General features: G+C 44.3%; 2 protein-coding genes and 1 non-coding gene across 3 annotated transcripts; 1 reads left to right on the top strand and 2 right to left on the bottom strand.

Moving 5' to 3' along the window:
- Window positions 1–219: 219 nt before the first annotated feature.
- On the bottom strand, window positions 220–301 carry trnal-uag (transfer RNA leucine (anticodon UAG)). Its single transcript has one exon. It is a non-coding gene; the product is annotated as a tRNA-Leu (tRNA).
- An 820-nt stretch (window positions 302–1,121) lies between these two features.
- pex2 (peroxisomal biogenesis factor 2) lies at window positions 1,122–10,376 on the top strand. Its single transcript, XM_071531022.1, has 2 exons — window positions 1,122–1,158; window positions 8,584–10,376. Exons 1-2 carry the CDS (start codon window positions 1,155–1,157, stop codon window positions 9,576–9,578), a joined length of 999 nt encoding a protein of 332 aa, XP_071387123.1. The 5' UTR covers window positions 1,122–1,154; the 3' UTR covers window positions 9,579–10,376.
- A 17,424-nt stretch (window positions 10,377–27,800) lies between these two features.
- Window positions 27,801–70,040, bottom strand: zfhx4 (zinc finger homeobox 4; the record flags this gene model as incomplete). The annotated part of the gene is made up of 7 exons (XM_071531021.1): window positions 27,801–32,143; window positions 32,678–38,071; window positions 38,798–38,918; window positions 39,515–39,715; window positions 41,081–41,214; window positions 48,068–48,166; window positions 69,806–70,040. Coding segments are annotated over 7 exons (7,755 nt in total), but the record flags the coding sequence as incomplete, so codon positions are not given.
- Window positions 70,041–72,089: the final 2,049 nt, after the last annotated feature.

Here is a 72,089-nt window from a genome sequence, read left to right as displayed (position 1 = left end):
AAAAAAACTACCTAAAGGGGATCTGTGGTGTAGATTACTCTGTAAGGTAGAGTTTATTTGAGGTGCTTGACTTGAAAATGTTAGAGATAGTTTAGATAGTACAATTCAATGCTGGCGTTGAGTCGGAACATGTCAACATGTTAGAGCATCCTAAACACTATAGTATATTGTCAACATTCACAAATTATCGGAATGAAGTCAAACTAATAAAGGTCAATATGGCAGCGGTGGGATTTGAACCCACGCCTCCAGAGAGACTGGAGCCTAAATCCAGCGCCTTAGACCGCTCGGCCACGCTACCGTTGATATCCTCTCCACTGATGAATAGATACAATAAAAGTCAAAAAGCACACAAAAGACTTGCCATATACCAACCCGTAGTTTGTCCTCTTCAGTTCCCGTGGTCTCCAGCTCCAGGCGCCTCAACCTCTCCTCGTAAAGTCCTTTGAAATCGTTTAGAAGCTGTTTCATGTTGTTTGTCTCAGTCCCATGGCCCTGTACGGCTATATTCAGCTCTATCTCCCTTGAAGTTGAGGGCAGGTTCAAAGTGTCACTTCCCTGTCCCGACAACTTCGACTTTTCCCGTGACTGTGGTGTTTTTGTGTTTTGGTTCATTGTGCAAATGTTCAACACGGCTCGAATAATGGAAATTGATCTGTTTGTGTTACAAATCGCAACCTAGCCAAAGCTAGCAAAAGCTAGCAAACACACTCATAATCACTGCCTCTCACTCAGTCAGAGTCAATAAGGTACAATCTGTACACAACAGTATAGGTTACATTATCAAACGTCTGCTGCTAGACCAAATTGAACAGTCACTGCTCAGCATTTGGTGTGTATGACACTTTTTGTCTTGTTTTATGTGAATTACCGTAGCTTCATCAAGTAGTTGGTCGCTAGGAACGGTTACTACAACGAAATTATGTGAATGAGATATTTTGAGGATGAACGACACTTCCCCCTGCAGTTTGCCGCTACGTTGCCGCTGCGTGATCTGATTGGCTCATTGTGGTCACGGGCTTTGCAATCGCTATTCAATTGGTGAGTTTTCTTTAAGAGGTGGAGTCACTGCACACAACCCGGAAATACCGAGTGTTTTCCTTCTTGGCTTTGAAGGTTGGGCCACAGCGAGGTCGCATTTTCCCCGAAAAGCAATGGGTAAATATCCTCGTCGACTTGTTTAGAAACCAAGCCTGTCTGTGTTGCAGCATTTGTTGTCCCACACACGCTTGTATTTCCACAGAAAGCTCGAGTGCGACACGTCTGCTCAGCTAAATCAATGTCAAGACTTGTCGTCTATCAGCTCCGTGTTGTTGTCTATAACGTCAATGTTATGTATTGTATGTCGCGCTATTTTGTACCTCATATCTGAGTGTTTACTTTCAAAATCAAATCCGAGGTTCATAGAAAATAGTGTGTATAATACCTACTGCTCAAACCACCAGCGACAGCTAATTAGTATCCAATACGAGTCCTCTCCAGATTTATTTATTTACCAAAAGTGCAACTTTGGATGGTAACCTTGTGACTGTATGTTCCTTCAAGTGTATACAGCTCCACACATCATTCCATTATTCCCCGAAATAATCAGTGCCAGAGATCAAAAACTGCCACATTGAGATTCATGGCAAAGTTGATCTTATTGATTTTCAAGCGACTACTCACTTCATTTCTCTCATCTCAATCATCTCTCCTCTGCTCTATCTGTCTCTTGGTTATATCTCTCCTTTCCAGTGGCTTTGGCTGCTCTCACACACTCTGCCAAAACCTAATCCCCGCTGTGATTATCACATAATGCTCTTGCCTTATTATCAAAATGGAGCAGATTTGGATTTTTGTTGTTGTTAAAGACCGATAGGCACGAGCTGAAGAATTAAGAGACAATGCCATTATGAAGAGAATGTGGAGCGGCTGATTGCATGAGATTGAAGTGTAGGTGCGTGCCTCTGTGTGTGGATCTGAACACTTAGTATAATGAGTGTGTTTTTTAAGGGAATCGCTGAAGTTAAATTGGGCTGTGATCTCACTCCGGGGTCACAAGGTCATCTTATACAGTTCTCTAGATGAAGGTGTGTGAAACAGGCAGGGAGTTTATCCGTGCAATTACTTGGAAAGAACTGCAACCCAGATTAATTACCTTTTTAGTTGTAAATGTACCAAATCATGGCCATAATGTGTGGCCTGTTTCATGATGGTTAAAGGAATAGTTCACCCAAAAATGAAAAGTCATTAACTACTCACCCTCATGTCAGTCAAAACACTGGTGAAGTTTGTATATCCACATAACGCAGCGAGTTTGCTATCACTGCTCCGTATTAGCCTACTTCAAAAGAACTAAAGTGGCCGGGTCCTGGTTGTGTTCCAAAAAGGGCAAAAATGACCATAAAATTACTCCAAACAGCTTGTGCAGCATAATCCAAGTGTTCTGAAGCCAAACAATTGCAATGTGGGTCTTCAATATTTACCTCATCATCTCCTATATTTTCTGCACTTGTTCTGCACTGCACCAACTGTCACAACAGTAGCAAGCAGATGCTGCCTTCAAATGCTGTCAGCAATATTTTAATTACTAGTAAAGCACACTAACAACCCAATAAAGTGGTAAATACAAATTGGAAAGTCAAATTTTACATGGTGCCCAAGATGCCAAGATTTGACATTCTCACTCTTTGTGTAACTTTGTGTTAAACAACTGGTGTAACTGGTGTCACGCATATACATTTAGCCAATGAACTAATTAAAATATCAATTACAAAACTGATGCAAATATTCTCCTCTTCATTCTGCTGTTGCAGCACAAAGTAGCTCTGTACCACCTGGTTTCTAAAATAGTCACCAAAAAAGCTACTTTTGTTTCAGGGTCAGTTTTGTTATTTCTGACTAAAAAGTACTTGAATACATGATGAGTTGTATTTACGACTGTAAAATGCAGAAGTAGGAGCTTATGAGGAGCACATGAAGGCAGCAAGACTTTTCTACCAGATCGCTGTAGGGGCGACCAGAGCTCTGTGAGTGCGGAAAATCTAGGAGTTAATGAGGTAAATATTGGACTTTTGGACCCTCAGTACAATAATTTGGCTTCAGAACACTTGGATTATGCTGCACAAGCTGTTTGGAGTAATTTTACGGTCATTTTTTTCCCTGTTTGGAACTCTAAAGAACCAGTTCCTGGCCAGTTTAGTCATTTTGGAGGTGGCTGATACAGACCAGCGCTAGCAAACTCGCTGTCTGTTTTGTGGATATACAAACTAAACCAGTTTTTCGACTGACACGAGGGTGAGTATATAATGAGCAAATTTCCATTTTGGGGTTAACTATTCCTTTAACACAACCATGTTCATGTAGTATAAGCTGCACCAGGCCAGAGCCTTAGAGCACAGTCAACTGCAGAAAAGTATTTGTAACCCATGGTAGATCTTAGTTCAGGCCTACATAGACTGATAGGCGCTGGCAGACATAACACTAGCCTTTATGAAAGGAACGTTATGTAAGATTTCGTCAGAACATCCATCATTGATAAATGACATTGTGATAATGCCCATCAGCATCATGTTCTCTAGCCCCTGTGAGCTGCTATTTATCACCACATTATTCCCTATCCCTGTCACCTTTAATGTGTAACTTACCAGAACAGACAGTGTTTTCTTATTTTTTGCAGGGAATCAAGCCAGCAAACTCTCAAAGTGAGATGAAAGTAACATTAGGGCTACTGTTTGTAACAGCAGCAGTCACATTTTTTCCCCCCAACTAATTTCACAGCTGTATATCAAAGAGAAATTCCTACATGTAGCATCTTTAAAGTGGATTTGCCCATTGTAGCAACCTCAGTTTAATTGTCTAACCAGTCATCACGCAATCTCATGGCTTTTTACGGGAGAAGAAAGCAACATCCCCTGGGTTTACAGCATTCCACTCCCTCACTCATTTTAATTGTTGCACAGATAAAACACGAAGGACTAAATGTTCTCATCATTGCTTTTTTGTCTCTGTGTTTCTCATGCATAAAGAGAAGCTCTGGAATGTGTTGATCAAATATTCCTCAGGATAGCACATTTTATTTGCATGAGGTTAGGCCCCAATGCTCTCCCATTGACTCCTAAGAAAGACACAACTTCAATTCTCTCATTCATTAGCTGTTCCGCTTTTTCCTCCACATTCAATATGCCTCTCTGCCGTCTAAATGTTTCATGACTTTTTAAGTTGTTTTTTTGCAAACCCCCGTACTTATTACTCATACAGCTTTAGCATACTCAACCTTCATACTCATGAAATCAATTAATTCTCCTAAATAATTTACCTTCTGAGCAAACCAGATTAAGCAGAGCACAATTTTTTGTGTCGGATGTGCTGCTCTAAGTGGTGTTTTCTTTTTTTTTTTTTTTTTGTTCAGGCATTAACTTGGCCCTCACCCCATGGCTCGGAGGAGTCTTGGGTGATTAGAGAAAGAGGAGAGCCTTGATAAAGCATTAGTGTGCGACGCACACACACAGCCTGAAGACCCCTCTGTGCATTTGCACACATTCATTTTTCATGAAACAGACTCATAACAATTAGTCCGGTTACCGCCTGGGTAATCTTAGCGTCCCCGTAATGCCTGTGGTCTGCTGTATGACATCACTCTCTTAAAAGTTCTAAATCTGACATTCTCATCCGTTTTCATAGTGAGGACATTAGCAGGCCTTGGCTAATAGGCCTGCACTCGTTCCTGGCGAAAGAGGGGCAATAAAGGGGGAGAGAGAGGGAGAGAGAGAAAAAAATGAGACTGGAGTCCTTAGAGAAATAGGTTATATTCGCCAGACCTTTTACACAAATTAATTTACATGAGTGAGAGAAGAAAATGTAAAGTTGCAATCCAGCATGCCTTGCCAATGCATAGCCTATTTCTCGCTACAAGCATCATAGAAAGCCAAGTGACCGTTTATGCATTATTTCAACAAATATATTATGCTAACAACCATAGCTAAGTGCTTTGGAATTTCAGCGCAACACTACGCCAGGAGCTAAATCGAGATTTTTGGCCAGACAGTTTACAACTGGTGTGGAATGATATCCTTGCGAATGATTTCTAAGCGCTCGTCCGCTGCAGAAAAGGCAAAAAACAATCCCCCGGAGACACACTCCCCGCTCCCCCGCTCCCTCAGTCCCTTAGTCCCCTACCCTAAACGCCCTCACCCCCTCCCTAGACACCAAAGCCAAGGTCAAGAAGACAGTGCAGCCATCCTCTGTCTGTAGGCTATTCCCTGGATGCCAGCCCCTCAGTATGGCTGAGCCGCGTACGCTTCAGGAATGTTCCCTCCTCCTTTATTGTGACCGCCAGTCTCAAGGTCAGCTCCTTGGGAGAGGTTCATGCTTATCTGTTTTTTCCCCTCCTTTTTTTTTTTTCCACTGCTATCTCCCCCCCCCCCCTTTTCTTCTTCTTCCACTGTATCGGTAGACAGTAGCTCGGAGCTTTCAGCCGGAGGTCTCATCACGTGTTGGCTGATCTGTCTGTCTGTTTTCCTGTCCGTCTGTCTGTCTGTCTGTCTATCTATCCGTCTGTCTGTCGGGCATCTGTCATTGTAGCCTGGTGTCTAGTTTTCAGAGGACCCGGCGCAGCTGCGAGGCTTCAGTCTGATGCTCTTTACGCTTTTGTTCCCCCGTCTCCCTTTCCTCACACTGGTCATGGCCCCTTTTGCCTTGAAGCGATGTTGCTATGTGTTTCCCGTTAGATTGGATATTGTTGTTGTTGTTGTCTGTAAGCAATGGCAGTCGGCCTCGAGTCAGAGCGCTATCTTTGTCTGAACATGATGCACAAGCTAAGGGAACAAGAAAAAAAAAATCTCATCTGACCTGAACCCAAATACCCTTTAATATTCCCTGAAAAATGTTTTTAAAGTATTTTATACAGCCCTGATGGAATAGCTAGACCCGAGACTTTTCTCTTGTTTCTTTATTGATTCTCAGTGAACTTCTCTAACCTGCTGTCTGACTCTGTTGGGTGTCAGGCGCCGTCACTCCAGGAGAGGGCATTTCGTCTCTGGGTCGGCTGGTTGGCTCACCCGCGGGAGTATTATCAAGTCAGTGTATCACATCAGGTGTGTGAGTGTTTGTGTATGAGCGCATGAGCACGTGAAGGAAAGAGTCTGTCTGCGTATATCTGTGTATGTGCGCGCATATGCAAGCGTGTCTGCCCATGTGCTCCTACGCCAACCATGTCTGCTGTGTTTACAATACTCAGTAAACACCTGCATTGACCGTGACTTTTGACTATTACATAAGGAACATGGATTTCCAGCTGTCCGCGGTAAAAGCCCTGTAAATTCAAATGCTTAATTTTTATAGGCAGGCCGGCATTGACTGAAGTGTCTGCTTGTTATATATTTGGCAAGTGCTGCAAGTCTGAAGGGAGGCTGTCAATAGCAATCCCTGCTATTGATATGGCAGTGGGCAGGAGATGTTACTTGGCCCCCGACTCCGGCATCCCTCTGATCCCTCTACATCATAATTACATTAATATTGACAGACCCTTGACAATAGTCACATTACTATTGATAGGTGGCTGTCAATACCGTGTTCCCCCAAATAAAACATATTCATTCATAACTTGTAAACTGCTCGATAAAAGGCTTTGAAGAGAATATCGGACCCGGCCGGGTTTACTCTCCCGAGAGGGCTGCTGCTGTGACGGGGATTTCTACCACCTGGCTGTGTGTGTGTGTGTGTGTGTGTGTGTGTGTGGCTCTATGGACTGATGGATTAGTTTAGCTCTGTATTAGAGCTCTGGGTAGATCAAGGCTACGCTTGACATACATTCATAGTCATACACACACACACACACACATACACACACGTACACACACAGGCACATAATCTGCGCATTTTTTCCCCATCAAGAAGAAACTTTCAAATCAAACTAAAAGAAATGGAGCCTGTTTATTGGTTAGCATACACATTCAGGCTACCTCTCATTTTTTTTAATCCAAACTCTACTTCCGTCACAGGCGAGGTTCTAGTCACTGAACATGGCAGCATTTCAAATGCAGCTCAATGAATTTGTCACACCTGCTTACTTCAGTGTGAATTCACTCTATTTTCATTCATTTGCTAATTCTAACTTGGTTGGACGGTGTATCCTGGGTCTATTGAAACATCATGAATACACAGATGGTCCTGTGCACCACAATAAACCCGAGCATTGCCACCGCATATTAGAATGTTTTTTTTCCCTCTCCTTGAGAAACGTCTAAAGTGACCATCATCTCTCTCTCTTTCTGTCAAAACTGCCATATTTACCCGGCTGAAATCTCTTTTAAAGCCTCGTGACAAATCCTGTTCAGCGAGACACAAAAGCCACTGTCAAAAAAAGGCCTCTCTGTCTCTCTCTCTCTCTCTCTGGCCCTCTCTCTGCTCTGTCTCTCTTTGCGTTAGTTAGCCCTCCACTTCTTAAGCGTTTCATTTGAGGAAAGGGCAGATAAAACTGGGGAACTGGGAGCGGTTTGGAACGTATGCGGCGCGAAATAGCCCGGACGTCACAATGGCAAGATCCCATATGGAGTCGACTCTAGGGGGAGGAAAGTAGTTCCACATTTGGGAGATGTTTACGGTGTACCAGAGACTGTGCCGTTAGCCTAATCCCTGGTGATGTGATTTGTACACACACCCCTATCTCCAGAGGGAGCAGGCACTAAGAGCCCCTGGGCTTCGCCTCCCGTGTGTTTGTGTGTGTGTGTGTGTGTGGGTGTGGGTGTGGGTGTGGGTGTGTATGTGTTGGATTGTGTGTGTTTATACACTGGAGAGAGCAGTCTAAGACCCCCTGCTCTTCTGCATTGCGCGGCTCAAAGGTTGCATTAAGGACGGGTTTTACATGTGAAAAGTGATTTCCGTTCCTGTGTAAAAAGAAAAAATAACCCTCCTAACAGGATGGGCTTCACCTCCGAGGCCTCATTCCTCCCAACAACCGAGTTGCCCTTTAATACTTTGTGCCTCTGTATATTTTTCTTCCAGTGTTCAGGAACCATATAGAGGTAGTATAGGTAACCAATATGTTACTAGGGCTGAACAATTAATAAAATAAATATGAGCTTCTGCAATTTCCAAATCGCAGAGGATTCAATTAATTTCTTAAGAGAGATAGATGTCCAAAATGGATTTCTGAAGTGTTTTAGTGCTCCAGGTAATCTTTCGTCCACGAATCAAGTGCAATTTTGGTGAAAACCTTTCATCATACTCAAACTCAGTAAATCCTGCGCACTGACATCTACTGTATTTTTTTTTTAACAAAACCACTTTTCTTTTTAAAGTTCTAAAAAATTTATGACAAGAAAAACTTGCAATGATATGAATCACAGTTTAAATTGCAATTGCAATACTCTGGCAAATAATCGGAATTCGATTTTTTGTCAATATCTTTCAGCCCTATATGTTGCTAAGCTATTTAGTAATGTACTGTAAATGAATGAGAATTTTTACACATTCCATTATTTGCCGTTTTATTGTTTGATTTCTTGTCTGTGGGTGTGATATACAGTATGCTGACCAGGAAAATTTTGAGAACCTCAGCATCAAATTTAATTAACCTCCATACCCTTGTTGTGTTTTTTCCAGCAGGTCTGGAAAGTGAGGACAACCAGACGAAGACAGCTGGGGGTTCTGGTTCAGACACCGGTGCAGACCCGCAGACCCCGGTGCTGCGCATCAACCAGCTGGATGCCTTTGAGCTGGACTCGGCCCTTGAGCAGCTGGTCTGGACCCACTTCTCCCAGTGCTTCCAGAACTGCCGCCCGGGCCTCCTCACCCCCCTGGAGCCTGAACTGAGGGCTCTGCTCCAGCTCCTCCTGTGGAGGTTCACCCTGTACTCCGGCAGCGCCACGGTGGGCCAGTCTTTACTCAGCCTGCGCTACCACAGCACCCTCTCCTCCTCTCCCCGCTACAGGCACCTGTCCCGCAAGCAGAAGTTGGGTCTGGCCCTGCTCACCGTCGGGCCCCGCTGGCTCCAGGAGCGTTCCCACAGCCTGCTGCTGTTGCTTGGTTTGGGGCCGTGTGTAGGAGGGCCCCTGGTCGAAGGAGATGGCGGGCCGCTCCAGCAGGGTGTCCGCCGTTCCCTGGCCCTCGTTTCCGGTATCGCCCAGCTCGCCAGCCTCGCCAACTTCCTTGTATTCCTGAGGAACGGTCGCCACCCCGTGCTAGCGGAGAGGATTGTGGGAGCGAGGACGGTCTTTAGCAACCCCAACACGGTCCGGGACGTAACCTACGAGTACATGAACCGCGAGCTGCTGTGGCATGGTTTTGCAGAGTTCCTCATCTTCTTCTTGCCGTTGATCAATACAAGGAAAGTGAAGGCAACCGTGTATTCGTTTCTGTTCGGTGGAAAGGGCGAGGATGGGGAGGGAGCGAGGGAAGGGCCGGCGGTGTGGAGGGAGTGCGGGCTGTGCGGAGAGTGGCCGACCATGCCTCACACTGTGGGCTGCCAACATGTCTTCTGCTACTACTGCATCAAGAGCCACGCCATCGCAGACGCTTGCCTCACCTGCCCCAAGTGTGGAGCGGAGGCGGCGCAGGTCCAGCCGGTCCAGCTGGAGGTGGAGATGGGCGCCAGGTGATGATGTCAGTGCAACGGATCACTTCCTGCTGTGTTGGAAGTTGTCACTACTTAATTTATTTTCAAAGAATAGGGAAAAATGAAAAAAAATAACATAGGGGCCAAGTGTGGGTTCATATTATTATAGTTGTACAAATGGACTTGCATGGAATATGCATTGCTGCAGTGAACATACTCATGACTCACCACCTTTGTATATTTATGAAAATGTGCCTTGAAGTTTACCATATTATGAAGGCTATTATCAAGATAGCTTTAGAATAACTAACTAAACGTGGCAGATTTAACAGCGGCTGGTTTGTGAATGGCCCTCCCTTTGGAAGATTCACGAGGAAGGTGGGTATGAGTGTATGACTGGACTTCAGTCTCTATGATGCGTCTTTTCTGAACACACATCGACCTGCTATGTTTAATGTATGTGTGCATATATTGACAATCCTCTGGCCCTTCTGTTTCTCCGGCTGGACTTTGGACAGAACTATTTGTCTTTGGTGCACTGGACTGACTGCAGAGAACCACACAGAGCATATATTTGATGAAGGAACGTGTTGATTTATGCTCTAAATTGTGTGTGTGTGTATGTGTGTGTGTGTGTGTGTGTGTTTGTTGAAATGGGAATATTTGTTCTGATGAAAAATGCAGAAAGTCAGCTGAATAAATAATGGGAGGAATTTCTGATGCCTCTCATCATGGCCAAATTAGCATTTGTTGTGTATTTTGTGCCTAAATTCTATTTCAACATCATTAAAATTGATAGAGTGCTACCTCTTGGGTGTTTATTTAGTTAAGTGGAGGAGAGAGAGATGAGGGAAAGTTATAACAATCAGCACACTTCTCTCTAGACAGGCCCGGTCGTTCTAACTCCCATTATCCGTTTTCACAGCACCCCAACATGCTAAAGATCAAGGGGGCAGCCGGGGGCTCGGATTGACTCACACACACACACACACACACTTGACAGCCAGCCTCTCTTCTCCCTTGGTCTTTCTCTCTTTTGCTGCCTTTCCATCTCTCTCTCTGTAATCTCTAGGGCCCTCGCCCCTATAAGACTGTAGTAAACTGTACCAAAACCCTGGCAGTCGTCTCCTTCCTCGCAGGCGAATTACTCTCTAATCCCTGTAATGAGTCCAAAGATGCTTATTTATGCTGGAGTTAACCTCCACCAGTGAGCCCAGCCCCGGGCCAAACGCACCCCAGCTGAGTGAAGCCTTTCCCGGGCTGACGAGAGAGGATAGCGGGGCAGGGGGAGGGGGGGAGTTTGGAAGAGGAGGAGGAGGGGGTGGCACCTCCCACCCTCCCCTCTTCCTCCCCTCCTCGACTCTCCCCCTCTGATCACTAGGGCTTAATTGCTGATTGCCGAGACGATCAATCAGAACTGCAGGCGTGATAGAGAGCCTATTGCGGAGAGCTGGGCTCGGACTGACTGGCTCAGAGACACACGCACACACACACACGCATTTTCACTCAGCTGAGGTTAATGTTTCTGTTGTGCAGCGAGGGTAAAATATTTCACGTTTGTCCTCATGAGGTGGTGAATGCCCCGAAGAGTAGTGGGTAGGTGTACCAGCGCTGCTGAACTTAAATTATTTATGTAACTGACCGATATGATGCTTATTTTCTCCCAGAATTTCCTCATGTCTGTGGCGTATATGTGCTACTCCATGGAAAATGTAGGCTATGTCCTTGGTGGTCATGCAAGGCCAAAATTAATGAATAAGAAGGTTTAAAGCACATACAGAAGTATTAAGATAGCCCCTTCATTGGATTAAAAGAAAATGTACACGTTGAGGTGGGGGTTAGGATTCTATATGGAGATTGGTTTGACATGTATAATTTAAAAAACATAGGGCTCATCATGTGGATTTTCAAAAGTCCTCTCTCACGTCAAGGACATTTCGACTAATGAATCTCATAGTGATGCATATAAAGCCTGAGATAGAAAAGATTGGTTGTCAATATTTTATGCACTACGTACATTACATTAATGTACGGCAAGTCCCAGGAAGCGAGTTGGAGATTAAGGATGCATATATGATCAACCTTAATGCCATAGGGACATGTCATTGTCTTAACATTCAGGCGGGCTTACAATTCAAACCTTTTTCCAGATACTACTCTACAACTCTAATTGAAGTCCCAAATCCCCAGGAAAGAGAACAGATAAAGAAGAAACAGTGCATTAAAGTCTATTAATTGAGTTAGGCCATGGATTGAATTAGTTGGAAGTTGGAACAAGGCTCTGGACTTAAGGAAGGTAGCTAGGGCTACGTTAAGCCTATCTGTCTTTGGATCTTTTCTAATTCACAGACTCCATCTGGAGAAGAAAAAGAGGAAGAAGCCCAGATTCCCAGCGGCTATGCAAAGCAATCTGCACATTCACACGCAGCCATTTAGGGAGCAAATTGGCCCCGTGCCCCCTCTGACGAAGGTTTTAAGAGAAAGGGAATTAGGGCGTTGAATCCCTAACTAGATCTCCTTCTTTGATGAGCCTCTTTATCCCCCTGTCCCTCATCTCCATTCCTTTGATGTGAGGCGTTGATTTTCCTGATTAAATAGTTTTTAAAGTAAAAAGCTCTTTTCTGGGCTCTGTAATACTAGGTACTTTACTGTACCTATTGTAGCTTCGTTTGTGTGCATGCTTGTTGAATTGTCCATGTGTGGTATTCCTTAATTGGAACAGAGCCCTTGGCTTGCAGATAATAATAAGGATAGTACAATAGCTTTGATTCTTACATGCATATTTTCACTGAGAGAGAATGTTATCATTTAAGATTATGCCTGGCTTTTACCTCTTCATTTGAAATGGCTAGAAGGACTCAGAAACCCCTATGCATCACTAATGGAATTAGGGAGTGGAAAACACCTGTGGTTTTTTACTCAACTGAATTCATCTCTGATCCTTTTGCTCTCGGTCTAAGCTTTTACTTACTTTTCAAAAAGTACGGGAATTACATCCCACTTGTAATGGGGAGTTATTTCCAACAAATGACATCACATTCAAAGAGTGAATGACATTAAAAAGGTGCAACAAAAAAAAGTCCAATTTATTTGTTAACATCTCAAAGGATTTTTGACACCTGTGTATTTTTTCCTGTGCCATGTTCAATATGTCAATTACAGGTATCTCTCTCATATTTCATCTATTCAATAAAAAAAACATGGAACATAAAACACAAAAATTCCTCCCAGGTAGTGAAATCATAGGTGTGCTAAAGTTCAGGGCTGCAGCCGCTGCAGGTACCTGTGTTATGAGAGTTCTTTCAACACCTGCCGGGCTTTGGATACCACCGGGCCCAATTATCTTAGTCTGCCTCCTCGTCTGAACCACCTCTTCAGTCTAACAGGTCAGGGGAACAATCAATCACACCTAAAATAAGGAAGTAATTTCCTGGGCTTTTATCGTCAGTGTTGAGGTTTTGCCTGGTCGCATCTCACACCTTGAGAAAGATGGAGAGGCTTTGCTTAGGGAATATATAGAATTTGGACTTTCCTTTTTCGTTCTCAAGACCCAAGGCGTTTTGGGATCTATATATGATCTATATGTTTACCTCAATATAAGCGCTGTTTTGAAAAGCAAACACAAAGTGCAAGAAAATGGGCTCAACAGTCCTGTAGGCTATGATACAGGACAATAGAGGTTATTCTATTTTATAACTTTTTTTTTTTAGAAATCACACATAAATCCAATATTATTTGTGAAAGAGTTTATCCACCTTTATAAACTGATTTTCTATATGTAAATTCACAGCATAGATTCTAATGAGTAGACACACATGTAAATTAAAAAAAATATTTTTTTAATGGAAATTAAGCATCAATCAATACAATTTTTGAATATCATTGGCTTCTGTTTATATTTGTGGCTGTTCATTTTGTGATTACCACTGACTGGTGGTCATAGTTAATCCACCTTTTTAATTTACCACAACCAAATCCTACTCCTCTGAACGTCAGGTATAATGTTTTCCACAAAGCACTGTGCCACACAATTTGTCCTGATGCTAAAAACATGCAACATCTGACTGAGCATTAAATTACTGTGTTATTTCTGTTCTACAGCCACTGGACATTTTGAGGTATTTGAGGCCGCAGTGAGAGAAAACGCCAAACAGACACCGGCACAGTGTGTTTTTTTAGACTTATTTGATATTGCACATCCTCTTAGTCCAACACCAGGGCTAAAGAGATGGAGGCAAACCTTACCTGACCTGTCCTCTGATTGGCTGAGCTAGGACAGGAGTAGCGAGGGGATTGGACAAACGACCAGAGGGCATCATGGGGGATTATACACAGGTGTGTTGTGATGCGCCTCGGGTAAGATCTGCCAAAGTCAAGCTTGTTTGTGTGAGTGGACGTGCATGTGTGTGTGTGTGTGTGTGTGTGTGTGTGTGTGTGTGTGTGTGTGTGTGTGTGTGTGTGTTTGCGTGCAAATGTGTGTGTGTGTGGATGTTGCAGTATGTGCGTGTGTGTTTAGCCATCTCAGTCCTCTTCCTACTGATGTCTAGAACAGACTAAATGAGCAATAATCTGCACACATCCCTCCAGATGTCCCAGTGAATTTCCTGTGGCTTAAGGCGGCAGCCGGGTGCTTTGAAAGTTTCGATAACTTCTGCAAATGTGATTGAACCTCTGCTCGTTCAGGAATGTGGCGTGGCACACAATGTGCTTATTTCTATTTCCCCTCAAAGAGGAGAAGGAGAGGGCACATGCTTGGCTTTAGGACGAGTGTTACAGAAAGATTTGTTGTTGTACAAGTTGAGAGACAAACAAAAAAATAAATATGGAAGAAGATATGTAAGAAATTACATGGCAACATTATGACATACATAGCTGACAAAAATACAAAATAGATTTGGTTTCTAAAAATATACAGATTAGATGGGGAAGACGGGTCTTTTCTCTTTTTTTTTCTCTGTGTGTACCTATAATATAGTATGTGGATATTTAGTTTTATAGTATTAGAGCTCAGAATATTGACTCATTTCCATTAATATGTATTTTTATTGTGGAGAAAGCTTTTGATAATTTTGTGGCATCTTTATGGACGCCACCCCCCATCATTAGAGCACTCAACCAGGAGTTGTCAGTAACAACAGAGGCAGATAGTTGAGCAGAACAGAGCGTTATTCCCCATCATCAGTCAATCAATGCTGCTACAAGGCCTTCAATACACACAAGCAACATGAGCAACAAAATGCAGGCAGCAGTACATGTAAAGTGTCATGAATAATTGATATAGTTCTACTGTAAGATACCAATCTAACTAGCATTATTTTAATGCAATGACAAAATCCAATGCTTCAAATCTCCCCGAGACAAGCCGAGAACAAAAACATGCAAGAATGTAAAATGACAACACTGTGATGGCCAAAGGAGCCTTGTATGGGCATAGAGAGCAGCATCCACCCTGCATATAAATATAATATGGCATTTCTGTCTGGGAAAGGTAACAAGAGGAATTTCTAAATTACATGTGTAGGCAACACACTGAACAATGAGAACAGCAGGCAGAAAAAGCCTAACCCTGTTAAGTATGAGGCTGCCGGGTAATGACAATGTATTTGTGCATTTCAGCATCTTGGAATCTCTAGCTTGCCGGGGAAGGAAGAAATATAATTTTTCTGGTTGCCATGGATACCTGTGTGTGAAGGTTTCGCTGCGAGTCTCGACTCCTCTAGGAGATCAGTGAACCGCATGTGTCAACCAGCATTAACCTGCTCAGTCCGACAGACACACACACACACACACAGAATTACGAACACGCACAAACTTGCACATTAACCTTCTCATCTCGACATACAAACCGTACTGTAGCTTATAAACACACACACACATCCACACACACAATGGTGAGCAGAGCTGCACATTGTCGAAATTGATATACTCTTGAGTGAACACAGCGCTAGAACCTGAAGAAAGAGTATGATGTTGTTTTGCTGTACTACATGAGGTCTCAACCTCCAGTGTGGAGTTGTTACTCTCTAAAACGAAGTGAGGAGATGTTTGGCTACGCAAGACTACTTTCTGGCCAAGTTGTAATGCTTGAATTCCTCATAATTATCACATAAAACATTTTTTTTAGCCTAACCCTTAGCTCACTGGAGACACTATGCCTAACCCTAACATTAAATATATATATATGCATAAGCACACAGTCAGAGTCCCTTTCATACAGACACTTGGCCTCCCTAGCACTTATGGTTTGGCTCTTATTGTATCCTTTCTGTTTGTGTGTATTTTTGGTGTAGTTTTTGTAATAGTTATTAGCTCCCAGCTCTTTATATAATCTCATTTCTCAATTTTTTGGGGTGGTTCAGAGTTGTTTAGAGGCCTCGCCCATCCTCACTCCCTCTCTGGCTGTTCAGCAGCGGTCCTGTAGCTTAACACATACAGGGTTAGGGGTTTGTTCCAGCTGGGGCCATGTAAACTAAAATGTGCACTTATGTAGCATCCAACAAATTAATATATATGCACACTGTAGCTGACCCTTTTAGAGCAGGGTCAATTAGTAAGGCATAATACATGAGCTTGTGCCTCTCTGCATTACAATGGGGCATTTCTTCCTTACCTAATATTAACTAAAGACCAGAAAGAAAACCATTTTTTTTGTAATCATCAATTTTCCAAGATTACTATGATTATTTCAAAGACTTTTGTGGTTTGGCTAGAGAGCAAAAACCTCCTCTGTGGGTAATAATGCTGGATTGTTTAATAACTAGACAAGGTCATGGAAAAAAAAAGGCCAAAAACATACTGGGGTTCCAGATTTTCAGAAATTTTAACTGAAAATCAGCTCTCTGGCACTTTCCTCGTCTCTGTTTTCTTCCTCATTCTCCTCACAAACATGCCAAACTTTTCTCTGTAGGGCCCCTAACTGACACTCTGGGCTAACTGTCAAGTATTATGTTCTCAAGTGTTTGTGCTTCTCTTCTACGCCAAGCCGCTGGAGTCCTCCCTGCCCCATCCACAAAGGCCTACAGAACATTCAGCAGTCATATCTCTGCTTGTCTATCTAGGAGCCCGGCTTGTTTTCCCTCAAAGTCAAATTAAAAAGGTATGCCAGAACAGAGAGCGTATCTGCAATTCAGAACACATTTTTCTATCAGACAGGAGATATATTGCCGACTAAGTATTGTCAGATGTTGGCAAATTCCACATATTTTTCATATCCGGCCCCCTGAAACTTGGGGCCGCTTCAAGACTCAAGACACATCATCGACAAAGACTCTGTTTGACCTTAGGAGCGCAGGCAGAAATGAACCAAATATCCATTCTGTTTTCTGCGAAAATATTTTCTCTGATATAAATGCAATATCACCGGCCATAAATCATTTAGGAATTCATTTGGAAATCATTTGAAAAACACATTTATTTGGGGGGGTGTTCATCAATAAACGTGGCTCCTGTGGAAAGTTTTATTTATATATTCATGCATTCAATAGATTCAGTTATTCATGTATTCACTCATTCACAGGGCCTAGTCAGTGGCTATGCGTCAGGCCCCCGTGTGTGTGTGTGTGTGTGTGTGTGTGTGTGTGACCTGCGGCGTAGCCCTGCTATGCTGCGGGCTAGTGCTGTTCCCCAGGGGGCTCTCATCTTTTACTGAGCCCTGACAGAAGATGGAGGCTGGGAGAGGGGTCCGCTGCATTAAAAAGCCTTTACCTAGCTCTGATTTATCACCCCCTGCCTCACACGTACACACACACACACACACACACACACACACACACACCCCGCCTGCCAACCCCCCACGCCATCTCACCATTCCTCGCCGCGGCTCGACTCTACACTCTATCAAACGCACAGACACATAAATGCATTCGTACACACACACACACACACACACACATACACACACACAGAGTCAAACAGACACACATTCACACACCATCAAACACATACTCGTTCCGTCGTAAGATGGCCGCCTCGGAGAAAGAGTGAGGGAGCGAGGCGCCGCACTGCACCGCAATGGTGATTTTGCATTTTAATGGTACCCCCCCCCACCCCACCACCCAAACACACACACACACACACCCCAGCACCCCATCCCATCCCACCCCGCCCCACCCGTTCACCCCCTTCGGTTGGTAATTCTGGTGAGTCGCGGGGCAGGCGGGCGGCGAGCCACCGGCTACCTCGCCACAGGAAGACAGAGCGACACAATTACAGGACGGCACTTCCTGGGTACGTCACCTGCAAACGGCCGCATTTGAATGTGACAAGCCACTGAGGAGATGAGGGAGACAGGAGGGAGGGAGGCGATGAAGGGGGGAGGAGAGGGTGTGTGTGTGCGTGTGCGTGTGTGTGTGTGGGAGAGGGGAGTAGCGTGTCATTACGCCACAACAAGCAGCATGGACTCTGCCGGACCAGAGAGGACTACCCTCCTGCGGACATGCATTTTACGCATATAGCATCAAACACACGCATCATTATTGCTGCACACACAGACATAAACATATAATTGTGTTTGAACACACCCACACACACCCACACAGGCAAAGGGAAGAAGAATATGTACATGAAACGTACATTCAAAGGTATACACACGCATCCACACAAAAATGAGACCCGGACAAGGGTGAACACTGGTATCATGCTGCAAAAAAACACAGCAGATGCAAACACAGACACACACACACGCACACACACACACACACACACACACACACACACACACACACACACAAGGTTGTCAACAGCACACACAGCAAGGAACACAGCACTTTGTCCTTGAGAGGGTCCAAGACTTGGTAATCATATTCATTCATTCATTCATACATACATATGGGTGGAATACATTTGCTCCATCTCCGCTCGACTTAATGCATGAGCGCTGATAAAAACTGGGAACAAAAAAAAAAAAAAAAAATGACCCAGAGAATGAATTTAATCTCTGAATAAAATGACCTTTTTTTCCAGCACACATTAATAAGATGATCCATTGTGAATGAGGGATAGATCTTCCATATTGCCTTAGAACAAAACAATACTTGCCGCACTTGAACATTTTTTGACTGCACAAGAAGTTACATATTTACCATTTTTTTAAATATTTGTCCGTCCAAAGGATTGGTATTATTCTCTTTTATTCAAACTTTATGTTAGTCCTAGTGAATTTAAGAGTCTTTTACAATAGATTCCGGGACAAGACGGTAACGGCACATTTAGTTATGAACAGGAAAAACGACGACAATTTTGCCACTCGTTTATTATTCCATATTTCTTTCAGTGAGAAAATGTGAAGAAATGTCCTACAAATTCATGGGTTCGTTCATGCATAGAGGTACGAGTGCTTGGTCATAACCACAAACGGCTGGTTGTTTATAACTGGTGTGCTGTGAAGCGAGCTCAGGTGTGCCTTGAGATTCTGTGCCAATGCAAATAAAATCAAGGTCAAACTCAAAATATCACACTGCCTTCATTTAAATTGAACCAAACTGGCTTATGAAGATGCAGAGTTTCTCCCCTAGTTTTGAGCTTTGTCCAGTGTTTGTTTGTTTGTTACCACTATGTATATGATCATTACGTAAAGACATTTATGTGACATTTCTTAGCCATCAATAATTTGGTGTGTTGTGGATTTCTATATTTATGCTGAAGTGTACCGTGTCTCTGAGGAGGCAGACAGCCACAGCAGTACATAAAACAGGTTGGGAGCTGCAAAGCAGTGAAAGGGTCAGTGGAGAGTGTTACGACATAATGGTGAAATGAAGCCTCTTTTGTTTTGTAGCAAGCCTTGGCTTGTAAATGCACTGAGTCTAGAGGATGTATCATTGTATGTATGTGTGTGTGTGTGTGTGTGTTTGTGTGCGTGTGTGTGTGTGTGTGTGTGTGTGTGTGTGTGTGTGTGTGTGTGTGTGCAAGGTGCATCGTGTGACCACACCAGATCTACTGCCTTGTGGTATGAAATTTAAACCTTGACATGAGTGACTGTGTGTGTGTGTGTGTGTGTGTGTGTGTGTGTGTTAGCCAACTACCCTAGATGTACAGTAATAACCTAAGCAAGCCGCTCCTTCATCTCCCACAGTGTTTGTGTATGTGTGCTTGTTTGTACAGGAGAAGAGACTGTAGGTAATGAAATAATTTTTAACATCTTGTAATAGAGGTTGATGATGGTAGAAAATGATGATAATATGTTCAGCCTGAAAACTGGAATAAATTCTTTGTTTAACTTCATATTGTATGAATTCTAGAGGCAGAGTAATCTAAATATATCTGAACATAGCCAGATTAATTATGTCTACTGTTACTATTCCTATTATGCTACTGATTGCTTATTTGACTAGATCATTATTAATGTCTATATCCATAAACTAATATAATAAAATCCATAATCTAATTAAATTTTTTAAGGCAACCTTTCTAGCTGTGTATGGTTAGTGTATTTGATGGTTGCATATGTGCATGTGCAATGTATGCTTACTTGTTTGCATGTGTGTGTGTGTGTGAGTGTGTGTGTGTGTGTGTGTGTGTGTGTGTGTGTGTGTGCGTGTCCAACCAGCCGGTACAGAGACAGTTTTCCCAACTGCAGATCAGCAGTATGCTGTCACCAGTCACTTGCATACAGTTAAGCTTCATTTGGAAAATTACAGCTCTTAATGATATGTATATGTATATGTGTGTGTGTGTGTGTGCGTCTGTGTCTGTGTGTGTGTGTGTGTCCTTGTGTGCATGCACATGTGTCTGATTTGTCGGGCATATGAAGTCTGTGGTCTTAAAGAGCAGTAAAATTTTGCTACTAATCTGTGTGTGTGTGTGTGTGTGTGTGTGTGTGTGTGTGTAGAGGGAATGGGGGTGAGAGTAAGGCTACTGCAGCTGTTGCCTCCAAAACCATAATTCATTGTTGGGAATGCCGCAATCTAGATTACATCTCTTGCAGCTTAAAGTGTATTTTCCCATAAACAGCAATCTACAGCTCATAAAAATTCATTCTGCTTCGGCATAAACAATCCCCTTGTCCTCTCGCCCCAGCATGGTGTGTTTGTGTGTTTGTGTGTGCGTGTGTGTGCGTGTGTGTGTGTGTGTGTATTTGTCTGTACGGCATAAACAATCCCCTTCTCCCGTCAGGAACACAGAGTGATCCATCAGTTTCTCCACGGAAAACCAATTTCACTGGAGATGTTCACAGACACACACCACCTATCCTTGCAGAGAGAGAGAAAAGGAGAAAGGAAAGAGAGAGAGAGAGAGAGAGAGAGAGAGAGAGAGAGAGGGGGAGAAAAATAGAGCAAGATAAAGGAAGAATGAAAAGAAGAATGGCAAGGAAATGGAACAGAGAGGAGAGAGGGAGACATGAGGCAAAATTGAAAGGGAAGGATAGAGAGGGAGGGGGGGGTAAAGAGAGAGAGAGAGAGAGAGACCCGTCTTGCTGTTTTTAATAGGACACACTGTTATTTGCTGTCTCATCAGTTCAATATAGTACGTAAAAACCGTTCATCCGTTGCCCTACACTCATATGCACTAGGAGTTGACACATAGCGCCTGTCAAATAGGCTTTATGTGACTGCTCCAAAAAAAAAAAAGTGCCACAGTTTCACTCTCTACATATTGGTGTTTGTAATAAAAAGGGGGGAAAAAAAGAAGAAAGACTGGGAAGAAGAGGGAAAAAAAAATACCTCTCGCTTTTTTGACCGTTAAAGCTTGAAGTGTAGAATTATGAGCGAGGAGCAAGGCATGCTGGGGCGGCCCAGTTTTGTCGCGTCGAAGCGGAGAGATGACAACATAATTACAGAGAGTCATCTCATAACACGTGATTAAACAAACAATGCATGTCGTCTGCTCCTAAGGTCCCCGGTTCTGCCGTTCTTTTGTTTCCATGCATGTGTGTTTGGTGAATAGCCGCGCCGCACTCGTGTTCGTGCTCGCAGGAGAGGAGAAAGAAGAGGGGAAGGCATTCATATATGTGAACATATGTGGACACACACAGATAAAGCCACACAAAAATACTGTATCCAGACAAACAGGCAATAGACAGTAGGCTAATGTATCTTTGTAGTAATGGGCTTAAGTTAGAACAAGATGAGAAAGGCCTTCATTTTAGAGAAGCTGCATTGCTACTAATGACTAGAGGGCCCTCCGACTGCCATCTCAGCCTATTATGACCTGGAGATGGCTCTTCAGTGTTTTTAAAGACGAATGCAAATTAAAAAGCATTAGGCTACATTCATTTGCGGTCTTTGGCATATAGGCCACTTTTGGTCTGAGGGCCACTTAAGGCTGCCTTATTTCTTCAAATGACCTTGAAATCAAAGAAAGAGCAAGTTTTAATGATTTAGAGGGCTCTTAAAGACTCGAAAGGAAAAGCAACACAGGCCCTCATTAAAATTTGCATTTAAACATTAAAAAAGCTTTTTGTTACGAATGTATCTGCCAGGATGCAGACTTGCCGAGCGGATACACAAAGAAGACCCCAAAAGAACGCACAGTGTCTGGGCAAATTTGATGTCAATGCGACTCCTCATCCCCGTCGTCATTGATTGTATAAATTATGGGGCGTACTTATTTGGGTGCTCCTCCATAATTTCCTCTGTGCAGACTCAGGCCTGCGCTGATAAACGACAAGCTGTGGACCATTGTGATTTGGTGCAGGGCCTGTGAATGACCTGGGGAATGCATCGTGTCACTTTATATTTAGCTTCTATTTCCTCACCGCCTGCTCTTCCGCTCCACATGGTATGATTTCGGTGTGTGTATGTGTGCGTGCGAATATGTGTACGTTTGTAGGTGTGCGTCTGTGTGTGTGTACGTGAACAAAGAGTGAGACATATCCCATCACCCCCTAAAATTCCTTCATTCCCTCCTCCAGTGCTCCCTTATTTCCCCAACGACTCAGCATGCCTTGTAAAAACCTTAGCCTGGCTGCTCAGTGCTCTTTAAAATGTAAAGCAATATTACAAAGCCTGACATGTTGATCTCCGTTACTATGGCATTGTTTCAAGGGTCCAGTGAATGAGAAGAAAGCTGTCATTGTCCGGAGTTTTGTGACTTTCTGCCAAAATGTTCACGTGTACAAGCTGGTTTCACACTGAGAGGAAAATCTTGAAGGAACTGATGAGAGAAGTCTAATGCTATTTGTTTGTTACAGGTGTTAATGCATTACAAATGCCCGAAAAAAAGAAAAAAAAAAAATCTGCCAAATATTGCGCAGTTTTTGGCATGTGGATCCAGCCCCACCATGCGCAGCTTCACCTCTCGTGTGTTTAGTTATTTACAGCCCTGACAACAAAAAGCCTTGAACTATTCGGCAAACTACACAGCACCCTTTGTGTCACAGGAAAAACAGGAAATCAGGCTTTTGTCCGCTCGAGATGGCATCAAAAAACACCTTGTTTCATCTGTCTTAAGCAATCCCATCCCGACGCCTTCACACGTCCCCATGTGGGGCTGTGCCGCTCCTCAGAACAGATTGGGAAACAGCGCAAACGATCTGCCGGGGAAGTCCCAGCGGGCTGCCAAAACATGCTCGTTTGCCGACGTACCTCTGTTGCACGGAGCCCATGTTTGATTTCTCTCAGGTCTCCCCTCCTTTTCTTTCTCTCCTGCTCTCTCTCTCACCTCACTTCTATCACTTGCTCATTTCAGTCTCCATATCACCTACTTTTTCTCACTCTCTCTCTCTCTCTCTCTCTCTCTCCCTCTGTGTCTGTCTCTGACACTCGGTCTCTGTCGGCCTGTTGGTTTGTCTGTCTGCGACTATTCTTCTTTCTCTCAGCCTCTCTCTCTCTCCCCCCCCCCCCCCCCCCCCTCTCACACCTCCTCCTCCTTCTCTTTCACTTTAAGATACGTGTTAGTTGGCAGTGTGTCTTGTAGAAATGCCAGGAGTGATTGTATCCTTCACCCACAATGCAATAATAAGGCAGGTGTACTCCTGCCCCCTCCATTTTCTTCACCTTCCTTCCTCCCTTTTGTCCCTGAGAAACGAGTATTGAAGCAGTAAACACTAAAAGCAGGAAGGCCAAAGGAAAGATACACAGAAAAAAAAGATGAGATTGGCTCTTTCATATGTTAGTTTGTATGTGGCCTTGGTTGACACCTGGGTAAATTTAGAGAAAACACTGTTAACGAGAATTGTGACTTTTGTTGCCTATTGCTAAGGCCTCTTCCACACCGATGCAGCGCTGCCTATACTATACAAACAATGTTTATCTCCTCATTCACTCAAAATGTACATTGAATTTCCTACAGGGGGGAAAACAACAAGAAACAAACTTTTACGGGATCAGTTGTTGGGTGAGTTGTAAAGTCGCATTACACCTGTTAGCAGAAAAACAACAGGTTCTGTTTTAGTGCATACCCCTAAATACAGCCAGCAATAAATAATAAGATTTCATGTTGAGTATTTGTGCACGAGGGACAACGGTTTCCTGATTTCTCAGGTGTAACGCTTTGGTGGATGAATCGCAGGTGTAGGAGATATTGTGTGGTGGATGGAACCCAGGTGCCGGAGTTATTTCCGGTCTATGCCGTTAATCACCAACCTGACGCTGAAATATGGCTTGCATTTTACCGGTTTTAAAATAGAGTTCCCTTGACTGCATATACTTAGGTAGGGAAATAATAATAAGGGCAAGATAAAGTCAAGAGACTGTGAGAATGTTTTATATGAATGTGGGCTGCGAAATGTGTTCTGTTTTATCAGCGAATGTGGGCTGAAAGTGGAATACTGTCTGTAAGATAATAGAAACTAAAAAGGATCTGATGATGTATGCCTGATAACAATAATTTGACAGTTTCGATTCCTATGCTGTAATCAGCGCTTTGATGTAAAGGGCTGATTAATAACTAACTTCACCAATCACTGTTAAAGGATTTTATGTGGAATTGCAGCCTTCAGTAAGTAAGAAGATACGATCGAATGAATAAAATAAAGGCCATACCAAAGCAAAGTCCTTTTTCCATGAAACAGGGTAACTTCAGGCCAAAAAACTGTGTAGTGACTGCAAGAGGGATGGAAAATGTGTGAGTATGAACATGCACTGCCGATATATGAAACCCAAATCATACATGAACTTATACATGGTGCATTTAGCAAAATAACAAATATACATATATTTGTCCTAAAACATGCTTCCTATTCCTTCTTTCCTATTCCTATCTTCATCCATCCCGTTATGACCCCCGGAAAAACCACCAAGGTTTACATCAGAAACAGACTGTCTAAATATCTGATTATAAGCTGTTTATCCTCGTTAAATGATGACAACATAGTAACGCCGATACGCAAGTGGCCTCAGATGTGATGTTGGTCAATATCTATTGACAGACGAATCATTGTTGTTGTTGTGCTTTCGTTTCGTCATTGGCCAGGCCCAATGCATGAGGGGCTAAACTGGGAGTGAATGTGATTGGATTTTCAGTCTCCGTCATTAAATTCCCATGCGGGGAATACTAATTCCAGTATTTAGTGCGGTGATGCCGGGGCTTGCTTTCATCTTAAACTGATTCCAGTCTAATTAGATTGGGCATGTGGGGGGTGGTGGATGTATCCGTCTGGACTAATCCCTGCCTCTCTGTCCCAAACATTGTATTATCCAGAGAAAATCCATTGGCTGCAGGCTATTCAAAGCCAGATCTGCCTCCACTGCAGCCTCTGTACTGTTTCAACTGGAAAGCTGTGGCTAGGAGGGGTGCACCGTGCAGCGAGGGTGGAACCTAATGGTCATGAGTGATGTATGGGTTGCAGAAAACGCCATTTAGAATTTACAGTAAACCTTTTACCGTGTATTCAGGGCAAGAGCGGTCTTCGCTGCTGCCTCTTTAGCGGAGCTGTGTCTGAACCGCTATGAACTACTCTTCTCTTCACAGGGCCTTTTTTCTAGCAGACTGCACAGTGCAGTCTGGGAGTGGAATTGGGTGGCCTCCCCCATAAGGTCACACACAAATGGTTCTTTTTTAAGGTTTTGTGTTTGTTCAACACATAAACAGTAAATTCAGTAGATATGAGTCCAAACCCCAAACAATACACACGCGTATAGCCTAACACAGGCACACATACACACACACACACACATACACAGCACAGAGATCAGACTGTCACCCTGCTTGTGAATTGCTGGCAGACCACAGCGAACACCCAGAGTAAAGGGGTCCTTCTCCTAGGCGCTGAGAAGGCCAGAAAAATGAAATGCCTTCAGCCATTGTTCTCCTCAAAGGTCAAACGCAATTCAATCCCATAATATGGCGGGGGTGGGGGGGACCCTACCTCGACAACCGCTTGCGCTTTAGGGGAGAACAACAGGAAAGGGCCATTCAGCAGAATAGCTGCACCCTGCGAGCCGAGCACATTCGTCAAGGGCGAGGGGTGAAGTCAGAAGGGGGAGCGAAAAAGCCGTTTTGGAGGCTTTTACATGTCGTGGCGGTGCCACTGCACGCCGATGTGTGTTGAGCAAAACAATAAAGGCCACAGACGATTCTGCCGGAGTGAAAAGATCCTCATCTTCCCCTTCCTTTTTGCCGCCCTTGTGAAATTTCATTAGGTGGATTTAACGACTTGTGAATGTCGGCTTTCTCCGTGACCCTGACACCGGTGGCGGACACGTCTCACTGGCAGGGTGTGATGTATAGTGTTGCCGTGTTTCCTGATGTGCAATTTTTAATGTGACAGCATTGGGTGACCTCAGATCTAAAAGGTTACCCTTCTGTGTCACACCGGCGACCATTTTGCCCTTAATAGAATTTTAAAGGTAGTATAAGGGGGTACTACAAAAAAAAAATCCATTAAGCGTGGCTGAGTTTACTATGGATGGATGCAAAGCGGCAGTGCCTCATGTTTCATATCAGGTTTTTTTCTTCAATGAAAAAATTCAGTTTACAGCCACATTCCTATGATCGCAGCACACTGGTTCCAGTAACCACAATGGTGTAGCACTCCCGCTTGTATGCTATTGCTTAATCATAGACCAGTTTTTCAGTGCCGCAATAAAATTTGTGCCCAAACCTGTAACACTACTGACTCACTCTGTCCTACACATCTATCTATCTCATTAACTATTCAATTTTGACAGAATTTAATGTCTGCTACATCCCATCAGTCATTTCATTTTTCTCCCCCCAGAATTCATTTGAATGCATTTCTGCATTAGCAATCTACCATGGAGAGTGGTAGGACAGATGTAGGAAATAGAATGAATGACAAAGGTTGTGAGTGGGACTCAAACTTAGGTTACAAATATATGGTATGTGCTGTCACCTTTTGATCCACAGAGCACCCACATTGTAAGATTGCGTTAGTTCATTTGAAGATGGTACAGGATGTTCAGCACATCAGAGTACAGGCCGTTTATACCTCGGTCATAGTAGGATCAAGTTTGATTTTACATATCTAATAAATTTAAAGGTAAATAACATGACTTCTGCATTGCTCTGTGTTGTAGCCCTACCTCGGTATATCCATCCATTTTGATTTCTTGTGTGTGGACCTTTCCCCTCTGATGGGAGGAGTCTGTGACAGCACCTGATCAGATCCAGATTAGCAGACACTTCCAAACATAATCCCCTGCATCTGCTTAGAGTCAGATTACCACAAATGGCATAATAACAGGGGAAATACCCATTATATGATTTAGAATTTTAGTCCTTTAGTGACTAGAATGACAAGTACTGGAGGGATGTAGATACAAATATACATTTTTTTTTACACTATATATGCGTAGACATACCTAACAGTTATGGGAAAAGATGATCTTTATATGGTAATTACAAAACAAAATTCTACTGCTATGTGAATTGTGAAAAGGTGAATCCTCTTTGTCTTAGTGAGAAATGCTCCCCTTGTCAAGCATTGCATTGGTAATCTTGATGACACTGATCAAATAGCAACCATCATTGACAGCATAAATTGTTTAAAACATCCTTATGGCATTATTTAAATAACTGTGATTGTTTTGAAGATATTTATACAGTTGCTAACCAAATAGAAATATAGGAGAATGCGCTGTCAATGAGAAATGTTGCTAATTTGAATAAACTATATGGGGAAAAATGTTGAGGATAGCATTAAAAATGATTGACAACCATGTGTGATTATATTTCTGGGTATTGTTCATGATTCGAATGCAAACTGCTGTAAGTGTGATGTTTGTGTGAAAGATGAGATAATGAAGCCTCATGACAATGTTGATTATGACATGAAACAATAAAAAGGAAATAAAGGATATTTGATGAAACCAAACTGGTTTGCAGATACAGTTTTTAATGTATCACAACAATGAGCAACAAACATACTTGATGAACTATTTCCAGAAGTTGTTCAAATACCATCTACAATAAACGTCATTTCAACTATGACAACAGGTCTGTGACAAAATAAAAAAAAGGTTTCAAAACCATGTTATTACCGTGATACGGTACAGTTGAGACCTCAAACAGTACAGTAACAAAAACTAATGCGACTACTCTCTATATATAAAACATCAATAACATTTTTGGTTTAGTTTATTTAAAGTTTTAGCCATAGGGGCTTCTTCTTATTAAAACCTCAGGGTGCATTTCCTATGTAACCCAGATGTTGAAGAGTACATATTGTGTAGGATATGATTGCGCCGTGAAAATCCCTTTGACATCCAGAAGAACAATTCCAATTTCAACCTTTTGAAGGCTGTCCCCATAAACATGACACAATCCATCCATTTTTTTTTTAAAAAGTTCTTTTTTTTCTTTTTGGCTGCTGTGCAGTTGCAATAACTATGTACAGTTATATTGTTGGACCATCCTTTTTGTTGGTTTGTTAGCTTTTACCAGTCCTTGGTGTGGGAAGCGTCCTGTCTGATGCTAGCATCTTAGCACATGATGCTAGCTGACAGTTCAGTCTTTCAATGCTGAGCCACAGAGTGGGGAAAGGCAAAAAGCCAGAGTTGTGAAAGCCTTTGGAATCAGGACAGTCGCTCATGTTTGTACAATGGCAGAATTGCACCTTGGGAGGCCAGGATGTCTCTTATGAAACACAATCGAAAAGTGTCTTCAGGATTAAAGTAAATGTTAAAATACTAAAAATCCAAATAAGGACATTTAAAAAGCTCACGCAGAGAATTAAAAACTGACATTTTGCTTTAAAACTTTGAACAAATAAAGAAAAGAAAAAAGAAAACACCTGTACAATAATAAAACATAAGAGGAAATGTTACTTGATTTCATCGTTTGAAACAATAACTAAGCATGATTTGATTTAACCTGTCAAACAGTTGCATTACATGCTACTTGCTCATCTCAGAATAGGAAATACCAAAAGCAATACATTTTTGCATTTCTTCATATTAATAAATTTGTACCATGCACAGCCAACTACGAATATGTACAACAGCTTAGCTTTCTTTGTTCACAAGCCTTTTTCTTTCATACAAATAGCCTTCTGTTACTTTGGAATGAATCACATTGGTTTCAATTACCAAACTAGAAAGTGATTCGTAAAAAATTGAACACCCTTTGACAGCTTTCACATTCTTAGTTCCACAGCAAAATAACAAAATAAAATAACATAAAATAAAAAATAGCAAAGCAAAGCAATTCATGGATCAGTATTTTGTCTGGTAGAAAGTTGAGAGAATTTATGGCAAGCAAAATAACATTACACAGTAGCAGCAAAACGTTGTAAGGTAATACTTTGCAATGTTGAAATCACTAAATGTGGAAAAATTAAATGTTTACTTTTAATGGTAGATCAACAGAAGTGCCCAGAGAATTGATGGGAGGACGTCAACCTATGCACTAAATGGCAGTGTATAGGTGTAACACTGTTATCAGTCCTACAAGCACATGAAAATGTTTCAATATACAAAACAAATGCTGTTGTCCCCCTTTTAAAGCAGCATATTTGCAAACTTTTAGCAAATATTCATACCTTTTTTTTTTAACATTGTGACCAACTTGTACCTTAACAGTTTCAAGTATACAGTACTACTTTCATGGATGCACCAATTGTTAAATAGGTCTATAGATTGTTAGGCATCAATCCTGTAACAAATATGGACCAATATGCTGCTGCAATAGACACAAATAATAATTAAAACAAAACACATACATACATACATACATACATACAAACAGAAAAAATCTATTAAATTAACAAATGGCCTACTCAAATAATAATAAAAAGACAAATAAAAACAAAATAAGTGCACTATAGTCCAGACACAAGCAGGTACCGTAACAGTACAGCAATTCACAAATGAAAAATGTTATATTCACATAATCCTCAAGAGTCTATCAAAACTAGAGTTATTACCTCTTCAGAAAAGGGTGTGAGCAGAGGTAAAAGTGAGAAGGTAAGAGTTGGCACAGATTAGTATATTCTACAAGAAAAAAAGGGGGGGGGTGGGAAATAGATACAGCTTGTTGTAATACAAACTGGCAAACACAGGGGCATCATACACATTTACTTCACCATTCTAAATTCCCTCAGTGGCAAAACCATACTGTCTTTGTAGGGCAAAACTAAAAGGATATGCACATCGTCCATTGTAACAGTAATATTGTCTCTTGGTACTCTATACACATCAAGGAAATGCGTCCGATAAAGCTTGACATGTTTTGGTTATAAGCCAAGTGTACCCAGGCTTGTTGCTGCTTTAACAAATGAGAAATGTTATGTTCTGACCTGAGAATTTAAAGCTACTGAATTACACCTATCTAAACTAAGAGAGATTCTCTTTGAGGGTTCTGGATCGTCATCCCATACAGTACATGCTAGCATTTGGAAAACAATCCAGCTGAGGTGCAATTTGCTATCGTGAGAGTTTTTGGCTTGAAACAAGCCCCCCAAGGGAGCCTGTGGGATTTTTTCCTACTCCATGTTTTTGTATACAATATAAGCTCAGTCAAGCATCTGCAACAGTTCTGTCCATAACAAAAATCAATCAATATCTTGCCAGCATATCAATATGGGAAAAACAATCCTGAGTCAATCATTTGGTACTGTAATTTTTTGGGTTAAGAGAAACTTTGGAACTGCAGTTTAAAAAGTCTTATTTTTTTCTTTAAGCAAGGGATCCTTTTTTCACTCCTACACACTGAACATATCCATTCTGATACTACTGAAGCTCGCGTCTAGGCCAGAGGCCGGCTTAGCCTTGACTTCCAACGCGTTATCTAAGTCATCCAGCTTCTGGCTTAGCTCATTGTCAGACTCATCTGAACAACTCTCGGTGGGTAGTGAGGTTGGAACCCCTGAGGTGCTGCAGGAAGTTGAGGTAACCGTTGAAGGTGAGGAGAGGGGGGGGGGAGGAGAGGCAGACGGGGAGGAGGAGGAAGCAGCTTTCCGGGCTGTGGTGGCCTGGAACAGGACATTTGGCCAGGACTTCATGGACAAGCGAGAGAGATGAGGAAAGGTGTTATTAGAAGAAGCTGCAGACTGCGAGGTAGATGTGGTGTTAGGAGTAGGGGAGCAGACAGAGTGAGGTAATAATCTAGTATGCTCTTTGGCATTTCTCATTGCTTGTTTGATTGTTTTCTCTTTGTGCAAGCTCGACTGAAGGTGTTGGCCAAGTGCTTCGTTCCCGTTAACAACCACATTGCAGGCGACACAAGTGTATTTGCTCACTGCCTTTCGAAGCACTGTCTCTTGCGGGTCAGTAAAAGGATGTCCGAAGTAACAGAAGGACTTCTGATGACGCACCACTGAATCTTCGTCAGCAAAAATCATCTGGCACTTCCTGCATATAAACTCATGCTTGACGGACGGTACGATAAAAGCATCTGGAAAATCCGTGGTACTTTTGGTATCTGTTTTCGGTTCTTCTTTTGTGCTTTCTGTTGAAGAGCCTTTGTTGGTGTCATCCTTAGCTTCCATAGCTTCTTTTGGTTTGAAGGAGGTGGTGGTGCTCTGCACGCTCTGGGGTGTCTTCACAGGAGTTGGTTTCTGCTGCTGCTGTTGTTGTTGTTTCTGTTGTTGCTCAAGCTGTTTCTGCTGCTGTTGTTGTTGCTTCTGCAGTGAATCCTGGAGGGACTGCTGGTACTGCTGATACTGCTGTAGGAGAGCGGAGGGGGAGAGCCCGGCGGCCATGGCAGCTTGTGGGACTGCTGCTGGGCCATAAGGAAACAGGTTCTCCATGCCACACAGAGGTGGGAAGTAGCCCCCTGTTTGGACCCCTCTGGGCAGCTGGGGAGAGAAGCAGTTGGGAAACCCAGGAAGGAAATAGGGCAGGAACTGCCCCCCCAAGAAGGAGCTGGGGTCACTGGCGGCAAGAGCATTCTGAAGTGCCTGCAGCTGGGCAGCATCCAGTTGAGTCTCACTTCCTGGTTTCCCTGGAGCTGGACATGGTTTCTCCCTCTTCTTGGCCATGCTGGGGGTTTCGGGGCGTGAGCCGCTCTCGTTTTCACGTTCCTTGACCTTCATCTGAGGTGGCTTGTCCCCCGGTTTCTTGCTGCTGTCTCTCTCTGAGTCTTTACCTTGCTGCTCTGTATGATTAACTGCTGCCAAAGGTGTGGAGGGAACAGGAGGAGGAGGAGGAGGAGGTGGAGGAGGAGGAGGAGTCTGCAGAAGAGTCTTGGTTGGGGTAGTGCTGAGAGACATGGCAGGAGAGGGGGTGGCTGGTGTAGGGAACCCAAGCATGCCAGCACCGGGAGACGCTAAAGCTGAAATACAGTGGTATATAAATATGGAAATATTCAATATTTAAATATTCAAACCCAAATCACTATGGAAATTTGTTTGTATGACAAGATGAAGATGTTTCATTTGTCACTGGGTGACTCTTTATCTCTGTTGTTTAGATTTTGTTATGGATCAAAACTGTCACATGCGCTTCATGATAATTTCATTATGCCAATATGAGAATATAAATATACCAAACCTACAATTAGGGGAAAAACAAACAATACAAACGAAACCAATGATATAGATACATTTTAAATCTCTGAATTATCATTTAGCAGTCCAACTTTGATGATGAATTGAGATTATGCATGCACTAAAACTGTCAGCAAACAATCTTGCCATTTTTTAATTTAAATAGTTTTAAAAAATAGGACTTTTCTCACAAACACCATTGTGATATAGAATAAACAGTAGTAGAGTGGAATAAAATAGTCTTTTTGTGCATGTTAAAGCTCAGTTCATAAAGCTACTACTCTATTTGACTATTTTCACTCTTCGTCATACTAACTCACCAGGTGTGTTGGGTGGGAAAACAGGAAGTGACGATGGCCCATTGACCCCAGGAAGCAGGACTGGCGGAAGGCCAGATATCCCTGGATAGCCTGAGGGCAGGCTGAGGCCATGAAGTGCATTGCTGTTGTCCACTGCAGTCTGTTGCTGCTGGCCAGGCAGGCTGAGTCCTTCACCAGCTTTCTTCATGCGGTCCAACTCTTGCTGGGCCATCAGCTGACGGACAGTGGTCGGTGCTAGGTAGTCCTTTTCTCTGTCCACCTGGTTTCCCAGGGTTTCTTGCACTTTGGCGATGTGCTGTTTGGAAAAGATGTGGTCTCGGACGGACATCCGGGCGGTGTACTTTACACCACACAAAGTACACTCAGGCCTGGGTCCCTCCGGCGAACCTTGACTTATCATGAATGGCTTTCCAATATTAATCTTGAATTTCTTTTCTTTAGCGCGGGCATTCTGGAACCACACCTGAACCACACGCTTGGGGAGTCCAATCTCATTGCCCAGCATCTCACACTCTTGCATTGTTGGGGTGCGGTAGTCACTGAAACAGGCTTTGAGGACTTTGAGTTGCAGGTTACTCATCTGGGTCCTGAAGCGTTTGTGGCCTGGCCTATCCCCAGAACTGCTGCCTTTCCCCGACTTGAAGGGTTTTCCCCCTCCAAAGGGACTAGGGGAACTGGGATCAGCTAGGCTTGACGATTCACTCCTGTCATTATTATCATCTAGATCATCATCTCTGAAGCTGTAGTAAGAGTCACAGTCTTTTCCAGAGAAGCTGAGGGAGGGGCTCACCATGCTGAATTGGAACCTGTCATCGCCCCCATCGGAATTTGGTGCCAGGGTACCCTTGTTGTCACTCAGCTTGTCCCCTCCGTTAGCTGTGAGGCTTTCAACCTCATTGTTGTTGCCCTCATCTCCAGTTGTAGCATCGCTTATGGCTGTATTGATGGATGATGTCTCATCAAAGTCCATCTTGCTGAGGTCGTAAGATGAGGCCTCTGCAGAATTCATATTAGGCCCATCAATTTCATCACAGTTTTCTGCTTTTAAGGATGAAGGGCTCAAGAAGTTTTTTAACGGTGCCTCAGATGGTTTGACTGGAGTTGAGGATGCAGTAGGCAGCTCGTACTCATTCGGCTCAGTCTTAGTAGGCAGCTGTGGGTACTCAAAGAAATTGTATTTATTTGGGCTTTCACCTCTTTCATTGTCTTGATTCATCATTGGGCTTGGTGGCAAGCTGAAGCCTGCCTGTTTAGCCTCATGCCAGTGTCTAGACCGTATGTGGCTATCGAGAGCTGATTTAGCCTTGAATAGTGCTCTACAAAAGGGACATTTCTTGTGGGACTGGGAGGGCCCTATAGCTCTGAACTGCCCCTTTCTCTCTCTTGCACGAGTGTTCTGGAACCACACTTGCACAACTCTCTTTTTCAGGCCAACCTCTCGTGCAATGTGGTCCAGCATCTTTCGTGTCGGGTTAGAGTCAAGTAGGTATTTGTCATAGAGGACCTCCAGCTGTTCTGGTGTGATGGTGGTTCTCAAGCGTTTATCTCTGTGCTGCTCTTCACTACTGTTTCCGCCATCTTTATCAGTAGCGCCTTCCTCCTTGTCATCTAGTTTTCTCTTCATTGCCCCAGAGCCTGGGGCAGAGGCCAGACCAGAGCTGCTCTGAGAGGGCATTTGGGAGAGCCCTCCAGATAGCAGTTGGCTAGCCATGAGGGGGTTGTTGGGGTCAAATATCATATAGGGCATATCGAGGGGCCTTTCCAGGAACTGGGAGTGAAGGAACTGGTTTTGAGCAGCCAGGAAATGCATGTGCTGGTGCTCCTGCCACAACTCCACAGTGGGGAAGGCAATCTTACACTGATCACATTGGTACTGGAGCATCTGGTGGGAGAGGCTGTTTGTCAGTGAAGAAAGGGCCAGTGAGAGGGGGCTTGAGGGCACTGCAGCTGACTGTGGCTGAGAATGGGGTCTTGACATCTGGTGCTGGGGAGGTTTCTGAGGTGGTGGCTGAGGTGTGGAAGCCTTAGATGGTCTGGGGTCTGGCAGTGACTTGATCACTGGTGACGGAGCAGTCTCAGTCTGTTTAGGTTTAGTTTCAGGGGGTATCTCCGGCTTGGGGGAGGTTTTCCCCATGCTGGGACGAGGAGAGGGCATCAGAGGGGAGCTTGAGCCAGAGTTGCTGGCAGTTCCTTGGGGTTGCTTGGGTGGCTCTGGGGTTGCTTGGATAATCCTAACTGGACCTTGCTCTCCAGAATCTATATACTCTTCAGACTGGTTGTCTTCATTCCCCTCCTCATCCTCATCCTTGTAACACTGCTTCTTCTGGTGAGTGATAAGGTCGAAGATACGTGGGAACACAATGTTGCACTTTTTACACTGGTACTGCATGTTGCTGGTTCTGATGTATCGCTCATTGGTCAGCTCTTTTTTCTCATTGTCTTTAGAGTCTGCCTGGTTCTCATAGCTCTTGCGAGCTTTCTGGCGGGCATTTTGGAACCACACCACAATGACCCGGGTTGGGAGGTTGAGCACGGTGGAGAGCTGCTCAATCTCATCATCCTTTGGGTAGGCGTTCGTGTCAAAGAAATCTTGAAGTACCCTCAGCTGGTAATCAGTGAATCTGGTCCTGGAGGACCTCTTGTTCATGCTCGAGTCAGTTCTGTAGTATTCCAGGGCATTGACCTGGGGCTCCATTCGAATATCTTCCAATGTAGTAATGGGAGGGATACTGAAATTGTAGGGAGAGTCTTTGCTTCGCTGCCTCTCTTTGAAGAGGGTGTTACGGAACCAGTGCTTAATAACTTTCTGGGGGAGGCCAGACTTCTCTGACATCTCCTGAATTTGCTCTTCATTGGGGGAGTTGTTTATGTCAAAGTGGGCCCGAAGGATCTTCAGCTGGTCATCAGTGATACGGGTGCGTGGCCGCTTGAACTGGGACTGGCGGAGGAAGTTTGGATCAAGCCCCAGCTGCTGCTGACAGAGCTGTGTGAGGTCTGTGGACAGAGAGTCCATAGTGGGCAGCTGGAGGGCCAGCTGAGGGGGCAGGCCTGGGTGCTGGACAGACTGCATCATTAGTGGTGGGAAGAGGGGCAGATCCAGAGGGACAGGGAGCTGCACTTGTGGAGGTGCAGGAGGGGCAGAAGGGGGTGGAGGAGGGGGTGGTGGCTGGGGTGGTGGTGCCTGGTGAGGAGGTTGGTGAGAGGTCTGGTGGGGAACAGGAACAGGTGAAGGGGCTGGGGTTTGGGACTTGGACATAGATGTAGAAGGAGGCTGAGGAGCTGTCACTGGGGCAGGAGCAGGAGGTGGAGGAGGAGGAGGTGGTGGTGGTGGTGGTGGTGGGGTCTCAGGTGAAGCAGGGTTTATGGGATAGAGCTTGTCATAGGCCTCTCTGTACTGCTGGGCAAACTTCTCAAGCTCCACATAAGGGAAAAACTGGCTGTGCACGTGCTCCTGGTGGCTTTTGAGAATGAGCATATTGGAGAAGAGCTTTCCGCACATCCCACATTCAAGCTTATCAGTGGTCATTTCCACTTGCTCAGTCCCATCTTTGTTCTTCTTCTGGTTTTTCTGTCTGTTTTCATTGTACTGGATGACCAGCTCAAATCCAAAGTTCTCTAGTAGAGCTTTGGCTGCATTGCCTCTGGCTCCTGACACAATACGTGGAGGGGGAATCAATGGCTCCGAAAACTTGGACTTTTTAGGGTCTTTGTTGTCTTTTCCTCCATCACTTAATCCATCACCTCCATTCTCCATCTTTGCTCTTTCTTGTTTCTCCAGGTGGTCCTCTACCTCTCTGGACATGTGGATCTCAGAGACTGACACAGTGCTGGGCTCCATTTTGGGTTTGTGGCTCTGCAGCTGCTGGTTTTTCTGTTGCTGAAGCTGTGTCTGGGAGGCTTGCTGCTGCTGCTGCTGTTGTTGCTGTTGAGCCTGTTGCTGAGCCTGAGCCTGCTGCAGCTGGTGCTGCTGTTGCATCTGCTGCTTCAGGTCCTCCAGGAAAGAGCCGGTGAGACCAGGCATTCCAAAAGCTGCTGCTGAGTGTAGAGCCAGCTCTGGGCTAAGGTTGAACTCTGCCCCTGGGATGTAAAAGGGGAAGAGGAACTGGGGCTGTTGGAATTGCAACAGTGCCTCTGGGGTCATAGGGAAATGGGGGAAGAAAGCTGGGTTGAGGAACTGAGGCTGGAAGAAGGCAGCCTGCTGCTGGAGCTCATGCTGAAGCTGCAATTGCAGTTGGGCTGGGGACTGTGCTGGCTGGTGGCTGCTTGCCTGTGCCGAAGCATGGTCAGTAGTCGTGCTTTGTTTTGTGTTGTTGCTGCTGTTAGCTTCTTTGGCTTCCACAGTGTTTTCTTTGTTAGCAGAGGGTGTTCCACTTCTAGCAGTGTCTGAGTTGTTGCTGTTCCCTTGTGTGCATGGGGCTGGGCTTTTTGCTGGCACTGGACCAGTGGTCCCGGTGATGCTGCTACTGCTGCTCATTTCAGTTTTGGCTGTTCTGGCTTTGGTCTGGTGGAGCACGGACCTCATGTGAATCTCAAGTGTTGAGCTTTGGCTGTAGGCAACGTTGCAAATATTGCATTTGAATGGTTTGTTGTCAATGCTGTTGCCTGTCTCTTGGGGAACTGGGCTTGAGGCCTCTTGGAGGACCTTCTTCAACTTGTGCAGGTGGGAGACAGAGTTATAGTGGACTAGGAGGATGTTCTTTTGGGTAAAGGACTCCTTGCACACCGTGCACTTATAAGGCCGGGAAGGGTCCAAAAATTTCTCCATGGTGAAGTTGGGCCCTTTTCTGAAGGGTAGGGTCCGTTTTGGTTCTGCCATGTCATCCAGTAGAGAGCTGCTGTCACTTCCTGTAGGACTAGGCTTCTCTTCCTGGTCCATCTCGTCATCTTTGTCCAAGTCATGTTCGAAGGCCTGAGCTTCCTCCAAGGCCCTGACCTCACTCTCAGTGATATCACCATTCAGTGGCAGACTGCCTATCAGTTGCTGCACCTCAGCCTCACTAAGTTCAGGGTGTCCATTTTCCAAGTGCTTCCTGAGGGCCAGGAATGTCCTGAAGCTGCGCTGGCAAAGGCTGCACATTGTAGCTGCTCTGATGGCATGGTACTGGGAATGTATCTGAAGCTTCTGCATGGTCTTGAAGGCCAGGCTGCAATGGTTGCAGCGATATTTGTAGACATGCCGATCAGAGACTGAGAGCTGCTGTTGTTGCTGCTGGAGCCTTTGGAGCTCACTCAGATGGTCCTGCAGGGCATCAGGGGACTTGCTGTCATGTCCAAGCCCACTGGCCCTCTTCCAGTCTGGGGCCTCTGAGGCCTCCTTAGGGGGCTTGAGTTCCTCACCATGGAGGTCCAATTCGTTCTTGTCTTGACTGTTCAGCTCATCCTTTGAGACATTTCCTAAAAGAAGATAATAGAGAATACATTTTATTCTGTTAAGTCAACAGAAGTCATGAGTATAGGTAGAACAAAAGCATTTTCTGTGCTTGAAATTACTAAATTGTGTCTGTGTTGAGTGTAGTTTTGAACATAAAAGTAGTTCACATCCCAGATAGCAAATCTGATAGAGTAATTAACTTCTATATCTTATTAAGACCTTATCAAGAACACTCTAAAGGTACTTTTAGTGTAGAATATCAAAATGCTGGAGCATTTCCAAGTGGTAATTTTTAAGATGGTCAAATTCCAGACTGGGCTTTCTAATTCTGAGAGTGATGATTCCCAATGGTTCAACCAGACACTGCAAAAATAGCCTCCTTTTTATTAAAAAAAGGGAGTCCATTACAACTGCATTGTGCAAGCAATAGTCTTGGTTAATATAAGAAGGGTTTTATTCGCAAACGCTATATATCCATTTTGGACTCCTTACTTCAATACTAACCCATAATGTGCTTAACTGGGGGTCTTTTTTAATTGGTAGATATCTCATTTTGGAATGAAACTCTTCATATATTTGTTTTAAATTGTAATTATTTACAATGGTTATTTTTTTATATAAATGACAAATGAAGTTGAAAAAAAAAAATGAAAATGAAAATTAATTATAGTTTGTTTCTTAGACTCTTAGTTGGACAACAGACAAATTAATAAGAGTGGCAAAGCTTTTAAATAATGTATTTTGCTTACCTTGAGACTTTCCAGACCCATCGGAAAGAGAGGAAGAGGAATCCATTAAAGATAGGGCTTTGTCTTGTCCAGGTGTGGGATGCATTATATTATTTGGCGTCACTGTGTCGGGTCCGACAACCTATCAAGGACAAAGACATTTCTCAATTATCATATATATGTTTAAAATTAATAACATAATGTTCGAGGAGTCCACCTCTAATATTCAAAACATATTGAGGAAGTATGTTTCAACTCGCCTTTCGCCTATAAAAACAAGCTCATTTTGAAGAACGGAATTTGCTCCTCTCAGAGGACGACAACTGTCAAGTTTATGACGGTATCTCGAGGGAGTGGGATAAATGCATGGGAAATGTTTTATGGGACTGCTCAGTGTCAGCCCTTGCCCTAAGCTAGACAGGAGACCAGAGGGAGGACTGGACAGTCTTGACAAAATGACTTCCATTTTTCATTTCAACATTCATGACTAATAAAAAAGAAGAAAGAAAAAACTATTTTATAAAGTCTGAAAAAAAAACCGTAAGTATTAAGTATTTTAAGTGATACAAATAGGTTTGTAAGTAATAAGTAATGTGAATGTACACTACGGTGTGAGATTCTAAGATTGAAATATAAATTAATGCTCAACACTGCTAAATTGATCAAGTTTTCTCTTCTTTACATACTTTTTTATACACACTTTTTTAAATAAATTTTTTTTCAGATGCTTCCACTTACAGTCAGGATCAGTTTTTCCACGCAGTCAGGAGCCACACTGTGTAGGTGGGTGAGATGCAGCTGCAGGTGAATCTTGTTGCTCAGGACATCCTGGCACAGTGGGCAGCGGATCACTGGCTGCATGGAATGCTGTGACATCACATGGAGCTGCATGCGGTTGGCGTCTTTACTGCTGTAGTTGCAGTATGGACACTGCTGGACCTGAAAACACAAGATGATGTGATAAATGGGTAGTCGGCAGAAGACAAATAATAAAAAAAGATGTGAAAGAGAAAGGACATACTGTGCAGTGTACAGATTCAACCAAGATGAGGAATGCATTTTTCATACAAGATGTACTATATTGTGGTTATCAACTACTGAGCCATTAGCATAGCTGGCTGTCCACCATCCATCTGATTTAAGAAAAAGGCAGCCATCACTTTTTAATCATTAAACAAACAAGGCCTGGATTAAGGCACATGAGAATCATATGTCTCCTGCATTTAGGGCTAAAAACACAACACATCTGCAAAATTGAACATCATTTTTCCTGGGCTTTTTATAGGACCCACTCTTCACTGCCCACTCACCTCATCCCTCCACATTCACCTCCACCCACCCACCCCACTCCCCACCTTAACACACAAAATGTAGATCAACCCTGTTTCATGTAATTCACTTAAGTCCCTCAACTCATGCAATTTTATTAGCAGAAAACATGATTGGCCGGAATTTCTAATCAGGAGATTACAGATGACAAAGGTGTGTACTCTCCGGGGCTACGCCTTGCCCTCATTACAGGGAGTACTCTGAACATAGCCGCCTCCCCACCACCTGTCTTAATAGAATCCATTTCTGAAATGACTAAGTCCTCCCTCCTTGCAGGGCCCAGAACCAGACGAGCTAATACTTCATAATCTAATTTAAAAACACATATAATTTAAAGAGATGCAAAAAGGGGGGCACAGGCAGGGAGGGAGGCCTAAGGCTCGTGCAGGTATTCCACTTAAGAACACAAAGACTAGCCCGCCGTGCTTGATGCTAAAGAGCTCTGTCAGGGAGGGAATGGAGGGCTGCTGTTTAACCCTTTGGTAGAAAGCTGGCGCCAGCAAATGCTAAATGCTTAGCTTAGCATTTCTGCTTCTTGCCGTTGATAACCCTCTTCCCCATTAGCTCATCCCACAGTGACAGTGAAGGTTAGGCTTCATTAGTGCTTAGGAGAGAGAAACTGCCTCGTTAGCCATTAGCTTTGTGACTTTAAAACTTTAGCTAAATTCCAAACTGTGCTTGGAATATCTATTTCCACAGGTCCATCCTAGATAGATGCACGCACAGCCCCATACACATGCATCCTTTTGTTCTGAAAGGTCAGGACAGTGAGAGAGGTCCAGGGTCACCCCCAGAGCAGTTTGGGGTTCTGTGCCTTGCTCAAGGGCATTACGGTGGTGATGGTGGGTAGCGTAGATGCAATACCAGCCACCCTTAAGTTTTCAGCTTTTCAGCTAGAACACACTCTTCTTTCAGTGCTGGGGATCGAACCAGCATCCTTCATATTATTGGTCGGTTAGTTGCATGCGTCTTTACCTGCTCGTTGGCAGAGGTCTTCCCCTCAGCAGATTTGGGCCTTTTGGGTGGGCTGTCAATCTGTCGATCTGGCAGGTGGGAACGCTTGGCCATAGCAGTAGGTCCTGTCACCTCTTTGGGTATGGCGTTCACTCCTGGCAGAGAGGTGGGGAGAGAGAGAGTGTAAAGCATTAACATTTGAATATGTCACTCTAGGTAATCATTATATACTTTTACAGTTTGTATGGCTGTGTGTTTGTTTAATATATGTTTAGATGTATTGGCAATGTATCTAATTTACATAGCTAAACATAAAATTAATCATCATATATAATACGTAACGTAAGCCTTTGGTTGACAAAATGGTAACAGATTTACAGCCAGCCAATAGCCCTCTATTGTTTAGAGATATGAAATGATGAATTTCAGATAATGGTTTCTTTTTTTAAATGGATATAAAGCCTTTAGGAATAGAACGCTTCATGTATTGGTAAAAAAAAAAAAGAATTGAAGGAGAGCAAGAGGAGAGCCATGACCCATTGTTATAGTATCCCATAGTTCATACATACTGTATGAGGAACACGAATATTCATGCTAAAAATATAAAATGGACATAATTAAGAGAGTGCATTGATTGAACCCTGTGACATTCTGTTGCTGTGTTACATAGACAAGTGCCACCATCTCAAACGGACCATTCACACACACACAGTAAGACTCAATAACCTAACCTATGGTAAACAAGTCTACCAAATTAATATTCAGTGGGACTTAGGTGATGATTTGAGAAATGATTTGACACCAAGACAACATAGGCATGGATAGAAGCATGGTCTGTATTATTCACATTCATATACACTGAGTTGTTTCTGCCCTGAGGACATGTGAAATGGAGAAAACTCAGGCAGGCTCATTATCACAGCAAGACATACATTAAATGTTATGGTAATATTATACACTTCATTAGTTCATATACATTTCCCCAGCCGCCTAAACAACTTCTCTGTCTGTACAGGATGCTAAATTTCCGTGCCTTGGTCACGGCTGGTGGTACAGTAGCAGAAACCATTTGTGTGTGTGTGTGTCTATTTGTATGTGTGCGCGTGACGTTAACAGCGGGGCTCAATGCGGAGAGATCAGCCTCTGGTTGTATTTAGTAAATGCTGCAGCCGCTGATAAATCTTTCATTAGCCTCATCCTAAGATACAGGCCGCGCAGACCCGGCTATGCTCTGCCACTGCAATTTACCCACTCGGCACAACACAAAGACACAGCAACAGCAGCTCTCCCTCCCTCTCCCTCGCTCTCTCCCTCCCTCTCTCCCTCAGCCATCGCACCCCCTCCCTCCCTCTCTTGCCCCCCCTCCCTCGTCTGGTCACTCAAGGCAATATGTGAGCCTCACTCTTGCGAATCAACGCTTCACGCTAGATGCACAAATGGAAAAAAAGGGAAATCAAAGCACTGATACATGGAGAGGGGGGTGAAAAAAAAAACATTTTGTATTTCATATTATTCTGTGGCTCGTGTTTGTACTGGGCGCATATCAATTCCTCCGGCCCGTTCATGCATTTTAATTCTGTTGCATTAAGTAGGCGTTCCACTTATTTTATTTGTAATCCCCTATATCTGCAGCCTGAAATATTGGCCTGTCAAGGAAAGTGACAGAGAGAGGGAGGGAAGAAAGGAAGAAAGAAAGAGAGGGGAGAAAAAAAAAACACAAGGGCACAATGTGAATTTCCAAGAACATCCGAGAATTGCTCTGCAGCTCAGAATAGCGAGGTAATCTCGTCTTCCACTGCCTGTGATGGCCCCTGCAGGGCTTGTGTGTGTGCATGTGCACACGCATCTGTGCGCGTGTGTCTGTGTGTGTGTTATGTATTTCATGACAGGCCTCTGATACGCCATTGGTCAGAGCGGCCCTGCCCTGGAAGCACCCGTCATATCACCTGACCTTTCCAAAGCCTCCGCCCCGCCTCCCGTATTTATTATGACCATTTCTAATTTCAACTTTCAATTTTTGCCTCCATCTTCCAGTCAATTTGCAACTAAATTACATCCTTGCGAAAGGAGACGAGGCGATTGTCGGACAAGAGGCTGCAAACACATTTACAATGCGACGAGGAAAGAACCCACACATCACCATTGATTACTGTCATATTGAATGTAAATGTATGTTTGTGCAGTGTGTGTGTGTGGGTGTGTGTGTGTGGAACATGAAGATCTGTCCTTCTGGTTTAGATTCGTCTTTGACCTAGTGCTTTCATCAACACTTATGACACTCAAGCGGAGAAAAACAGTCGGGTAACCTTGAATGTTGAGAGAGCAGTTCTCTCTATGGCCACTTAGGAGCTTTAAATGGCAATCCCAGTGAGTGAGTAATAGTTGTTTCGAGGCACAGAATTGCATTCAAAAATGTAGACAGTCTTCCAAGGATATCATCAACTGTAACACAAATAGATACAACGGCTACCACCAGCCAAACACTATCTGCAAATTTATGAGAGAAAACCAAAATGTTCGTCTGCCTGTAGTTTTCACCAACTTCATATTCTTTCCTTCAACATTGTGTGAATAGCTAGAAAAAAAAAGAGAGGAAAAAATGATAGAGAGCAGGGTTGAGAACACGACAGGCGCAAGAGACTCTCCTCTCATTCTCCTTTGTCTCTGAGTCTGCGCCTCGCACTTAATGACTCTGTCCTTTTTTTTCCCTCCTCCTCCTCCTCCTCCCTGTTCTTTCCCCTCCCCTCCCACCTTCCCTCCATCCCTCCATCCTTATGTGGGCTCCACCAGCTGCAGCCCAGTGAAGCGGAGGGGCAGAATAAACCTGACACCCCCCCTCACCCCACCCCCTCCACCAATGACAAATGTCTGCATGCAGCAGGACCTTGCTTGATTAGATAAATCAAAAGGTGATTTATGACACTCAACCCCTTTTGCATTGCAGGGGGAGAGAGCGGCACACTCGCCACCCATCTTTATTTGCAACTGTCAATGGTGTTTAGGGAGCCGCGTATACGCACACTTATGCACATGCAAGTACGCACTCAGATGGAGAGAGGTACAGAGCAATGGAGGGAGATGGCAGAGGAAGGTAGAGAGGAAGAGACAGCGAGAGACGAACAAGGGAAAAGACGAGAGAGAGAGAGGGAGAGAGAGAAAGAGAGAGAGCGGGACGGAGAAGCCCAGAGCTTTCCGAACACCTCAGGATATTTCTGCCCCGAATTGTTCCTCAAAAGGCAGGAAGAGCGACAATACCATCACAGCTAATGGTTTTCCCGTGGCCCTATTTTAGAATCTGCCCTTTCGTGTCTGAAAGGGTAAGACATTTTGTGCAAACCGAACCAAGCAAATGAGATTTTCACACAAACAAGCACATCATCGAATCCCTCTATCTCTCCAACTATGACTTTATATCGAATAAACCACATCATCAGGATCGAATCTTTGAGCAAGCGTTTGAAACAAAGCAATCAAATCCTACCTATCGCAATCATTTTTAATTTTTTTCCCCCTTACAAGCTGCAAAACAATTTGATTCCATTCCTGACATTTCATTTCAAGAAAATAAAAAAAGCCCACAAATATAGAGGAGAGAGTGGGGAAAACAAAAACTGTCAATTAAGAAGGAGCAGGCTGGGTGGCGGCAGCTTGGATTTAGTATTCAATTTAGCCGTCCTGAGCCCTGGCAGACTGGCTAAGGTTACGGAGCAGTAAATCTAGGAGGGGAGCTGGCCAGAGCGGGCCGGGGAGGGCCGGCCAGCGTGATTTACTGGCCTACTGCTCTGAGGTTACGCATTAGGCTGACCCCCGGTCACCTGATAACATTACAGCAACACACTCTGAACCCCAAACTCCCACGGAACCACTCAGCAGGCCCCGATCTAGCCTGAGGGAGGAAGGGAGTGAGGGAGACCAGGCATGAGTGAGATAGAGAGAGGCAGGGAGACATAGACAGAGAGAGAGAGAGAGAGAGAGAGAGAAGGGGAGGGAGAATGGCTGTTACAGCTGTCTGGTAGTTTTGTGTTTTTTTTATTTTAATTCTCAGCCTCTCCCATCTTCTGCTTGCGTTCTAATGAGAGATAAATATGAGCATGGCCTTGTCACGTTTGACAAATCGTCTGAGACGTTCAACAAGCCGTCATTACATAGGAAACAAGCACACACGCACAAAAGCATTGCTGCAGGCTTGTAATTAAATATGCTAATATCTTTAATATATTTTAATCTCATCTTGGAGAGACAGAAATCGAGCAGAGCCCTCATCTCAAATTGGGCAAATTTGCGAGATGCATGCATGCAAAAAAAAAAAAAAAGAACAAAAATATTCTGAATGTGAACAAGCTTATATGGAATATTTAACATCTGATCTTGTTTGCATGTGATTCCATTTTGTTTCCCTCTTATCTGCACAATTCAAAATTGTACACGAAATTAATACATAACATTTGGCTGTAGGAACAATGAGTAATTTCCTTGCTAATTTGAAGCAGGTAGAGATCTGTAATTTCCTTAGGCTGCCTGACAGGCTCATTTCCATGCCGGGGCCTTTGTTTAGTTGGTTATTTATAAGAAGTGGGCCCCTGAGCCATGGTGGCGACATGCGCCATCTACACACACAGCACAAAGCTATCTGGAAGTAATCCACATCGGGGACATTTGCATGGAAAATGTAACATGGATTATAATTAATCTAAAGTGACATGGGATTAAAAAAGACAATGTAAATGAAGCAAGGGAAAAAGCTCTCTCTGTCTCTCTCTGCTCCTCCCTGCCCTCCCCTCCCCTCCCTCCCTCTCTCTTTCCCTCTCTCTCTCTCTCTCTCTCTCTCTCCCTCTCTCTTTCTCTCTTTCTATCTATCTGCCCCTCTTTGTTTGAAGGATCTTGGTCTTGGAGATGAAGTGCGCAAACACACTGCTCACTTGGTCACAGTGTAATCCCTTCCCCGGAGATCTCCATGCGGGCACACACACACACACACACACACACACACACACATAGAGAGAGCGATCTGTATGTTTCAAGCTTGCCAGAGATTTGGGACTGGGGAAGGAGATGCTAAATCTCACTACTTTAAGCTGGGAAAAGAGCAAAAACAAGGGCCCGTCTGTGATGCTAACCCTAGCATAACAACACGCTGACACACCAGGCTCCCTTCTGCATCTGCTGCCATTTGACTCCCTGAAACCTCTTTTTTAATCCCAACCCCACACAATAAAAACACCCAAACCTACCGACAACATTACATTTGGCTTCCTAGCCAGCACTTGCAACTGACCCGAAGGTGATTCCTAGAACAAATTGCCCACATAAAAGAAAAAGAAGAAAAAAAAATTGCATACATTTCCACTTTATTTAAATGGGTTTCTGACATCTGATAAACTACACTCGGGGAACACACACACACACACACACACACACACACACACACACACACAAGCAGCAGACGGGGGTTTTGGGGTAGGAGGGAGGGTAAGACCTGGACTCTTCTCCGATTTGCTATTTTGCATGTGTGCGGCGGTGTTAAATGACGCCGGCGGTAATATGCGGCGGTAAATGCATGGATGGTGGTTCCCCGCTAGTCCGTCAGACAGGGCTGTCAGAGAGATAGAGCTGAAAGATAGATGACTAGCTAAACTAATAGGCCCCAGCCTCACTCAGCTCTCCTTCTGCCTCATTGAGCCTCACATTATGGAGCTAGGTATGGCATGCTAGGAAGGGGAGAGGTGGGGAGGGAGCTAGAGATGGATAGAGGGGGGGAGCAGGGAGGTGTGTGTGTGTGTGTGGGAGGGGGGGCAGAGAGAGTGGGATACGAGAGAGAGGTGGGTGAGGGAGGGAGAGGAAGAGAGACATTAGTAGAGAAAGAAAGAACCCCATGCAATGAGAGAGAGAGAGTAAGAGAGAGAAAGAGACCCCATGCAATATTCATCTCCAGCCATGGATTTCCATCTCATACATAAAAAGACCATATGAATTCTTATTTGGGTAAATCAAATCTAACAAAGCCGGGGCTATCCCGACCACAGTCTAGCTGCAGGGGCATTATGTGTTCCCTACCTCGCCCAAAATAGCAAAAACACCACGCCGCCTTGTACAGATTGTTGTCCCTCCCTAGCTTACACATCGCCATTCTTACCAACCCATGCAGATTTTTGGGGCGAATAAACAGTTTCTTCTGTTCCCCTTTTTCTGTCTTGTGCTCTATTTGTATCCGAGGTAATGCCTTGTGATAGGGTCAGAGATTGGCCAACAATTAAAGGATGGATTGAGCGGGGAAAAAAAAAAAAAAACAGGGGAGAAAGAAAAATGAAGGGAGGGTGCAGGAGGAAAAAAAAACTAATTTAAGGGTTGCAGGGATGCGGTGCAATATTAGAAAAACATATACACAGCCCCCCATCCCCCCCCCCCCCATCTAATCCTGCGCTTATGAAAAATTAATATGTCATCGGAGAGGGCACAAGAACGAGAAAAGATTAATGCAAGGCGCTTATAAATTACAAGCACGCAAACTGATTTGATTAAAAAATAATCTGGGGCCTGGACATTGCCTGGTAATATCCACAACCCCTCAACTTATCCCTCTCTCTTTCTCTCCTTTTTTTTCCCTTTCCTTCTTCTTTCTCTCTCCCTCTCTCTCTCTCTCTCTTTCTCTCTCTCCCTTTCTGTCAGATGGAAACGATTAAAGCAGGTCACATGGAGGCTAGTCAGCAGCATTCACATGTTACACACACATGCTAGAACCTTATCTGAGAGAGAAAGAAAGAGTGAGAGAGAGAGAGAGAGAGAGAGAGAGAGAGAGAGAGAGAGAGAGAGAGCGAGAGAGAGAGAGAGCGAGAGAGAGAGAGAGAGAGAGAGAGAGAGAGAGAGAGAGAGATGAAAGATAATTTAGGAAAGGGGGCAAGTGTCTTGTTCATAGGTGTTTTGTATGTTTGTGTGTGTGTGTGTGTGTGTGTGTGTGTGTGTGTGTGTGTGCATGTGTGTGTGCGTGTGTATGCGTGTGCGCGGACTCACTGTCAGGTCTCTTGGCTTCAGCCAGGTCTCGGTCAGTGAGGTTGAGTCCAGGCCTGGAGGAAGAGCGAGGAGGGCCCTCACTGTCCTCACCAGTCTCCTCTGGAAAAAACACACAGACAAAACAACTACATTACCCACAATGCTCTCTGAAAGCGCGGTGTTGTTGTACCAGTATAGAAACAGTACTATATTTAAGCTTGTGCAGGACTGGTAGCCTATTTCACTTTGTAGTGTGTCACATTTATTATAGTCATCTCGCAAAAAAAATCCCGCTTGCATGTGAATGCTTGTGAAACCGTATTTATTTAGGCTACACAGCGATCAGGTTTGCCCTATATTCACGCTGTAAGTGACTTAATCATATGCTCTGTTCGGAATGCCCATGCCGGTTCACTGCTAGCAGGTGAGAGCGGGGAAGAGGTGCGACGACAAAATATGTCCTACAGGGAAACATTTTTTTGTAGTTTCGGTTCCCCCTCTTCAAAACTACTATTAATGGCTTGTTAATGTAAAGAAAAAAATCCATAATAAAATGTACTTCTCAAATTATTGCATTTTAAACAAAGTGTTGAATGAAAGTATTTTTTTTCATGTGCTTCAATTTATTGGATTATTGTTTCAGTTTAAATATATACATATAAAATAAGAAACTACATTGCCTCACTGTACACACACACACACACACACACACAGGAAACAGCTATCCATTCTGCTTTACTAAAACCACTGAAAAATGAATGAAAAAAAAACACATAATCAATACTGCCATATACAACACCTATTCTACCCAAAAAAGCCACATAAAAAATTAAAACAAACAAATATGCATGTGCAGAGAGTGTAAGCAGGGAACACATGCACACATACAAACACTGTATGTGTGTATTATTTTATATGTATCTATTTATGTATGTATGGATTTCTGTAGAGAAATACATCCATGCACACTCACATACACACACACACACAAACAAATACACACACACGTACAGCTCTGTACTATTAGCAGATTAGCCTGCCCATCTCTGAGAGTTCAGCCCCTTGTTTGATAATTCTGTGTATCTGCAGTGTTCTGCCAGTGGATTAAAGTGTGTGTGTGTGTGTGTATGTGTATGAGTGTGTGTGTTACTTGCTGTGTGTGTGTGTGATCGTGTGTATGTGCATTTTGTGTGTGTGTGTGCGTGTGTGTGTCGCCTGCGCAAGCTAACACTAATCCTAGCCGAGCCCCAGCGCTCCCTTTCATCCAGCCATCATTTGTCTCCGGCTGGGCTGATGTCACTTTGTAATGAATTTTGAGCAGTCTGAGAGAGGCCAGATAACCAGGCATGCGCACGCACACGCAGCACACACACACACACACAAACATATATACACACATATATACACACACACACACACACACAGTACCCTCCTCCATCTCAGGGTGAGCACACACAAATGCAAAATCAAACAGAAACACTTGCACACAAGCGTCAAATCATACACACGCAGTATCATACTCACTCAGTCACACACACATACACACACACACACACACAAAGAGAGCAAAACCGTTAAAAATTTCATGTCTTCTAAAAGGGGGGTGAGGGGGGTCTCCTTCACCACAACCCCTTCTTCTGCCAGAGAATGAGATCGGTGTGTGTGTGTGTGTATGTGTGTGCGCATGTGTTTGTGTGTGTCTGTGTGTGTAAAAGAGCTGTGCTCATCAATCCTGCACTGCCTTAATAACCATATTTTACAACACACACACGTACTCACACGCGCACACACACACACACACACACACACACACACACACACACACACATAGTCATATTCATAGAAATCAGGCAAAGGGTGCATTGAGGTCAGCCTGCATTTGCATACAATCACTTTGGCCATTGTGTGACGAGCATAAGGGGTCTGCAAACCCCCCTCGGAAACATGATATGATTAACCCTTTGTACACACTCACACACGCCCAAAGACACACACACGCACACACACACACACACACACACACACACACACACAAAGACACAGACAGACACACAGACAGAGCACTGGCGCCGCCGCTTTAAGCGCTAACACATTAAGTGGACATTATATACAGCATGAAATTTTCATGGCAGATGCCGGCAAGTGATTGAGGAGGAAAATTGTGGTTGTATATGTGTGTGTGTGTGTGTGTGTGTGTGTGTGCGCGCGCGTTTGTATTAAAGAACACTGTTAGTATTTTTGCATCTGCACATGCTTGTGAGCGCTGTATGTATTTGGCGCATTTGTATACAGTCTATGCCAAGGTGCATGTGTACGTGCGCATGCTCGTGTGTGTGCGTGTGTGAGGGGGGGTGGGGGTTGTGTATGTGTGTGTGTGTGTGTGTGTGTGTGTGAGAGATTGGGACTGCACTCTGCTCCTGATGTTTTATTAATACGTCGGTGACAACGGGGATGAAATATCTCCTGTCAGCCGAGGGAGCCCGGGCTGCAGAAATTGCAATTTCAACTGCTGGTGCTGCAGCGTCCATCTTTGTATTTTAATTCACCCCACCTTCACGTAAAGGGAAAGAGGGAGGACAGTGTGTGTGTGTGTGTGTACTGTGTAGGTGTGTGTGTGTGTGTGCGTTTAAATGTAGTGCGTGTAGTGGGTGTGAAGGGCCTTCATCATTGGTTTATCTTTTCTCTACTTGACTTTTGTTCGATGCCAAGGAAAGGCAAATGGCACAAATCGAAGTAGCATGTTTCACAGAAAGAGTGAGGGAGAGAGAGAGAGGGAGAGAGGGAGGGAGGGAGAGAGGGAGGGAGGAGGGGGGGGTCAAATAGAAATACAGAGGAAATAAAAAAAATAACTCATCTCACACACTGCAAGGTCACAAAAATCTCTAATAAAAAACAAACTAAAAACGCTGAAGGAAAACAAAATTCCTTTTTTCATCTGCTTTGTCATTGACTGCCTTCATCCCTCCACTGCAGCCCATCCGCTGTCTCCCCCTCTCATATCTGCATCCAGAGATGTAGTGGTAAACAGGAGGGCAAACTATGAAGTGCACCATACAGTGAACAGTCACCAATATTTATATTAGCCAACAACATAAACATTTATATTAAAAATCACATTTTCTGAATTTCACGCTTCCTTTAATTGAAAGCAACCTTTTTTCATAGAACTTATTCCTTGCTTTAATGTAGCTCATGCTGTAAATTTGTATTCATATCAGCTTTAAATGGTGGGTGAACAAATTCACCAATAAATTTAGCAAAGGCGGCTTCACCCTCCAATACATTCAAACCTTGGTGATGAAGTACAAATAAAAAGGGTAAACTGACCTCCAGTCAGTGATCATCATAAGGCAAACAAACACCGATATAAACACAAATCTTTCCGAAAATTTTGAATTTACATCAGAAAGGTTTATATCAGACTATAAAAGTGGGTAAACTATATTTTAAATAAAAATATGGATAAGCTGAATTTAGGTGGGTTTACCCTCCAATACGTCCCTGCCTGTCCCACAGCCTTAAAGGAGGGCTGGTACGGAAAGGAGGATATGGGTGGGGCAAATCAGTGAAAGTGACTGTGTGTGTGCATGTGTGTGTGTGTGTGTGTGAGTGCTTGTCCATTTTACATGCATGCAGTGATCACACTCTCCTCTCTCTCTCTTCCTACAGTTGCAGTCTCTGCTTGGACACAACAGAACTAAACCCTCTACTGTGGGAGCATCACGCACCGTCTGAACTAACCTCTAGGGGGCACTCTACCTGTAGCTAGATAAGACACAATGGAGAAGCGAGAGACAATGAACAGAGAGGAGAGAGGGGGAAGAACGAGGGTGAAGAGAGGGTGAAGAAAGAGAGAGAGAGAGAGGGGAAAGGAGGGGTGATCATCTGGGTCTCATCAGAGTGTTTTTTTTTCACTCCTTTTCCCTTCTGGTCGGTTAGATCTGTGGCGTGTGTGTGTGTGTGTGTGTGTGTGAGAGTGTGTGTGTGTGTGTGTGTGTGTGTGTGTGTGCGTGCACACACGGGGAATGTGTTTCCACATCGAGGACATTCCCAGACGAGCTCTCTCAATACATCAGCACAGTGTCTGCCCTCTGACTGACCCTGACAGTTACACACCACACGTGTGTGTGTGTGGGTGCGTGTGTGCGTGTGTGTACATGTTTGCCTGTGTGTGTGTGCATGTGCGCCATTGATCAAGTGAGTGAGACAGTGATTGCATGTGTTTGCTTGTGAGTTGTCATGTGCAAGTGTGTGTGTGTGTGTGTGTGTGTGAAAGAGAGAGAGAGAGAGAGACAGAGGGTTCTGCGGCAGGGAATCTTAACCATCAACTTAATCGCTACCAGAGGACGCACAGAGCAAACTTTCACAGTCACCTTCCACTGCCTCCGCACACACACACACACATACACACACACACACACACACACAAGCACAGGGAGTGGGTCAGGCTGTGGAGGGTGTGTGATTTTGGCAGCCTGGTGGGACTCTCTTTGATGTGGGTCGGTCGGAACATTAAAGCCGGCCGGTGAGCTACAGCTAACCACAGACCCTGGGTCCGATTACCCTGCAACCAACACCAGCCTATATTTAACCGTTAAGAGGGGAAGAATAATTAAGTGACTCGAGATCAGGGATACAGCCAAATCAATCTGGTTTTAGTATTAACTATTAATTGGAAGCCAGTGTAAACAATTTGGTGCAATGCTCTTGTCCCTGGATAAATAACTCACTCCGGTTTGTCCGTTAAATAACTCCTCAGTACCCCAAACATAATGCGTTTGTCTAAAACTCGCTTCCCAGAGGAGATGAAAAATAAGATGCTATGGATTCCATTAAATCTAATCTAATCAATCAATCATCTAATAATTCATCTTTTACAATCGCTTATGTTGCTTCAAAGAGCATGGTAAAAAAAAATAAATGGGAGGGAGGAAAAGGAGAGATAGATGGAGAAGGATAGAGAGAAAGAAAGATATATGGAAAGAGATGTTTGGGCAAGAAAAAAAGGGAGGAGTAGACATATGGGAGATGGAGGCAATGGAGGATGTATTGAAAGTGTCAGTCCAGTGTGTGTGTGAGCGTGCATGTGTGTGTGTGTGTGTGTCCTCTAGCTGTATAATGACCTGCTCTGAGACCACTCTCTCCCCCTCCCATCTCCCCCTGAGGGCCCATAACCGCCATGCCGGGTCATTATGTGCCCGGTGGAGGACTCAGTCGCGCAGCGCACACAGCCACACAGCAATGCCACGCTGGGAAACTGGACACGGAGGCTCCAAAATGGCTGAATTCATTAGCCGGGCTGAGCTGCCTCTAATTTGCTTCCTTAGGGCTATAGGATGGTGCTCATTAAAGGGGTAAAAGAGTAAAAAAAAAAAAAAAAGAAGTATTTTCTTACATTATTGTTTATCTTAAATCATACACACTATGAAAGCGGAGCGTCAACTGAAATGGTAATTGCTGCCAAAGAAAATCTCGGAGAAATAATGTGAGTAATACTCTGCAACTACTGAAATACTATTACTATACAGCTATTAGGACACTATATTCACCCTGTTGAGATACTACAATATTAACACTACTACCATTACTGTTGCTGCTATACTTGTAGGTGAAATAATGGTACAGAATAGATGCGGTCTGAGTCTGGAGCATCTGTAGTAGTAATGCAGCCTTAATGTTTTGCGTAACACCAATGACTGCCATGCCTCTCCCAGTTAGCCGTGATGTTGACGTTGATTCCTTCGTACAACTCTGGTCAAGTCCCCTGTGAGACTGTGTGCGTGTGTGTGTGCGTGCGCGTGTGTGTGTGTGTGAGAGAGAGCAATAGGGGCCCCTGTGATGTCACATTCCTGCGCCGCGTGGCTCTAGTTTGGCCTCTAGGTTTTAAAGGGGAAAGCTTTGAAACATTACACCGTCACACACAGACACACACGCATTGACACACACCCACGCACGCACGCACACACACACACACACACACACACACACACACACACACACACAGTCAAGGGCCAGTGGTAATACTGCCAGAGTAATAACCTTACAGACTTACTGATCTCTCCCCCCCCCCCCCCCTCCCATTCTCTCACCCTCAAATCTTTATTTACCCTACTCTCCCTCTTTATCCCCCCCTCTCTCCCCTCGCTCTCCCTGTACCTTTTCCCCCCGAATTTCAGCGCGTTTAACAAGCATTTAGATCTTAACCAGATGTTGTTAATGTAGCATGTCTAAAATACTAAACATCAACCCAGCGGAGAGGGGCTACAGCTCCTGCACAGGGCCTGGGAATAACTGACACACACACACACACGCACGCACGCACACATGCACGTACACACACATACATATATATATATATATATATGTATATATACACATGTAGCATGCTCACACACTCATACGCACAGATAACATGTATAACATGTATTTCATGCACATAGATACACGCAACACAGGCTAACATGTAAACACACACACACACATACACACATAGCACAAGCAAACACACGTGTTTCCATCCACACGCTCATATACCCGGAAACCCCCCCCACACACACACACACACCCCTCCACCCCCCATTTATTGCTTAAAATACATGAGAACCTATTACACAAGCAAAAATATCTATTGTTTCAGTTTGACTCTGAAAGCCAGACAATGGGATTGTCACATTTAATACGCTCCTGGTGTGAATGTCAATAAGTCGAACTGACAGAATAAGCTAAAAAAAATGACTTTTGTGTAAAAAACGCTTGTATCAGCAGCTCCAAATTTGCTTTGTTGTTGTCAATTACGACTTCCTGAGACACTTCATTGTATTTTCTCTCAGTCGAATCGCCCGCTCCGCTGTCTTGCAGGCGACTAACAAAACACCTATTACTCTTCTCCAAAAAAAAAGAAAAAAAAAGAAAAAATGATATGAATAAACATAGCCGAGATTAAAGCCTCGCGTGTCTTGCTTGCTGCGCAGACAGAAACTGTTGTTTCGTGTTTAGAGGGGTTTCATTTTCAGCGCTGCGAGCACTTGGGGGGGTGGGGGGTGGGGGGTGGGTGATGTTAATGATTCTTTAATAGCAAATACAAAAGGTTTTCACGGGACAAAAAAAAAAAGGCTTCAAAAGGTTCTTTGGTGAAAAAAAAGAAAGAAAAAAAAAACTGCCGCAACACCTGGTCTTATACAATAGGCCAGCACACCTACTGTACACCTCCACACGTGTGCGTACACACACACACACACACACCTGCATCTTACACAACAGCCATATTGCATTTCGGCTGTTTGAATCACCTTAGGCTGAGTAGGTGAATTGAGGAGGCGGCACGGCAAGCTTACTGGGGGATTTAGGAATAATTTAAAAAGAAGATTCCTCTCTTCTGTTTCAACCCCCCCTCATCTCTCTCTCTCTGCCTCTCTGTTTTTCCTGGTCTTTTATGATTCTCGGTCCAATATTTATCTAGCCCCTGATTATAAACATCTGGCCGACGGGGCAGTCCGCACAGCGGCAGCCGCAAAACACACACACACACACACACACACACACACACACACACACAGAGTCAGAGACACACACCCGGTGGAAATATCACACACGCTCGCCAACGTGACCCTGTCAGGTCCAGACCGGACGAAAGAGGGAGGGAGAGAGAGAGAGCGAGAGAGAGAGAGAGAGAGAGAGAGAGACAGAGAGTCGGAGCAGACAGAGACAGAGAGAGAGAGAGAGAACTAGGAGCTGAGGTTAATGGCCTTCCCATCTCTGTGATAAGAATTCATTCTGTTCTATTACCAGCACTTATCTACAGAGTCTGCTGTCTTTCCCCCCTCTCTCTCGCTCTCTCTCTCCCCCTCACAAACACACACACACACACACACACACGTGCGCAGCGAGGGTCCGAGATCGATAGATGAACCTAATGAAGAAAGCAGCTGTTTCTCGGCATACCTGCTCAACTCTATCAGCCCAACAAGATCTCCCTGCCGCATCCATCTGTCTATCTATCCATCCATTTATCTATCCACCTATCTATCCGTCCGTCCATCTATTCTTATATCTTTCCACCCAGCCATCCATCCATATATCTATCCTATCTGCTCCTCCATACATCCATTTATCCCTCTATCTGTCTGTCCATCACTACACTGGTAAACAAAGATACCAGCAAGATAGATATAGTTTCCAATCGACCAGACCGGTCCTTGTCATGTATTCGGGGTTTATTTATTTTCCGGGAACTAATACAAGGCCTGAAAACAGAGAATCTAATAAAATGGCTGCCATGGTTTAAGAGAATGGCTGTGTGTGTGTATGTGTGTGTGTGTGTGTATCTATGCTTAAAATAGGCCTGTGACGGGCAGTGGCCAAATGGATAATGCTTGAACAGATCTTTATCCTATTGGGCTACTGTCCCGTTTTTAGCTGCATAAAAACCATCTGCTTTCAGAGCCACCAAAAACAAGACTGTAATCCTGGACAGGAATCAAAGAAAAGCTTAAAGTAGATAGTGAAGATAGATAAAAAAAAAACAACACAGTTATAAAATCGTAAAAAGCCCCGTTTTCTATTTGTGTACAGTATTTAGTTATTTAATGAATGTATTAAAATAGAATAGTGCAGCACATTAAATGAAATGTGAGCTGGGAGTTTTTACATCAGCATCGGCCTTCATTTATAAAGAAACATACAAATAGGATTTTTCATGTACTGTATGTAATGAAAAACTTTAACTGCAAAATAAACAGTATCTAGTTATTAAAACATTTGGTATGCATGTTACATTCAATAAGTGTCAGCCAGTATATCAGCATTTTTCAGTGTATTACCCATATAGAAATATGGCTAGAATCGCTAATTTATCTAATTTATTTGTCAGTTTTACATTCATTCCAGTCAACTCCTATTCGTTTCTAATGGCAGATTGCTGTTCTGTGACTACATTCCTGATTGATGGTGGTTTTGGTCATGTCCGGAGCGCCGCGTAGCTGCCATTAGCACATAACAATTTCATATACTAACAATAAGTCCATGTGACATCTCTTTCGCTGTCGTGTGAGACGCGTGCGTCGGCAGGGTCTTATTATTTGCCGAGGTTAGGGAGGACGGCAGGAGTCTTCCACAAGAGAAGAATAGAGTAATGGAAGAATAAGAGAAATATCTCCAAGCCCAAATATTCATTAGGGTTGCTCAGAATCATCTCCAAAATGACCAGATGGGAGCTGAAAGACGTGCGCACACAGTTTATTCACATGCAACATACACACACACACACACACACACACACACGCAGATGCATACACAGACCTGAGGCAACTGCCCCGGAGATGGTATTCGCAGACGGTTACAAATAAGGAGTGTTGGCTTTCCTCCGACTTTCTCAAAAACATGCAAAAAATGTCCATTTCATTACTGGCTAAACAATGTCATATGGGCCCCCACTGGCCCTAATAGAAGCAGACAAAGACAGAGCAGCACACATATGCTTCGAATAAATCAGATTACTGAGAGAGAGAGAGAGAGAGACAGAGAGAGAGAGAGAGGGAGAGAAAGAGTGCGAGAGCGAGAGCGAGAGAAAGAAAGAGAGAGAAACCGCCAGACACTTAGAGGATTGACAATATTCCCTTTTTCTCGCTACCTCCTCCCCTCCCTTTCCCTCCTTCTCCTTTCCTTCCTTCACTTTCTTATCCCCCCCTCCCCCTCTTTCTCTCTCTCTCTCTCTCTCCCCCAGCGGGATCTGTTTTAGATTTGAGCCAGTGGTAGAGCCATATCTCTACCTTATCTCTGCTAGCCGTCAGAAAACAGAAAGCTCCATGTTTCCATGCATTAGACTCCCTGCCCCTGACACGCCACTTGAAACTCTCACTCGCAGCCCTCAAAATGGCTGAACAGAAAAATAAAACAGCAAAGATATAATTTAATCAAATGAAATGTGGGTTGAATTGATATCATCTCTTTTTTCTTTTTTTTTTGTGCTTTCCGATACAGTGTCATATCAACGGAAATGTCAGCCGTGAAATTTAGGGAAATGCACGTTGGCATCGTGACAACAAATGTCACCCGAAATCTCACAAAATGAGATCAGCCTTTGAGAGCCACAAAGTGTCATTAGCCGGCTTTGAGAAGCCATCAGATTTTGAGTGGCAGTGACATTTTTTTAACCATCTGACCACCTCCGAGCGCGGACTCCCATCGAGATATCCTGTTGTGTTTTTTGGCTCCAATTATGCCGGAGCACTTCTCCGACGATCGTAAAAGGGAGTATTGATTCTCCTTAAACAAAGTTGTTACAAAAAAGGGGAGAAAAACGTGGACAGGGCAGGGAATATGTTAACAATTTGAAGAGAAAGGGAAGATCAATATTCAAATGACTCCTTACATTGATTTATAATTAAGTCTTAATTGCGGCTAGGCTTGGACTTTTAAACTGCCCTGTGACAATAGCCGGGAAAGAAGATAGGGGAACATTATTGATACACTTTAACAGTGGTGGTCGCCCAGACATTGATTCAGCCGTTTTGCGGTGCCACTGGTGCGCTCCGAGGATCTAAATACACGTGCATTTGAGGAAACACACACACACACACACACACACACACACATAGAGACTGTCGAGCAAAGGCGCCACACCAACTGCACACACAAATACACACACCTAAGTGAACCAGCGCAGCACAATTAACCTTCATCCGGGAAAAGTCAGTGCTGCCTTATCTACAAACTTCACTGTGCATATGTGTAGGTGTGTGTGTGTGTATGCGTTGTAATTACACCATTATGTGTGGAACTGATTGACTTCAGATGGTGTTGGTGGTGGTAGCATTCTGGACAAAATAAGGGGGTGAAAAAGTATGTGTGTGTGTGTGTGTGTGTGTGTGTGTTTGCACACAAATATCCGTGTATTCAAGCACTGATGCAGGTGTTTGCGTCTATATCCGTGTGCGTGTGTTTGTGATCCAGGTGTGTGTCATCTGTTCATGTATTTCTATCTGTGTGGCGATGTTTGAGTGTGTATGTGTGTCTGAGTGTGTGTGTGTGTGTGTCCCCGCGGGCCTAATCAGGTATCAGACACCTTTTGTTTTGGGAGCTCATTGATGGATGAAATCTTTATCTGTGCTATTGATCAGGAGGGCGCGGGTCCTAAACTGTCTGTCTAGCTGCCTGCCTGCTCCAGCTCTAACAAGATTGCCAGGGCCGAGTATATCAGTTAACATTTAATCAATGGCAGCTTAAGACACTGGGGCTAAGGGAAAGAAGCCCACCGCTCCAGCCCCCTGCCCCAAACCATTACCCGGGATTGTGGGGGAAGTGTGTGTGTGTGTGCATGGGTGGGAGTGTGGGTTCCAGATGATTACAAGGGATTGGGTCTGCTTGATCACATGTCTTCAGGGGGCTGTGGTGTGTGTGTGTGTGTGTGTGTGTGTGTGAGTGTTTACACGCGTGCGAGTGCCGGCTTGTCAATACATGTTAATACGTCGAAAAACGCCAGAGGGGGTAGTGTGTGCTGGGCTGCTCGCGCCGGTCAAAAGAAAATGGAAAACTGAATGAAACGACTGATGTGTTAGAAAATCACCATTCAAATCAACTGAAGACATCAAACCCAACGCGCCTGTGTGAAAACACACACTGCAGTGGAAAAGATATGACATATCAGGCAATGCGTGATTTTTTTTTTCTGCCTCGCTTGCAAAAAGCCCCCCATGGTAAAACGCAAAAAAAGGAGAGTCAGCAAAAAAGGAAATATGATCAGTTAGACTTTTTTGCCTTTTATTTTACCATCAGCTCATCTTAAATGAAACCCCATCAGATCATAGAGGCAAATCCATCTTCTCCCATCTCCAATTTCTTCTTTCATTTTCTTATTCTCTCTATCACCAGACCTCATCATCATCAAATCTCATTTTAAGAGAATTAAAGATGTAACATATGTGTGTGTGTGTGTGTGTGGTTCAGCGCGAGTGTGTCCACGTATGTGTGCGTGCCTGTGTGTGTGTGTTTGTCGGGGCGGTTGCTCTGACGGGGGAAGCCCCTCTCACGTCCCTGCCTTTCGTCCAAAGCCTAGGAGATTCCCACCACCAAAAATCAATGTGTGTGAGTGCATACGTGCGTCTGTGTGTATGTGTGTGTGTGCGTCTGTGTGTGTGTGTGTGTGTGTCAAGGTTTTGTAAGACAAATCTCTCCAGCGTGCGCCGCTTTAGTGCTATTGAACCGGGCTTCGATCACTCGGCCACTGTGAATAATGCAAGGGAGGCTACTGCTCACTTACAGCACATGGTGTGTGTGCATGTGTGGGTGTGTGTGCATGTGTGAGTGTGTGTATATGTGCACGTGTGTGTGTGTGTGTGTGTGTCAGGATGGCCCTTTTTCCTTCTTGCAAATGCAACGGGGCAGTTCTTCGACGTTCCTCCACTTGCCCCTCTTAATCTCATGTCAGATACAGGAACTCCCACATTGATACCGGCTCTTTGAGTGTGTGTGCGAGCCGTGTGTGTGTGTGTGTGTGTGTGTGTACGCTGGAGGCTTGTACAGTAGATGGGGGAAGCTAAACTCAAGCAGACAGCTCAGGCTTGCACTTTGACACACCCTGACTCATTACATACAGCCGGCACACAGCGGAATATTGTCATTAAAAAAGACAATTAGATATGAAGTCAAGGGAGCATCGCTTACACACAGACGGAGGCACAGTGAGGGAAATATAGGTGAACACACTCTCGTCTTCATAACCCCGAGGTATGCGGAAGCGGGGATGTTAATAATCATGATGCTGTAGAGTAATTAAAATGATTACAAATGATGAGTGTGTGTGTGTGCGTGTGTGTGTTTTGAGTGTGTGTGTGTCTGTTAATTAAGCTGAATGATTTGATATGACACAAACCGCAATGCTCTAGTGGTGTCCTATGCTTGATATGGCTGGAAGGGACGACAGTTGATGAGGCTATAGGGAGAGACAGGGCGACACACACACACACACACACACACACACACACACACAAAAACAGATACAGCTGCTCACTGGCCCTGCCTAAGAGGAGCATCTCTCTTTTCGACATAATTATCTGTGTCATCACTTATGAGGCAATTAAACAAACATCAGTTCCTATTTCCTCTCCCTCCGTCTCCCCTCTCTTCGTTTTCCGCCTCCTCATCCTCTCCTCTCGCTCCATCTCTGCTCCCCTCTCCTCTCCTCTCCTCTCCTCTCCTCCGCTCCTCTCACCTCCTGCGCGACTCCAGACAAGGTTTCAATTTCAGCATGCTGATTGTCTCATTGCCGACTCTATGCATGTCTAACACTTACTGGCACTCTGGGGACCAGCAATACACACCATAGAATGCCTATTACACTCCCACACATTCCTGGCGAGTGTGTGTGCATGTGTGTGTGTGTGCTTGTGTGTGTGTGTGTTTGTGTGCAAGGGGTGATGAGGGTGTAAAATGCCTATTACGCCGAAAGTCTGGTCTCTCTTACACTGGAGAGAATTCACTGGCGCCTAAAGAGCAGAAAATTGCAACGCTCCTCTTCCTCACTCCCTATTAACCTGCTTTTGAAACAAAGGACCAGCCAAGGTGTGTGTGTGTGTGTGTGTGTGTGTCTGTGCGTGCGTGCGTGTGTATATCCTCGCCCATTAGCCCTGTGCTCCATCATGGGTAAAGCACCTTGTGAGCCAGACCATGCAGAAACACCAGGGCCTCTTCAGCATACTTTACTTTCTGTCATTTTTTTGTATTATTATTTTTCTTGTACAGGCAATTTGCATACTGTATTTTCAGCTCCTGTTTCCATCTCTTCTCTCCTCTTATTCACTCCGTCACCCAAATATTGTAACATACATATTCTTCTACATACAGATGGTAATGAACTTGTCTTGTCACTCGTTTTGTCCTTCCTTCCTTCCTTCCTTCCATCCCTCACAAAAAAAAGAAAGGGAAAGGGAGATGCGATCTTATGAAGAGCTGCATGTTGACTAAAGCAGCAGGCATATTTGTCTAATTCGCACAAAGACATCCACATCAAAGTACAAATCAAGACCCGGGCTCATTCAATGGATTTTTATCAGTCTATCCATTTCTTCTTCTTTTTTTTTTATTCTCCCAGCATCCTTTTTCTCTCTCTGTCACATTCCTCCTCTCATCCTCTTTCTCTCTCTCTCTCCCTCTCCCTCTCCCTCTCTCTCTCTCTCCATTTTCAGAGCGTTATTAGGACATGATAAAAGCGAGAGGGATGTCATGACACGGGACCCCCTGTTAGCATTAGGAGGTGGGAGAGAAAATGAACGAGAGAACGAGGGGGGAAAAAAGGGAGAGGAAAGATGAAAGAGATTTGTCTGGAAATGATTGCTCACAAGGCATTGATTCTCCGCTTTAATCTCACACAGTGTGCTCAAATTTCCTATTAGGGAGACGAAGAAAGGGGAGAGAGAGAGGGAGCGCGAGAAAGGGATGAGAGAGAGAGAGAGAGAGAGAGAGAGAGAGAGAGAGAGAGAGAGAGAGAGAGAGAGAGAGAGAGAGAGAGAGAGAGAGATGCAGGCCTTATTCACATAGGTGGAGAAGTACTTAGAGAACTTGACATGTCTTCTCAATGCTTCTTTGGAAAAAGGAAAAAATATGTTTCCCTTATTCTGGACATGAAAAGAGAAGTATTTTCAGCTGTGTATTATTTTTTTTTTTTTCCTGTGCTGTGGTGTTGCCTTGTTTTTAGGCCATTAGCCTGCTGTAAGTAAGCATGGGAGATGAATAGTGATTGCTATTGAACTGCTACAGGGTCACATAGACACTATACACACCACACACACACACACACACGCACACATACACACGCGCACACACACGACAAGCCACTGACAGCTGCTATAGCTGCAAAGCTTCCTCCGGTTAGCGACGATTAGCCTTGGCTATAGGTAATCAATACCTGCTATCAATTCCATACCTCCCACTGATGGATGAGGTAAGCGGGAAAAAAGCAAGGAGGGCGAGGAAGAAGGGAGAGACAGAAGGAAAGAAAATCGGTGATGGGAAAGGGAAAGGGAGATACTAGGACTGTGAGCTATGGGAGGAATGGCAGAAACTCTACCTGACAATACTACCTCGTAACATAATGTTCCTGCTCTTGTTTCTATATGTGTGTGTGTGTGTGTGTGTGTGTGTGTGTAGGGCTACTCGACTGCCTTAAATGTCCATCTGTGAATTGTATCACCGCGGTCTCAGATTAGTGGCTGCTTGGGCCCAGCGAGCGTATTGCTTGGTTACCGCGGCCACGGCTCCTCACAGCCCCCCTCCCATCACTGGATTGTTTGTCTTAATGCTGTGTGACACGGCCCATTGTTTTGTCCATCTGTGGTTAAGAGTCAATGGACAGAGGGTGTATGAGGGGATAGAGGAGAGAAAAGAATGGAGGTGAGGGAGAAAGAAAAAAAAAGAAGAGCAGGGGTGAAAAGGAAGGGAGAAAAAGGATGAAGGCGAGAAGAAAAAAAAAAAAAACGGGTAAAGAAGCGAGATGGGGACGAGAGCTGAGGGGTGAAAAAAAAAAAATACGGGAGAGAGAGGTCAGAGAGAGAGAGAGAGAATGGAGGAAAACGAGGGTTAACCCTGTGATTTCAATGTGGTCCTCGGACTTTACATTCACCACTTCCTTTTCCAGGACCTCCGTATTTCCACAGGCTTTCAGATTCCATATGGAGCGGAGCCTTAAGCTCTTTGTGATATCGCCGACTCGTACGACGCCCTGGCCCTGTGACGCCAGTCCCCTCTTCAAAGGGTTAAGTCATATTTAGTATGCGTCCTCAGAGCCCCACGGCTTTGTATTGTAAATAAGGCTAATGTGGCATTGGTCAGGTATGCTAATTCAGATAATCAGCGCAATTTCTGCAAATTATAACTGTCAGCGTGGTGGGCACAGAACCTCGGCGGAAAACATGAGGGAACGATTTAGCCCGGGTAATACCCCTCCACCAAAGAGCTGCTCAACTCAAAGAAAAACAATCGGCCCGAGCCCATACCGCCCCGACACACCATTTCAAAAATAGTTTATGGTGAACGAGGCCCTTTTTTTTCTGAGGCACAAGTCAGACTGCTGCCCTTTTTTTTCTATGTGCACACACAGACCGCAAAGTAATTATAATTCGCTTGGATGGAATTATTCAAAAAATGACCACATCTTTTACTCCCTCAGCCATCCAGAATATGGTTTTGGGAAATTTGGGGTAAATTGCTACTTGCCGAAAATATAATAATATACATATATGAATGTGTCTTATTTTGATTTGACAAATGATTTAAAATGGAGGGTATTGTCTCCATCTAATTGCACAGCAATAAAAACTATATACTTCATCAAAATCCTCCGGGGTATGATCGCGTCACTCTCATCAGCGGGGTTCTCCCCAGGAACTGCATTTTACTCATGTTGGGAGCATAAAATAACATTCCAACTTTTTATTGTGCGGGGAATGCATAACGCTCGACTAAAATCTGCGGTCTATACCTTTTATGTAAGCAACTTCCTGATTCACAGTAAATGGGAGGGACAAGGCCACCAATGACTGGCTAGCGGCAGGTAATCAGCTGTGTCTAAACAAATCAATGTGCAGCATGAGTGGCCGCCTTAACTTGTTAAAGCCACTTCCAACTGTAGACTTCTAATGGATAAATCCATCAGTGATGACATGTTATAACAGCATGAGACTCTAACTGAAGAAGGCCCAAACCGTCCTTTGATGACCAAGTCAGTCAGTCTCGCCTACCGTCTTCCATCTTTAAACATGAAGAAAAAGAAAATGGCCACCGCCGCGTTAACTCCGGTGGCTAGCAAGATTTGGGTGTGTATCGCATCGTCTCTCTCACTCCTCCGGCCGTCCGTAAACGTTTATGTAATGGCCACAAATTACTGAGACAAACCCTGGAAATAGACTTCTGTCTGAGGAGAGACCTTCCTGAAAAAAAAAAAAAAGAAGGGAACCGCTGGAATGGCGAAACCACCCCGCTACCCAGAGAAAAAAGAAGTGTAGGAAGAAAGAGAGAAAGGGAGGGGAGGAGGAAAAACCTAATACCTCAAGAGATGCCTCGGTGTCATCGCGTCTCAAAAAGGAGAAACGGCAAAAGCCCTTACCCACAGCGAAAATTAAATAAATATCGTTTTGGTGTTTGGTGCTTCGGCTCCGCTCAGACAGTTTGGGTTGGTTACCTAAATTTGGAAATGAAGAATGTTGGTACACTTGGAAACGAGCGGGATGGCACACTCACACTCTGCCAATGTTCCATCACTCCCTCTCCCCCTCCCTCCCTCTCTCTCTCCCTCTCTCTCTCTCCCTCACACACACACACACACACACACACAAGGACATAGAGGGATAGTAAGTGTCCATTAGGCTCAGTTTTTAGCCTACAGCTGCTATGTAAATGGTTAGCACTGCCACACTAATTTGACTGGGACCAGAAATCTCCCGGAGCCTTATCACTCAGAGAAAACAAAAGGCTCCGGACACAGACACAGAAACACACACACACATACACACACACATATATATGCACACACACACACGATAAAAGTGTAGTTGGTCTCTCTAAGTCAGAAGAGGTCTTTTGTTTAAAAGGGGGACTCAGACAAAGAGGGTCCTCTCCCTCCCTCTTTAATGCATGTTGGGCGGGGGGGGGGGGGGGGGGGGGGGGGAGTGCACACGATAGGAGGATGGAGATGTGGGGGTGGAGGGACGGATGACAAGCCAGGCTCTCAGAAATAATTACCTCCATAAGATCCCATCTCCCTTTCCTTTTTTTGTGAGGGACAGAGGGAATGAAAGAAAAGAAAAGAGAAAAAAAAAAAAACGTATGACAGAAAGTAAAGTATGCAGAAAAGGCCCTGGTGTTTCTGCTTGGTCTGGCTTATGAGGGGCTTTACACATGATGGAGCACAGGGGCTAATGGGCGAGGATACATACACACACACACACACACACACACATGCACACATATAAACACACACACACACACACCTCCTCGCTGTGTTCTTCATGGCTAAACAAATGGTCAAATGGTTGAGACAGAGATAGTAAGAGAGAGAGAGAGAGAGAGAGAGAGAGCGAGAGGCCAATACAACAACTAAACTTCAGAGACTGTTACTGTCTCAAAAAAGTCCACCTCATCAAATTGTTTGTTAAGTTATAAAACCCATGATGGAATACCCATGACTTGCAACCTGTCATATTTTTTATTCTACTTGAATTTTCATAAACAGTTCTATTCAGGGCGTAACGTTATTACGCAGAGGAGAAGGGCAAAAAAAAAAAAAAAAAATCTAATTTTGCTAACAACCCTTGGACGACCCTCAAAGCAAAATGGCCTCCAAGTCCTCCATGTTGAGGGGCAATCCATTTACGCTTGCTCTTCTGATGCAAACTGGCATTCTTTGTAAACTCAATTTTGTTAAACACTTCTAATTGTACACAGAGAGGGACGATTCATCTCGGCAATGCGGGCACAGTGGACTTCTTGTCTTTCAGGCATTTCTAGGGACACTGTCTATAAAAGAGCATGCTACAAAGTTGGAACGGTCAACTTTGCGGATGCAGTCAGTCAAAGTTAGTGTCCACACATGCACAAATGCATGAGAACACACACACGAACACACACACACACACACACTTACTTCACAACGGTGTTTACCTAGTGTAAATGATGAGACAACTGGGCCCAGGTTTGGGGAATTACAGACTCAGAATGAAAACAATGAGTGAAAGGTTCTCAAATAAATACACATGTGCGCACACACACACACACACACACACACACACACATGCGCTGACAAGCACGCATGCACACAATGCAGTCCAAGTGGAGTGTTGGTTGTACACTCTCGTCTTTGTCTGCTCAAAACACCTATACCCTTGTGGTGCGTCTCTGCAATACTGTATCCTTAATTAGGCCATAAAATCAGCATCAAAATTGTTTAATGAAAGCCATTCACATGTACATAAAGTCCAGAGCATTAGAACTCTTATTCCCAAATGGGCCTATAATTATCTGGCTCAGTGCCAGGTCCTGGGCTTTAAGAGAAAGATACCGGTCAGCACTTAAATTAATCTTTTTCATACCAGTCTCTAATGAACAGAAAGTGCTCGAGTCAGGAGTTGTAGCCCCAGAAAACTAACAGCACGCACAGACACACACGCACACACACACACAAACAGAGGGCCCTTAAACTGAACGCTGGCTGAAAATGTTGCCTACTATAGACCCTTTTCCATTGGCGAAAACATTCACATCATCTATCACCAGGAACCTAAAGCAGCCATAATATACCCTTCCTTCCACATAACACAGCCTACAACAGCTTTACATAGTCTTGTGTAATCTAAAACACAAGCGGTAGAGCTGGAGTGTCACTAGCATTAGATATTACCCTTGGACGCTTTGTTGAAAAGAAGAAAAACACCTTGTTCTATTTGAGGTGGTGGGTACATTATGGCCCCAACGCCTTATATACAGTATTTCACTGCTAATAAGGCTGATTGGTGGGTATACTCCAAATACCTCGAGAAAGAGTTTGTAGCTCTCTGTATTTCTATATATACCCTTCACAAGGCTACAGCCCTTATTTATTACATTGACATTCAACGTTTGATCTCTCGCTGACACACTCTCATTCTCCGCTCTGTCTACACCTGCCAAATGTGTACGCTCTACAAGGAAATGCCTTTGAAACATTTACTATGTACCTTGTGAAAGAATACTGTTGTTCTCTAAAAAAAAAAAATTATATAGAGTGGGCAAAAGGAGGGCATCCAAAAAAGTGGCTTAGCATTTTGGACGGTGCCAGCGTCCGCTTAAGCTTTGCACTAGCTTCCTCATGGAAATTCACCATGTGGCATCAAAGCCAAGGTATAAAACCAGTGCCCGAGCAACAAATATGGTGTGTTTTAAGAGTGGAACATTTGAAATAGGTGCAGCAGGCGAATATTGCTTTTGACAGGTTTAAAACCTGGTTGCGCTCACTGGTCCGAGATGTAAAAAGAAGAGGAAAAAAAGGCTTGAAGCTGGGCTTGTGTTCTAGATTAAAAAAAAACAAAAAAAACAGACAGGAGCAGAGAGAGAAGGAGATGGGAGAAGCAGGGCGAAAAAGGAGAGCGAGGGAGAGAGAGAGAGAGAGAGAGAGAGAGAGAGAGAGAGAGAGAGAGAGAGAGAAAGGGGCTATGTTAAAACGCACGGTAATGATTTATCTAAGCATGCTTTTCTGCTGCACCCCAAACCTCACCGAAACTTTGATCCATGTGTAATTAAAACCAAACGTACACCGGCAACAGTCTCCATTTCAGGATTGGGAGCTCTTCTCCTGTAAGAGTGTGTGTGTGTGTGTGTGCGCGCGTGCGTGTGTGTGTGTACATGTGTTGGGATTCACATATGTTTCTCAGTGCTGGGCCCCCATCTGGTTTGGGAGTACATGTATAAACAGGACACTTTGGGGAGCGCAGATTAATGTTGAAACACACACACATATACACACCCACACACACATGGATGTATGGACTAATGCTATGCTGGAATGCTATTCAAAACGTGTTAGCCCCCCCCCCCCCTCCTCATCGCCCCCCACCCCCCCACCCCACCCCACCCCACCCGCTCCTTCAGGTCAAGCAAAGCAAAAACAAGTTAAGCGCTCATTTTCTCCCGGCAGCATTAACATAGGGATGACTAAATAATGGACCCTGACTCTCCGTCTTCTGGTTTAAATTACAGCGCAGCCCCCTCCCCTTACACCCTGCAACCCCTCACCCACCATCCAACCCCCCACTCAAAGAAAAACGATTAATCTTTTTTTTTTTTTTTTTTTTTTTTTTTTTGTCTCTCTGAATGTTTTACAGTTCTGTTACACTTATTAGCTGCTGGCAGGACGGAGACTCTTAAATGAAAGCCAAATTGCTTTGGTCATGAGAAAGGAAATGAAAGCTCACTCCAGGGAGAGACCGTGTAGCCGTAGCGTACGTGTGTGCGTGCATGTGTGTGTGTGTGTGTGTGAGTGTGTGTGTGTGTGTGTGTGTAACGTATGTGTGTATGAGTAACGTATGTATGTACAGGCCTTTTTCACTATGAGATCCTCCCAAGGTAGGGTTTCATAAGCCGACTGTTGCCTGCCTGGGATGTCCCTGTGCACGGGACAGTGTGTGTGTGTGTGTGTGTGTGCGTGTGTGTGTGTGTGTGTGTTGCAGATATAACCGCGGCAGCCTAATAGGAACAGTATGCTCATTTTGGAGAGATTAGGAGGAATGGACGGGTCTGTGTCGGGAGACGTGATCTGGATATGAAGGCTGAGGGAGGGAGGGAGGGAGGGGGAGAGAGAGAGAGAGAGAGAGAGAGAAAGAGAAAGAGAAAGAGAGAGAGAGAGAGAGAGAGAGAGAGCTGACGGCATAAAGTGGGAGGGGTGCGAGAAAAAGAGAGAAAAAGAGATGGGAGGAGTACAGGGAGCAGAGAAAGACGGGACTGACTTCAAACGAACAAAACTGACCACCAGAACTGAAATCATAACTTCAGCGCTGAACTGAAATCAAAAATTCAAAAGGGCAAAAAACGAAAGCTAATAAAACAGAGATCAAACAAAGAGTTGGCACATGGGTGTGTGTGTGGGTGTGTGTACTTAACCACCAGACCAAAACACGAGAAAAGGTAGCGACAGAAAGAGAAGAAGCACGGAAAGTGAACACAATCCAAAAAATAGCCTCGGAAAAGAAAAAGGCAACAACTTCAGCAAAGTGACAAAGCAGAAAAACGAACCGCACAGACCTTGGCCGGAGGGACACTCCTTGACGTGGAAGAGCTCGTGGAGACTCAGTCCGTCCTCGTCTCCTCCCAGGCCTTGCTGGTGCAGCTGCAGTTTCCTCAGCCCTTCGTTCTGCTGGTGGCGAGCTGAGCGGGCGTGCTGCACCAGGTTGAGGCGGGCCTTGGTGGAGTAGTCGCACAGCGCGCAGTAGTAGACGCACGCCTCCGGACTGTACGCGCCGTCCTGCTTCTGCAAGTGCTGCGGGAGACAGAAGATGGGATAAGAGTGTTACATTTTACTCACGTTGCAGGGCGTCCTAGTGGAAAAGCAGACTAGATCTAGACTAGGCTCCTCCATTACCCTTCCCTTGATCAATGCCAAAAAACTGGACTCGGTTTTCCAAGCCACTGCAGAAGTCCTGGGAAAGACGGCCCCTCTATTGCCCTCTATTGGCTGGCTGCAGAAAAACTTGAAACTCCACCCTCTTTTAATTCAATGGGACCAAAGTAATTATCCTATGCAGAAATATGAACTTTTTAACAGTCACAATAAATATTTCAATTTCTTCTAATGTTCTCTCTTATGGTGTTTCTTTTGAAACAGATATTTGCGTGAATAAGGCGGCGTGTCTGCATATGATTATTAGCATCGACAGTGGCTCTGGGCTACATGCATGTGTGCTTTATGACCATATAAGGAAATTTGCGCTGGCTTTTTCTGACTCCACCCATTTACTTCCACTCTGATTCCAAAAATCCAACACGGCAGCACCCAGAAAAACACGATTCCTGGGCTTCAAACTGGCCAGTAGAATGTCAACAGGTAACATCACAGTCACTTTCCCCATTATTTTCAAGTCTATCTTCCTGGCTCTCTCCACTACGCCATGCAATGAAGCAAGTCGTCTTTTGTATATGTACAAAACCAAGTTTAATTTAATTTTACGTTTCAGCGAAATGTCTTTCGGTGTCTAGAAAGTAGCCTTTAGGCAGACAGAGGGGGCGAGGGCCTTGAATACTTCACTGCTACAATAATCTACTGTAGCTACATGAAAAAAAAATCTTATGACATTGATAATTACTAACTCTTTTCAGTGTTCCCTATGAGACGACTAACTTGGCCTTCGTGGTTTAAGTCGGAATAGGATCCACAGAATGGTGTGTGTCGAAAACTGTGATCAGAGGAAAAAAGGGAGATCAGTAGTGACCATCAAAGACACACAAAGAGAGTTCTGTTGCTTTTTCAAAAGATGGAATACGCATAACAGATGTGCTGTGTTTCAACAAGTTTAGCACTGTCGCCTGCGTGTGTATATGTGTATGTATATATAATCAAATTTGTCTGATATTTCACGCCATTTTAAATTACCGACATACAAGAGTGTACTTTAAGTGACACACAGATAAAAACACGCAGAAAGTCAGGAGAGGGGTTGAGTTGGAACAGTGTTTTTGTCTTTAACATGCACATTGTCCAGCTCTCCTCATTGTTGGGAGCTGCAGGGGTTTCTCATTCAACGTGTGCTGTCAGTTGCAAGCCCTTAATTTCCAGTTGCCTCTTTAATGGCATTGCAGCCATGCAAAGCTACCCCCTACCTCTTGCCCTGCCCCCAGTGTGTGCGTGCACACAAGTACACACACACACACGCACACACACACACTCACACACACACACACACACGCACACACACACACACACAGCCCCCATCCCACCTTACCCTACTCCCATACACCCAGTCAAGCCAAGCATATCAAGTGTGCCTCTGTTGTTGCTGCCGGGCTAATGAACAATGCACAAAAACAAAAGACCAGGCCAAGCTTTTATTATCTGATCCTCTATGGAGGAAGGGGAGGGAGAGAGAGAAAGAAACAGGGAGAAAAAGAGAGAGCGAGAAAGACAGCGAGAGCGAGAGCGAGAGAGAGAGAGAGGGAGAGAGAGAGAGAGGTGGCTGAATATGGATAGTTTCAGCTTTGTCAAGATTTGTTCGTACAAACATCGGAGAAACAGGTGCGGTGTCCCATGTGTGTATGTAATATGAATAATGGTGTATGTCAGCGCTATCACTATTTTGTCTCCTATAGGAAGATGTTTCATTTCCAAAGGACATGAAAAGTTAGGGTACTGTTGCATCATGTATTATGGAGCAAGAAGAGAGAGAATGTGTGTGTTGGTGGCTGGTGTATGTGTGTGTGTGGGAGAGGGGGTGTGTGTGTGGGGCGGGGGGTGCAGCAGCTAGCTGCAGGTGTGTGAGACCAAAGATCCCCGAGCTCTAACCCGCCCCTCCCTCTCCCTCCTTTGACAAACAGG

Source organism: Centroberyx affinis, unplaced genomic scaffold, assembly GCF_046629955.1.
Source record: "Centroberyx affinis isolate AG114_WGS23_722 - 3 ecotype Tasmania unplaced genomic scaffold, CSIRO-AGI_Caff_v1 ptg002022l_1, whole genome shotgun sequence".
Classification (NCBI taxonomy): domain Eukaryota; kingdom Metazoa; phylum Chordata; class Actinopteri; order Beryciformes; family Berycidae; genus Centroberyx; species Centroberyx affinis.
This window is presented reverse-complemented; position numbering and strand designations above follow the sequence as displayed.